The 72,089-nt window shown below is 47.0% G+C and overlaps 2 protein-coding genes across 2 annotated transcripts; one reads left to right on the top strand and one right to left on the bottom strand.

The window, feature by feature from the left end:
* Window positions 1-22,705: 22,705 nt before the first annotated feature.
* LOC120928718 (cystatin-B-like) lies at window positions 22,706-33,658 on the top strand. Its single transcript, XM_040339714.1, has 3 exons — window positions 22,706-22,810; window positions 27,135-27,236; window positions 33,384-33,658. The coding sequence occupies exons 1-3, from the start codon at window positions 22,718-22,720 to the stop codon at window positions 33,540-33,542; spliced, it is 354 nt and encodes a 117-aa protein (XP_040195648.1). The 5' UTR covers window positions 22,706-22,717; the 3' UTR covers window positions 33,543-33,658.
* Window positions 33,659-48,072: 14,414 nt separating this feature from the next.
* Window positions 48,073-52,093, bottom strand: LOC120928719 (leukocyte cysteine proteinase inhibitor 1-like). Its single transcript, XM_040339716.1, has 3 exons — window positions 51,858-52,093; window positions 48,973-49,083; window positions 48,073-48,432 (listed from the first exon to the last, which is right to left on the bottom strand). Exons 1-3 carry the CDS (start codon window positions 51,924-51,926, stop codon window positions 48,283-48,285), a joined length of 330 nt encoding a protein of 109 aa, XP_040195650.1. The 5' UTR covers window positions 51,927-52,093; the 3' UTR covers window positions 48,073-48,282.
* Between the last annotated feature and the right edge of the window lie 19,996 nt (window positions 52,094-72,089).

A 72,089-nucleotide genomic window follows, 5' to 3' on the forward strand; every position in this document is an offset into this window, starting at 1 on the left:
GTGCGTATGGTATACTTCGAATGAGAGCCGGAGAGTGTGAACTAGCTGCGTGCAACAGAGTGTTGCCAGCAGTTGTTTTGCAGTATAGATCGGCTACAAGGGAGTCATCCTCACTTCTAAGTATAGTCAAATCAAGAAAATTGGTTTTGCTGATGTCATAGCTAAATGTAAAATTCAAATTGAAGGTGTTGGTATTACATTTTTTGATAAACTTGTCCAACATTTCTCTAGTGTCTGTCCATACGAAAAAGATATCATCAATGTATCGCATCCAACAAAGGATGCGATCGGTGTATTGTGACATAATTTCACTAGAGAAAAGATCCCTCTCCCACCCCCCCAGATACAGGTTGGCATAGGCCGGGGCACAGCAAGTGCCCATGGCCACGCCCTGCATCTGGAGGTAGTGGGAGAGATCAAAGCTGAACCAGTTATGAGTGAGGATGAAACCCAAAAGCCGAAGGAGGAATTCATTATGAGGCCAATGGTGATGGTCCTCTTCATTGTGGAAGGTACATATCATCCCAACCCCCCGCTCGTGAGGGATACTGGAGTACAAAGCCTCCACATCCAAAGTCACGAGAAGGGAGTTGGGAGGAACGACCATGCCCTCAATTTGTCTGAGAAACGCTAGGGTGTCTTTAGTATAAGAAGGTAGGGCTACAACATGTGGCATGAGTACGGAGTCTACAAGTCTGCTCGCGTTCTCCGTGAGGCAACCAATCCACAAAATGATCGGTCTCCCGGGGGGCAACAAGGGGTTCTTATGCACCTTGGGGAGTGCATAGAATGTCGCCACCCTGGGGGACCGAACATTCAGGTAATCGTATAGTTCCTGGTCAATCAGACCCTTTTGGAAAGCATCATTGATGATATCCAAAAATTCATCCTTAAATAAGACGTTACACGTTGGAGAAATGCGGCAGTACCAGTCATCATTCTGTAAGATTTTAAGACACATGTCTTCATAGAATGCTCTAGTCATCAGGACTATATTGCCGCCTTTGTCCGCCGCTTTGACAATAACGTCAGGATGCTTCTGTAGCCTAGGGATGGTCTGGCGCTGTAGTCGGGTAAGGTTGTCGTGTTTGAAGGGAATTTTAAAACGTTTTATGTCACTGATGATATTGCACATAAATGCCCATGCTTTGGGACTGGTAGTAAGGTCGGGAAAGTTTTTGGATTTGAGTTTGAATTTTTTGGTTGGGATTGAGATGTTAGCTGTATTTTCCCCACTTGATGCACTACTGTCATTTTCTTCCAAGAGTAATATTAGGTCACGAAGTGCCCTAAACTCTTCCATTCTAAAGTGTTTGATTTTCTCAGAAAACTCCCTTTCTTCTCTGGCTCGTGAACGATCTTTGTCAAAAATGAATTTAAAAGTAAGGTTTCTAATAAACATATAAATGTCCTTTAATAATTCGTATTTGTCTAACGTTTCAGAGGGGCAGAAACTCAGACCATATCTTAATACCTCCAGTTCATCAATGGAGAACTGGTAGGGGGTTCAATTCAGTATGTCACGTTCTATGTTGGAGGCAGAGGGATCCCCGGTGTTGGAAAATTTAGTATTTGAGAGCTGTTGGAACTAATGTGGGAGTCTAGTGTACTCGGTTTCCTGAATGTTTGTAGTTGAGTTGTAGGGTGTATACTCTGTGTATTAGGTATACTCAGAGGTAAAACCTGAGGATTAGTGTCTATGGAAACGGTAGATGTTTGCATGTTGGTAGGCCCAAGGCCTGAAGGGTAAGGGTTCGTATCAGTATTAGGAGGTTGGTTTTGCATACTCAATATTTGTAGTGCTTGTTGTGCCGTAGCTCCTATATGTTTGTTTTGTGAATTATTCCCATTACCACTAACAGGTGTTGAGCAGTGACGCAGTGCTTGGTCAACGGGTCTAATGTCACGGTTCTCAGGTCTTTTCTTAGAATAGGGTGTGTAGTGCCCATCACCATGTGTTCTCTTACGTCCACCATTGTGCGCTGTATTGTCTCCGTTGTGTACCGTGTTGAATCCTCGTCCTTGTGAATGCTGTAGGGAAGAAACAGAAATAGATGAGTCTGATTCGGTATCCTCAATTTTTTTTCATAATAAGCATCTTTTACCTGCAGACATTCCTCTTTTCACTTTCTCATTGTTCGTTTTTGCTCAGAAGTTGCTCTATTTCTTCTCTGTTCTGTTCACTTCCTGCTTGTCTGATTCTACTGACCACCGTGATGGGAGGCTTTACTGCGGTGGTCAGTAACGTGCTCACCCCCTCCTGGGAACTACATCTGTGCGGCAGGATGCTCTCTACGTGTTAGAGACCTCAAGGAGGTGTGAATTACTGGGCGTGCCGCAATTCATACTGGGAAATGTAGTTCTTACATGAACAAACGATGCAAATCAGGAAGTGAATGAGAGAACAGAAACTAGAATGCCGGAGGTGATATAGATGAAAGAATTTAATAGGTATTTACTTGTTTTTTAACAGAATCGTGACACTATTCTGTCTGTCTACCTTGCAGATATTAATTTTAGGCAAATTTTTTTTCCCTTTAGTGACCCCATAAGTAAGGTACTTAAAATATCAAAGTAAATTAATTAAAAACATTTTCATGTTGAAAATTATAAAAATGTTATGTTGAAAATTATAAAAGATTTATGTTCAAAATTATAAAAATGTTATGTTAAAATTACAAGCCAACAGAATCATTTTTATCAGTGTAAATATCATCAAGTGTTTGAATCTTTGAACCTCACCCTGTCAGCCAACCACATAAGTAGTACTTATGGACCAGTTTCTGAGGAAATTCAGAATTGCACATTCATTCTTATCTAATCCACGTACAACCTTCACAAACTCGCTTTGTCGCCCCCGGTCTTGGCTGTAAATTCCTGTGGTTGCTATAAATTTTTTTGATTATATTCATCCGATTCCCTTGAAATCTGCTAATAGTTCCGATATAGGAGTGCCAGTTTCTGTAGGATTTAGGTGTTCATCTCCCATAAAATAGATGTGTAGCGCTACCCCCGCAGGAGCTGCTTAGTATGATTGGCCCTCTGTTCACTGCCACAACTATTTAATCCATTCGGCCCCCACTGACACACCTACAGTAGTTCCTCCAACCAGTGTAGTTTAAGTGTTAATATTATATCACTCTATGCTACCACACAGAGATGGACCACAAGAAACTTAAGAAGTAATAAATGAATGTATTATTGAAGAGTAAGCAAATGCAATACATAGAACAAATAAACAGGACAAAGACAAGTAATATGTTAGATTAACCACTTGCCAAATGGCTCACGTCGGCAGAATGGCTCGGCTGGGCGGATCAACGTATATATATGTTGCCCTTTAACTACTAGCCGACCAGCCACCGTCATTATACGGCGGCAGGTCGGCTCTTCTGGGCGAGAGCCCGTAGCTATACGTCCGCTCCTCGAGCGGCCACTAGGGGCGCGTGCGCGCCGCCGGAGGCGTGCGCGCCGCCGGAGGCGTGCGCGCCCCCGACTCCCGCGGGGGGGCCAGGCGGGCTCGATCGCCGCCGGGCACCCGCGATTGCTCGTTACAGAGCGGGGACCGGGAGCTGTGTGTGTAAACACACAGCTCCCGGTCCTGTCAGGGAGAGAAATGCTGATCTTCTGTTCATACAATGTATAAACAGAGGATCAGTGTTTCCCCTAGTGAGTCCACTCCCCCCCACAGTTAGAACACACCCAGGGACATACTTAACCCCTTCCCCGCCCCCTAGTGTTAACCCCTTCACTGCCAGTGGCATTTTTATAGTAATCCAATGCATTTTTATAGCACTGATCGCTATAAAAATGCCAATGGTCCCAAAAATGTGTCAAAAGTGTCCGAAGTGTCCGCCATAATGTCGCAGTACCGAAAAAAATCGCTGATCGCCGCCATTACTAGTAAAAAAAATATATTAATAAAAATGCCATAAAAATACCCCCTATTTTGTAAACACTATAACTTTTGCGAAAACCAATCAATAAACGCTTATTGCGATTTTTTTTTACGAAAAATAGGTAGAAGAATACGTATCGGCCTAAACTGAGGGAAAAAAATGTTTTTTTATATATTTTTGGGGGATATTTATTACAGCAAAAAGTAAAAAATATGATTTTTTTTCAAAATTGACTCTTTATTTTTGTTTATAGCGCAAAGAATAACAACCGCAGAGGTGATAAAATACCACCAAAAGAAAGCTCTATTTGTGGGAAAAAAAGGACGCCTATTTTGTTTGAGAGCCACGTCGCACGACCGCGCAATTGTCAGTTAAAGCGGCGCAGTCCCGAATCGCAAAAAATGCTCTGGTCTTTGACCAGCAATATGGTCCGGGGGTTAAGTGGTTAAGACACGGCATTGTGGGGTTGCGCGTGCTGCGAACTCTGTGGGTGGGGCTACAGATATAAACCCTTGACTGGTTGACACAAAAAAAAAAACTGTGAATAATTCTCATATTTTGTGTAATATGTGTATTTCCTATGGTCGCCATCTAGTGGTCATAAATACATAAATTACACAAAATAGGGGGATTGTCTACCCAAAGTGCGTGGACACAGATTCCTGTAGTCTCAACCAGAGGTGCATGTGATAGGGTGGAAGCACAACTGGGAGACAGTTGTCACTCCATAACAGGAAGTGCCTGAACAAAGACCTTTATGGTGGGATCACCATCTAATAATGAAAGACGCAGGTTTCAAATGATTAAAACAACATTTGCAATGATATAAATATGAGATGTGATTTTGTAAAAGGATTTACATCTACTTTTGAATCACAGGAATTTCCTTTGATGCTTAGGGCCAGATTCACGTAGCCCGGGCACAGCGTAACGTAACCGATTTAGGTTACACCGCCGCAAATTTTCTGTCTAAGTGCCCGATCCACAAAGCACTTACCTGGAAATTTGCGGTGGTGTATCCTAAATCCGTCCGGCGCAAGGCGGACCAATTCAAATGGGGCGGGTACCATTTAAATTAGGCGCGCTCCCGCGCTGGACGTACTGCGCATGCTCCCGACGCAAATTTCCCGACGTGCTTTGCGCGAAATTACGACGCGCCGACGTTTTGTGAATCGCGACGTGAAAAAAAGACTTGCGCAGGGAAAAAAATGTTTTAAAAAAAATTCAAAAGTGACGCGGGAAAGACGGGTATACTTTTACATGGTGTACTAATTTTACACTTTGTAAAAGGTGCCCTATCTTTGCAACAGCAAACTAACACTTGCGGCGACGTAACGTCGAGAAAAAGTTTCGTGGATCGCCGTAACTGCTAATTTGCATACCCGACGCTGGTTTACGACGCAAACTCCCCCCGGCGGCGGCCGCGGTACTGCATCCTAAGATCCGACAGTGTAAAACTATTACACCTGTCGGATCTTAGGGATATCTATGCGAAACTGATTCTATGAATCAGCCGCATAGATAGAAACAGAGATACGACGGCGTATCAGGAGAAACGCCGTTGTATCCCTTTTGTGAATCTGGCCCTTCGTGTATTTAGTCTACTCTAAGCACATTCCTACACTGTAAAAGATTGTGTGCTGGGTCTACTCTACTTGAGGCAACTGTTTGCATCAGATTTTTAAGTACTATCAACTAATCTTATTTTTGTCTGACTCATTAGACTTTTCCACATACTGTAGATCAGCTGATCTTTAGATCCGCGTGATCTATGTGATTTAAGATCCGCCGCCGCAAGTTTGAGAGGCAAGTGGGTAATTCACAAACCACTTACCTCCAAACTTGCGGCGGCGGATCGTAAAACCCCCGGCGGAATTCAAATTCCGCGACTAGGGGGAGTGTACTATTTAAATCAGGCGCGTTCCCCGCACCGATTTAAATGAGCATGCGCCGTCCGCGAAATTTCCCGGCGTGCATTGCTACCACTGACGTCGCTAGGACGTCAGTGGTTTCGGAGTGAGCGTAACTTGCAACGAGCGGATTTCTGAATCGGCGTACGCAAACGACGTAAAAAAAAACAAAAATCTACGCGGGAACGACGGCTATACTTAACATTGGCTGCGCCTCATAGAAGCAGGGGTAAGTATACGCCGGGAAATCCGCTCCGGAAACGTCGTAACAACACTGCGTCGGGCCCGCGTACGTTCGTGAATTGGCGTATCTCGCTGATTTACATATTATTCAGCGTAAATCAGCGAGAACGCCCCCCACGCGGCCATTTTTAAAATGCAGTTAAGATCCGACGGTGTAACACAGTTACACCTGTCGGATCTTAGGCATATCTATGCGTAACTGATTCTATGAATCAGGCGCATACATACGACCAGCCTAAGTCAGAGATACGACGGCGTATCAGGAGATACACCATCGTATCTCTCTCTGAATCTGGCCCACAATGTTTTCAACTTAGTTGTTTTAAGTAAAGCCAACTCAATTTTTTTCAACTTATAGACCATAGGGGCAGATTCAGATAGAGATACGACGGCGTATCTCCTGATACGACGGCGTATCTCCTGATACGCCGTCGTATCTCTGAGATCCGACGGTCGGTACTATGCGACTGATTCATAAGAATCAGTTACGCATAGATCTCCCTTAGATCCGACAGGTGTAAGTGACTTACACCGTCGGATCTTAGGCTGCAATCTCCCGCGGGCCGCGCTTCCATTTGTATACGCAACGAATATACAAATAAGGAGATCCGCCGATTCAGAAATGGACGCCCGCCCGTCGCTTTTTTTTTACGTCGTTTGCGTTCGGCTTTTTCCGGCGGATAGTTACCCCTGCTATATGCGGCGTAGCCTATGTTAAGTATGGCCGTCGTTCCTGCGCCGAGTTTTGAATTTTCACGTTGTTTGCGTAAGTCGTTCGCGGATACGGATGGACGTAATTTACGCTCATGCCCAAACCAATGACGTCCTAGCGACGTCATTGGGAGCAATGCACGCCGGGAAAATTCGCGGATGGCGCATGCGCAGTTAAATCGGCGCGGGGACGCGCCTGATTTAAATACTACACTCCCCCTAGCCGCGGAATTTGAATTCCGCCGGGGGATTTACGATCTGCCGGCGCAAGTTTCGAGGTAAGTGCTTTCTGAATACTGCACTAGCCTCTCAAACTTGCGCCGGCGGATCGTAAATCAGATAGATTACGCGGATCTAAAGATCCGCTAATCTATTTGGCCCAGATTCTCATACATTAGCGTTGCTCCTGGGCAGCGTAATGTATGAGCTCTACGTTTCACCGCCGCAGGTCTACAGGTTTAAATCCTGATTCTCAGAACACTTACCTGTAAACTTGCGGCGGTGTAGCGTTAGATTGCTCGGCGCAAGCCCGCCCAATTCAAATGGGGCGGGCACCATTTAAATTAGGCGCGCTCCCGCGCCAAGCGTACAGCGCATGCTCCGTCGGGTAAATTACCCGACGTGCATTGCGCTAAATGACGTCGCCCCGACGTCATTTGCCTAGATGTATACGTAAATGGCGTCCAGCGCCATTCACGGACGTCTTACGCAAACGACGTAATTTTTATTCAATTCGACGCGGGAACGACGGCCATAGTTAACATTGGTTGCGCCTGCTAATTAGCAGGGGCAACCTTACGCGTCGGGTACGCTACGCAAACGACGTTAATTCACTGCGTCGACCTCGCGTATGTTCGGGAATCGCCGTACTTACCTCATTTGCATAGACGACGGGGAAAAGCGACGATGCGACACCTAGCGGCGGGAAAAAAAATTACTTTTAAGATCTGACAGCGTAACAGCCTTACGCTTGTCAGATCTAATGGGTACCTATGCGCAACTGATTCTGAGAATCAGTCGCATAGAAACCCGGGGCCAGATGAGGTGTTACGACGGCGCTAATGGTGTTGCGCCGTCGTAACGCCTTTGAGAATCTGGCCCTTTGAATCTACCCCCATAGGGCCAGATTCACAAAGAGATACGACGGTGTATCTACAGATACACCATCGTATCTCTGACGTAAACTGGTCCTATCTATGCGCCTGATTCATAGAATCAGTTACGCATAGATAGGGCTAGATCCGACAGTGTTACAATGTGTTACACTGTCGGATCTTTTTTTCAATTTAAAAATGGCGCCGGGGGCGTTCCCGCTGATTTACGATAAATAATATGTAAATCAGCGAGATACGCAAATTCACGAACGTACGCGGACCCGTCGCAGTCTTCTTACGTCGTTTCCGTAGCGGTTTTCCGTCGTATACTTACCCCTTCTTTTATCAGGCGCAGCCAAAGTATAGCCGGCGTTCCCGCGTCGAATTTGAATTTTCCTACGTCGTTTGCGTACGCCGATTCACGAACACGCGCGTCGCAAGTCCCGCTCACGTCGCAACCACTGACGTCCTAGTGACGTCAGTGGGAGCAATTCACGCCGGGAAATTCCCCGGACGACGCATGCGCATTTAAATCGGCGCGGGAACGCGCCTGATTTAAATATGACACTCCCCTAGCCGCGGAATTTGAATTCTGCTGGGGGATTTAGGATCCGCCGTCGCAAGTTTGGAGGTAAGTGGTTTGTGAATTAGCCACTTGCCTCCTAACCTTGCGGGAGCGGATCTTAATTCACGTAGATCGAGCGGATCTATAGATCCGCTGAGCTACGTGAATCTGGCCCAATATTTTTAAGTAACGCCAACTCAATCTTTCCAGTTTATAGACCATGGGCCAGATTCAGAAAGAGTTATGCCGGCGTATCAGTGATACGCCGGCATAACTCACACTTTGCGCCGGCTTATCTGTTTTCTGTATGCAGAAAACAAGATAAGCCGGTTTGCAACAAAGATCTGACAGGCGTAATTGTATTACACCGTCGGATCTTAACTGCAATTTTAAAATGGCCGCTGGGGGCGTTCTCGCTGATTTACGCCGAACGTACGCGGGCCCGACGCATTCACTTTACGCCGTTTCCGTAAGGGTTTTCCTGGCGTAAAGATAAAGCTGGCCAAAGCAGGCGCATCCTATGTTAAGCATGGACGTCGTGACCACGGGAAATGTGAAAATTTTTACGTTGTTTGCGTAACTCGTCCGTGAATGGGGATTTACGTCGATTGCGTTCACGTCGAAAACACCGTCATAATTCGGAGCATGCGCACTGGGATTTTCTAAGGCCGGCGCATGCGCAGTATGTTTGGCGCGTGGACGCGCATAATTTAAATAGGAGACGCCCCCTACCCACCTATTTCGAATTAGGCCGCCCAATTTACGCTACGCTGCCGCAACTTAACACGCAAGTGCTTTATGAATACAGCACTTGCGTGTTAAGTTGCGGCGGCTTAACGTAAATAAGAAAAGTTACGCTGCCGCAACTTTGCGCGCGGCTTTATGAATCTGGCCCCATAGGTTTAAGTAAAGCCAACTCACTTTTTCCAGTTTATAGACCATGGGGCAGAATCAGACGCTGGCGATGGTTGCTGGAACCGGTCATACCTTGGGGCTGCGGACTAAAAAATTGTCTGAACTCATCGGTCAGACAGCCACCTTCTCCACCGCTCCTTCTTTGACTCACCGAAGCCTCAGCAACACGATGTCCAGGACCAGGATTTGGTAATCCCCCCGGTTCTGGGAATGCGTTGCACAGACCTTTCTGCAAGGCCTCCCGAAGTTGTTTCATCTTCTGTTCCTTCTGCAACGGCAATATAAGGTCTGCAACCTTACTCTTGTAACGTGGATCCAGGAGAGTTGCCAGCCAGTAATGATCCCTCTCCTTGATACCACGAATACGAGGATCCTTACGCAGGCTTTGCAGGATCAGGGAGGCCATGCAGCGTAGGTTTGCTGAGGCATTCGGGGCACAGTCCTCTGGGTCACTGAGGACGACAGGATCCACAGCCACCTCATCCCAGCCACGTAAAAGTCCATGGGTTCCTTGGGACTGTAAATGATCCCTTGAAGACTGCTGTAGCTGATGCTGAGTGCTAGGCTCCACCTCCATGCTGATGATACAATCCTCCTCCTCCTCCTCGTCCTCTTCCTGTGTGCTAGGCGGGCAAGCAGGAACAGTGTCTGGATAAAGGGGGCCTTGAGAGGTAAGGAAGTCCTCCTCTTCCTCCCTCTGTTCTGCCTCAAGGGCCCTGTCCATTATTCCACGTAGCGTGTGCTCCAACATGTGAATAAGAGGGACAGTCTCACTGATGCATGCACTGTCACTGCTCACCATCCTTGTGGCCTCCTCAAATGGTGACAGGACAGTGCATGCATCCCTGATCAAGGCCCACTGGCGTGGGGGAAAAAACCAAGCTCCCCTGACCCAGTTCTGCTGCCATATTGGCACAGGTACTCATTGATGGCCTTCTGCTGCGTGTGCAGCCGCTGCAGCATGGCCAATATAGAGTTCCATCTGGTGGGCATGTCACAGATTAGTCAGTTCTTGGGCAGGTTGTATTCCCTTTGGAGGTCTGTGAGCCGAGCAGTGGCATTATATGACCTCCGGAAATGCACACAGACTTTCCTGGCCTGCTTCAGGACATCCTTTAAGCCCGGGTACCTGCCCAAGAACCGCTGCACCACCAAATTCAGGACATGAGCAAAACAGAGAGGAGGTTGGTGCCATTGTCGCTAACCATCATTCCTGGCTTAAGCTGGCGTGGCATCAACCACCTCTGAGCCTGCCCCTGCAGAGCTGACAGAACCTCTGCCCCAGTGTGGCTCCTGTCTCCCAAGCACACCAGCTCTAGCACCGCATGGCATCTCTTTGCCTGCATTCCTGCGTAGCCCCTCGTACGCCTACGGAGCACGGCTGGTTCCGAGGAAACATCACCACAGGAAGAGGCCACAGAGGAAGAAGAAGAGGAGGGGGTGGAGGAGAGAGGTCTGTCACAACCGGTAGGAGTGTTTTGGAGGCATGGTGGCGGAACAACCTCCAACACTACTATACCTTACCCTGCGTCCTTCCCAGCTGCTAGCAGCGTCACCCAATGCGCCGTGAAAGAGAGGTAACGTCCCTGTCCATGCCTGCTGGACCATGAGTCAGCGGTGATATGCACCTTACCACTGACCGCCCTGTCCAGCGAGGCATGGACATTGCCTTCCACATGGCGGTAGAGAGCCAGAATCGTCTACCGTGAGAAAAAGTGGCGTTTGGGAACTTGCCACTGAGGTACCGCACATTCCACAAACTCACGGAAGGGGGCAGAATCTACCAATTGAAAAGGCAGCAGTTGAAGTGCTAGCAATTTCGCAAAGCTAGCATTCAACCACTGGGCATGTGGATGGCTGGGAGAGTACTTCTTTCGGCGCTGCAGCAGCTGGGGCAGGGAAATTTGGCTGGTACAATCTGACATTGGTGTACCAATAGTAGATTGCCCGCATGTACTACTAGGTTGTGACACACCTAATTCTACACCTTCAGTCCTATCAGTGCAGGCTTCTGAGAGGACTGAGGGTATAGTGGGGTTGGAGATCCCAGCTAATGAGGGGCAAGGGGAGGTCTGCTTTGTTCTTTGGTGTGGGTCTTTCAGGTATGCTTGCCAACGAACTGCATGGCAGGTCGACATATGTCTGGTCAAGCATGTGGTGCCCAAGCGGGTGATGTTTTGGCTACGCGAGATACGCTTCAGACATATGTTGCGAATAGCAACGGTGCGATCTGATGCACATGTCTCAAAAAAGGCCCACACCAAAGAACTTTTGCAGTAACGCTGAGACACAGCAACGCCCTGCACAGGCGTAGCTCTGTGATGTAATGCAGTTGGTGTGCTGCCCTTAAGCTGTGCCCTGGAGGGCATCCTGCCTCTTTGGAGATGTGCCTGTGTCTCCTCCTCCTCTCTCCTATCAGGCACCCACGTACAGTCAGGGACCTCATCATCCCCTCCCTCCTCATCACTGTCCAAAACCTGGCAGTATGCTGCAGCTGGGGGAACATGACTGCCAGATTGCTGTCCCTCTCGGGCACCCCCTCTCTCTGGGCTCACATTACTGCCTTCCTCTATCTGTGTTCCATCATCGGAGCCTTCAAAATGCTGCACATCTTCATGCAGCATGTACCCAACACTGTGTTGAAACAGTTCGGAGGACATGGTGGGACTAGGGAAGGACTAAGTGATGCCATTGAACAGAGGGAAGAGGACGCCTTGGCAGCTAATTTGCCAGACAAAGTACCCTGAGCCTGGGTGAGAGAGGATGAGGACGAGGATGAGGATGGCTTGGTCATCCACTCTACCAATTTGTCTGCATGTTGAAGCTCAACACGGCCAGCTCCCGAAAAGAAGGACGAGCGTGTGCAACGGCCACGTGCTGAAGAGGATGCACCGTGTCCACCACCAGCACTGTTGCCTCTAGATGCAGAGCCTGCTTGCCCTCGTGCCTCTCTGCCTCTCTTTGTTGTCCTTCCAGACATTATAATGGCCTGCAGAGGACAAAGTCAGTACACACACCTCGTAGCTTTAGGTGAAAACTGCAGAGGACACGTGCAGTACACACCAAGTGGGTTTAGTTGCACTGAGCACACAGGCAATACAACACATGAGAACACTGCAGCTAGCACAATCACAAAGTAATGAGCAGCACACTAGCACTAGGCAACAAGTGGGTTTAGTTGCAAATGAATGAGCAGCACACTTGCACTATCCACCAAGTGGGTTTAGTTGCAAATGAATGAGCAGCACACTTGCACTATGCAACAAGTGGGTTTAGTTGCAAATGAATGAGCAGCACACTTGCACTATCCACCAAGTGGGTTTAGTTGCAAATGAATGAGCAGCACACTTGCACTATCCACCAAGTGGGTTTAGATGCAAATGAATGAACAGCACACTTGCACTATGCAAAAAGTGGGTTTAGTTGCAAATGAATGAGCAGCACACTTGCACTATCCACCAAGTGGGTTTAGTTGCAAATGAATGAGCAGCACACTTGCACTATGCAACAAGTAGGTTTAGTTGCAAATGAATGAGCAGCACACTTGCACTATCCACCAAGTGGGTTTAGTTGCAAATGAATGAACAGCACACTTGCACTATGCAAAAAGTGGGTTTAGTTGCAAATGAATGAGCAGCACACTTGCACTATCCACCAAGTGGGTTTAGATGCAAATGAATGAACAGCACACTTGCACTATGCAAAAAGTGGGTTTAGTTGCAAAAGAATGAGCAGCACACTTGCACTATCCACCAAGTGGGTTTAGTTGCAAATGAATGAGCAGCACACTTGCACTATGCAAAAAGTGGGTTTAGTTGCAAATGAATGAGCAGCACACTTGCACTATGCAACAAGTGGGTTTAGTTGCAAATGAATGAGCAGCACACTTGCACTATCCACCAAGTGGGTTTAGTTGCACTGAGCACACGGGCAATACAACACTTGAGAACGCTGCAGCTAGCACAATTAACTGCCTGACAGATTAGGAACAACCAATCTAACTAAACTATACAGGGCCAGATTCTCAGTGGAGATACAACGTCGTATCTATGCGCCTGATTCTTAGAATCAGTTACGCATAGATATCTATTAGATCCGACAGGCGTAAGTCTCTTACGCCGTCGGATCGTAAGTGCATATTTACGCTGGCCGCTAGGGGCGTGTACGCTGATTTACACGTTGAAATATGTAAATCAGCAAGATACGCGAATTCACGAACGTACGCCCGGCCGATGCAGTAAAGTTATGCCGTTTACGTTAGGCTTTTCCCGGCGTATAGTTACCCCTGCTATATGGTGGCGTAAGTGCGGCGTACCAATGTTAAGTATGGCCGTCGTTCCTGCGACAAAATTAAAAAAAATTTACGTTGTTTGCGTAATTCGTCCGTGAATGGGGCTGGACGTAATTTACGTTCACGTCAAAACCAATACGTCCTTGCGGCGTATTAGGAGCAATGCACACTGGGAAATTTTCACGGACGGCGCATGCGTCGTTCGTGAAAAACGTCAATCACGTCGGGTCACAGAACATTTACATAAAACACGCCCCCCAGTTCCAAATTTGAATTAGGCGGGCTTACGCCGGCCGATTTACGCTACGTTGCCGCAACTTACGGAGCAAGTGCTTTGAGAATACAGCACTTGCCCGTCTTAGTTGCGGAGGCGTAGCGTAAATCGGATATGTTACGCCGCCGCAAAGATAAGCCGCTGGAAGAGAATCTGGCCCACAGTGTATAAATATATGTACAACTCCTGGGATGTATATATATCCTCTACACACTGTAAATTTAACTAACTAGCCTGCCTGCTCTATCTAGATAGGAAAAAGACAATCTCTCTCTCTGTCTGATCTTTAACCAGCGCTGCAACACACTCCATGAGTCCGCCCAGCAGGCGGCCTTTTATAGTGTGGGGCGTGTGATAAAGCCTTGAGATATAATTGGCCAAAGCCACCCTGGTTTTGGCCAATTATGGCTCTCCGTTTTTTTGCGCGCTGTGATTGGCCAAGCATGCGGGTCATAGTGCATGCTTGGCCAATCATCAGCGCGCAATGCCGCAGTGAATTATGGTCCGTGACGCGTCACTCCAATTTCGCGCGAACGACCCGTTTTGTTCGAATTTCGACGAACAATCGAACAGGCAGTGTTCGAGTCGAACATGGGTTTGAGTCGAATGCAAAGCTCATCCCTATTGCTGATCAGTCACTGCCAGTGGTATTAATATGAGAACACCAGCAAATGTATTCACGTAGCTTTAGGTGCACACTGTGCAGAGGACACAGTACACCAAGTGAAAATACCTGCTGATCAGTCACTGCCTGTGGTATTAATATGAGAACAACAGCAATTGTATTCACCTAGCTTTAGGTGCACACTGTGCAGAGGACACAGTACACCAAGTGAAAATACTTGCAGATCCCAGCCTGTGGTATTAATATGACAACAGCAATTGTATTCACGTAGATTTAGGTGCACACTGTGCAGAGGAAACAGTACACCAAGTGAAAATAGTGCAGCTAGCACAATCACCTGCCTGCCTGTCAGGATATTAGGAAGAGCGGATCTAGCTAAATTATACAGTATATAAATATATATACAACACCTGGGATGCATATATATCCTCTACACACTGTAACTCTAACTGACTAGCCTGCCTGTCTGCTCTATCTAACTCAAAATAAATGACACTCTCTCTCTCTGTCTTTAATCACCGCAACACACTACACAAGGCCGCCATGGAGGTGTGGGGCGTGTACTAAACCCCCTGAGACATAATTGGCCAAAGCCACCCTGGCTTTGGGCAATTATGGCTCTCTGTTTTTTGCGCGCTGTGATTGGCCAAATGCATGCGGGTCATAGTGCATGCTTGGCCAATCATAGCCAGCAATGCACTGTGATGCCGCAGTGAATTATGGGCCATGACACGCCACTCGAATTTGTCGCGAACGGCCCATAACATTCTTAATTTGACGAACGGTCGAACATACGATGTTCGAGTCGAACATACGATGTTCGAGTCGAACATACGATGTTCGAGTCGAACATGAGTTTGACTCGAACACAAAGCTCATCCCTAGTCACCAAGCTTTGTAAACAAAGGGCCAGTTTACAGTCCTTCAGACTGTAGGGGGGCCGGACTGTGGCCGGTGGGATTAGAAAATGTTCCAGCATAAGTGGGAGTAAACAATGCCACATCTTTGGTGTCAGTGAGAGAAATTGTGCCCCATCATTGGTGTCATGGGGAGTTATCGTGCCCCTTTCTTGGTGTCATTGGTGGAAGTTATGCCCCAGTGCTGGTGTCAGAGGATCATAAAGTGCCCCAAGGGCCTGATAAAAGCTAGCAAAGGACCGCATCTGGCCCCCAGGCGGCAGTTCGGAGACCACTGACATATAAGCTTCCACTGGTGCCACCATCCACCCAAAGGGAAACACTCCATACTCACCGGATCCTAGAGCCTAACTTTTATACAAAGAAAGGCAACTGTGCTTTAGATTGTAAATTCCCCCCTGCTCATCGCTCTCTCCTCTCCACTCCTTCTCCTCAGAGGGTTAATGCAATGTCAGCATGCCGGTCAAGAAAGAAAAGCTAAAATAGTGTAAAATATTTTAATCAGTTTTAATTAAGAAGTATAATCTACTCACATAGACACAAATCAAAAGGATTTTTAAACCCAGGCTGTTGGGGAAGTCTAAAGCTAGGACCTCATGGACACCACCCACCATCCTTGGACAAACCATCACCCCAAGCACCAAAGTCAAAAGCCTCGGAATCACCATTGACTCAGACATAACTATAGACGCACAGATAGGATCAGTAGTCAGCGGATCCCATTACCTTCTCCACCTACTGCGTAGACTCATCCCCTTCATCCCGGAAGAGGATACAGCGCTAGTAGTCGGAACAATCATCAATTCTCGACTCGACGACGCAAACTCCCTCTACTTTGGACTACCAAAATACCAGATCTCGCGCCTTCAAGTCGTCCAGAACACGGCAGCCAGATTGATAACTGGGAAAAAACCCTGGGAACCAATTGCCCCATCCCTGAGGACCCTACATTGGCTAACTATAAAGGATCGGATCACATTCAAGACCCTCTCCCTCATCCACAAATGCACACAAGGAAAGGTTCCCCAATAAAATAAATCCAGAGAAAATAAAACACTACACCCCCAATCTCATTCTCCGATCAACTAACCAAAACCTCCTCCACATCCCCAAGTCCCACTACAAAACGAAGGGAGAACGAAGATTTGCAGTCCAAGGACCACGGCTCTGGAACGCTAGTTCCCACAAACATCCGTGTAATGGAACCCCAAATGGGACAGGGGTTAAAGTCGTTTAGGATATTCCATTCCCGAACACACAAGGCAGCTACCGACACTCCACAGTCAGGCAAACGAATCCCAATAACGAGACACACAGCTCTGTTTGAGGTTTAACAGGAATAGCCCTTTATTGAGAAATACAGGCTCTTTATATACAGTTTAGGATACTGCAGTAACCAAATGAACAATGACCCAACTCCACCCACGACATCGCAAAATGGTTCCTAACGAGCCCCAATACACATCTTTTAGTAGACATCCTGACCTAATTTACATGAGCTATATAACTACAGCTGATGATTCATACACCTGACCTTTAGGCTGTCTGCTGACTTACAATACACATTTATCATCAATAGACCTTCACACAATACAGGGTCAATTAGCACAAGCCACAATGAAAGACCCTTAGAAGCCATCCTAGATTCATTTACATCACAACAGACAGACAGGTGGGCTGCAGTCCAAGACATATTCTGCATGTCCATTATTTTCTGGCCCAAAAGTGACTCCTGTTACAATCCGCATGGAAGAAAACCATCGGGCCTTCAGAAAAAAACGAAAGACCCACACCTTCTGAAGGATCAGGACGACACCGGATGGAAAAAGCGCCATGAGGCGATTTAGTTCGAATTTGTAGCGCTATGTGTAATGCAAATAATACTGCGCTGTCTTGGAAAAATTCAATAAGAAAAAAATATGTTAATATGTGTTAAACACAATGCGCTGCTGCAACCAACCATGTAAGATACATCAGTGTTTCTCAACTCCAGTCCTCAAGGCGCCCCAACAGGTCATGTTTTCAGGCTTTCCATTATTTTTCACTGGTGATTTGATCAGTTTCACTACCCCAGTAATTACCACAGCAATTTCATCTGAGGGAAAACCTGAAAACATGACTTGTTGGGGCGCCTTGAGGACTGGAGTTGAGAAACCCTGAGATACATCATGGAGAGCAAATGTTAAAGAAAAAATGGCTGTGCTGCGATTTGAAACTGCTGGTAGCAAGGGTACGTTCCAGGACTCGGCGTGGTTTGGTATGTGATATGGTCAGCACGCCGATCCTCCCTACAGCCTTTTCGTCACAGATGGACAAGTACTGTCTCATTAGGTTTTAGGGTTCAATCACTGTATTTCATCTACCCCGTCTTGATTTGGAGAGTGGGGTGTAGGTGACCTCAAACATTATATAGGGTGTTTTTTTGTTATTGATCACTATTTACACAACATCACCCTTGCTACCAGCAGTTTCACATCGCAGCGCAGCCATTTTTTCTTTAACATTTGTAGCGCTATACAAGTTACCATACTCATTCACTCACTCACACTCAGCTCCGCGGGCCAGCCTCACACAGCTGTTCCGTGTGTTTCCTTGTCTTGCTGTACTAGCAGGCTCCCGAACTATCACTCCACCCCGATGCGTTTCGTTGCCTTAGCAACTTTATCAAGAGGATCTGGAGGATACACATACTGGAGACATGATTTTAGACCTTCTGCTTAGATGTCCATAACTAAAGGGTGAGACTATTTCCATAAGTGTGGGTGATGGATATCCTATTAATTGGAAACGCTGAAGTTTGTTTGCACAGTATGACGTGTGTGGATGATTGTAGTTACATGGAAGAGGTTTTATTGACTCATAAGTGGTTTATGTCATGTTTATTGTAAGAGCAAATAGAAGATAATATATATATATATATATATATATATATATATATATATATATATATATATATATATATATATATATATATATATATATATATTGTTATATATATTTTGAATTGGTTATTATATAGAGCATTGTATAAGTTATTCATTTGGGGGGTTATTTACGAAAGGAAAATCCACTTTGCACTAAGTGCAAACTACAAGTGCAAAGTGCATTTGAAATTGCACTGAAAGTGCACTTGGAAGTGCAGTCGCTGTAAATCTGAGGGGAAGATCTGAAATGAGGGGAAGCTCTGCTGATTTTATCATCCATTCATGTGTAAGCTAAAATGCTGTTTTTTATTTTCCTTACATATCCCCCTCGGATCTACAGCGACTGCACTTCCAAGTGCACTTTCAGTGCAATTTCAAGTGCACTTAGAACTTGTATTGCAAAGTGGAGTTGCCTTTAGTAAATAACCTCCATAGTCTTGTAATTCACACTGGGGTAGATTCAGGTAGATTTGCGCAGTTTTTACGGAGGCGCAGCGCACCGTTTTGTGGCTGCGCCTCCGCAAATTACCTGCGCTACCCTTGATTCACGGAGCAGTAGCTCCGTAAATTGCGTAGGCGCTCCAGCAAAATGCCCAGCGTAAGCGCGCGCAATTTAAATGATCCCGTAGGGGGCGTGGATCATTTAAATTAGGCGCATTCCCGCGCCGAGCGTAGTGCGCATGCTCCGTCGGGAAACTTTCCCGACGTGCATTGCGGTAAATGACATCGCAAGGACGTCATTTGCTTCAAAGTGAACGTGAATGGCGTCCAGCGCCATTCACGAATCACTTACGCAAACGACGTATATTTCACATTTCGCAACGCGGGAACGACGGGTATACGTAGCATTGGCTGCCCCTGCTAATAGCAGGGGCAGCCTTACGCAAAAACCGACGTACGCAAACGACGTAAACTAGGGTTGTGAATCAGCGTTAGTATGCAATTTGCATACTATACGCTGACCACAACGGGAACGCCACCTAGCGGCCTGCGTAAGAATGCAGCCTAAGATATGACGGCATAAGGAGCCTTATGCCAGTCATTTCTTAGGCTGCAGTCGGCGTATCGAGGTTCCTGAAACAGGAGCATTCGATATGCCGGGGCAAGTAAGCAATTGCGCTGCGTATCTATAGTTACGCAGGCGCAATTGCTCTTTGAATCTACCCCAATCAGTGCAAGCTGCTGTGGGGGGTTATTTATTTATTTACATCTGTGTAGGAACACTAAGTTTTTTTATTTATTTGTAGTGGGAGGAAGAGTTCTCCCTTACATTGGTGATCAGTGAGAAGAATGTCCCTTACATTGGTGATCAGTGAGAAGAATGTCCCTTACATTGGTGATCAGTGAGAAGAATGCTCCTTACATTGGTGATCAGTGAGAAGAATGTCCCTTACATTGGTGATCAGTGAGAAGAATGTTCCTTACATTGGTGATCAGTGAGAAGAATGTCCCTTACATTGGTGATCAGTGAGAAGAATGTTCCTTACATTGGTGATCAGTGAGAAGAATGCTCCTTACATTGGTGATCAGTGGGAAGAATGTCCCTTACATTGGTGATCAGTGAGAAGAATGTCCCTTACATTGGTGATCAGTAGGAAGAATGTTCCTTACATTGGTGATCAGTGAGAAGAATGTCCCTTACATTGGTGATCAGTGAGAAGAATGTTCCTTACATTGGTGATCAGTGAGAAGAATGTCCCTTACATTGGTGATTAGTGGGAAGAATGTTCCTTACATTGGTGATCAGTGAGAAGAATGTCCCTTACATTGGTGATCAGTGAGAAGAATGTCCCTTACATTGGTGATCAGTGAGAAGAATGTTCCTTACATTGGTGATCAGTGAGAAGAATGTCCCTTACATTGGTGATCAGTGAGAAGAATGTTCCTTACATTGGTGATCAGTGAGAAGAATGTCCCTTACATTGGTGATCAGTGGGAAGAATGTCCCTTACATTGGTGATCAGTGAGAAGAATGTTCCTTACATTGGTGATCAGTGAGAAGAATGTCCTTTACATTGGTGATCAGTGAGAAGAATGTCCCTTACATTGGTGATCAGTGGGAAGAATGTTCCTTACATTGGTGATCAGTGAGAAGAATGTCCCTTACATTGGTGATCAGTGAGAAGAATGTCCCTTACATTGGTGATCAGTGAGAAGAATGTTCCTTACATTGGTGATCAGTGAGAAGAATGTCCCTTACATTGGTGATCAGTGGGAAGAATGTCCCTTACATTGGTGATCAGTGAGAAGAATGTCCCTTACATTGGTGATCAGTGGGAAGAATGTCCCTTACATTGGTGATCAGTGGGAAGAATGTTCCTTACATTGGTGATCAGTGGGAAGAATGTCCCTTACATTGGTGATCAGTGAGAAGAATGTCCCTTACATTGGTGATCAGTGGGAAGAATGTTCCTTACATTGGTGATCAGTGGGAAGAATGTCCCTTACATTGGTGGTCAGTGAGAAGAATGTCCCTTACATTGGTGATCAGTGAGAAGAATGTTCCTTACATTGGTGATCAGTGAGAAGAATGTCCCTTACATTGGTGATCAGTGAGAAGAATGTTCCTTACATTGGTGATCAGTGAGAAGAATGTTCCTTACATTGGTGATCAGTGAGAAGAATGTCCCTTACATTGGTGATCAGTGAGAAGAATGTCCCTTACATTGGTGATCAGTGAGAAGAATGTCCCTTACATTGGTGATCAGTGAGAAGAATGTCCCTTACATTGGTGATCAGTGGGAAGAATGTCCCTTACATTGGTGATCAGTGAGAAGAATGTCCCTTACATTGGTGATCAGTGGGAAGAATGTTCCTTACATTGGTGATCAGTGAGAAGAATGTACCTTACATTGGTGATCAGTGGGAAGAATGTCCCTTACATTGGTGATCAGTGAGAAGAATGTCCCTTACATTGGTGATCAGTGAGAAGAATGTTCCTTACATTGGTGATCAGTGGGAAGAATGTCCCTTACATTGGTGATCAGTGAGAAGAATGTTCCTTACATTGGTGATCAGTGAGAAGAATGTTCCTTACATTGGTGATCAGTGAGAAGAATGTTCCTTACATTGGTGATCAGTGAGAAGAATGTCCCTTACATTGGTGATCAGTGAGAAGAACGTTCCTTACATTGGTGATCAGTGGGAAGAATGTCCCTTACATTGGTGATCAGTGAGAAGAATGTTCCTTACATTGGTGATCAGTGGGAAGAATGTCCCTTACATTGGTGATCAGTGAGAAGAATGTTCCTTACATTGGTGATCAGTGGGAAGAATGTCCCTTACATTGGTGATCAGTGAGAAGAATGTTCCTTACATTGGTGATCAGTGAGAAGAATGTCCCTTACCAAGTCAAATACTGTCACTTAAGCTGCTTGTATATAAAAAAAAATCATCCATTTTTATGTCACCGCTTCATTGCCTGTTTTAACCCTGAAAAGACCAAACCAATGTTCAAGGTTGTAGGGTTGTTGTGGATTCACCTGTAATCGGTACACCTGTAAGGGGCCCGGATGGCAACCCCCATTTTTTTTTCATATATATATATATATATATATATATATAGTTTTTTTTATTAAAGGGCCCAGATGTCCCCAGGGCCATGGATGGCAACCCCACTTTCTTTTATATAAAAATGTTTTTTATATATATATATATATATATATATATATATATATATATATATATATACATATATATTTTTTTTCTTTTTATTAAAGGATCCAGAGGTCCCCAGGGCCCTGGATGGCTACCCCCCCTTTATAATGTTTTTTTTATATATATTTTTTTTTATTTCTTTTTTTGTAAGGGGCCCAACCCCCCTTTTTTTTGTTCGTCAGCACCCAAAGCCCCCCAACCTCAATTTGCGGTGGCAGCCCCCCCCGCTTCTCAACTCGTCGGCAGAGCCGACCCCCCCCCCCCCCCCGGGTCTCTGCTCCAGGGGGCCCATGCCTGAAGCTGTGTTCCTGATAGTTCCTGATGGCGGCCCTGGCCCTGAGTACCGGTATGCTTTCCTTTAGGTGGGCAGTCGGGGTAAAGGGGGGGTGGTAAAACCAGAGACCTGCGTGCTCCCCCCAAATTTACCTCCAGGATTCCGCATTCTGCTTGTACCATTCCACTGATTTAGTGATGGAAGGGGGGGGGATATAAAAAATAATGATCTCAGCACAGACTTTGCTGCAGCAATCACAAGATTTGTGTTGTCATGTCTAAAGTCTAGTATCAGTTTTCTCCTGAGAATGTCACATCGTCCCCACCCCCCCCCCCCACCCCCGTGGAATGGTACAGTCCTCAGGTATATAAGTCCAGGTACTGGATGATCTACTCAGTCTGCTGAGAACTTTGCAAAAATGAGCGACATTGGTGAAAGTGAGCCTAAATTATGTGGGGGATTTACTGACCCCAGGGAACCTGATTCCGGAGATCAAACTACACTTGGCAAGGTAAGTGGTTCGGGATCAATACCACCAATCAGCTTCTGTCTTCAGCTTGTTCAGTTGAGTTTTAACAATGAATGTTAGAAGCTGATTGGTTGCCATGCACAACTGCTCCAGTTTTGATAAATTCCCCCTCCATGTATTTTGCATATTTTTTTTATTTTGCATGTAACTTCTTTACCTCTGTGTTTGCTGTTTCATATTTCTAATTCTGTATTAAATAAACAAATGTGTAGATTGGCCAGTAGAGGGACATCTCTATCTATAGGGCAATCACTCTGCTTTCCTGATGGTAAAATATCAATTGCAAAGGCAATGTGTTGTTTTCATCGGGAGAGACCGGCACCTATAGCTGGCCACACAGCTTACAATCTGATTGTATATTCTCCTCTGAGAGTATGAAATGTGAGAGCTCATCTGAACCTCGTCCATTCATATTGCATTCGGTCTTTACAGAGCCGGCCCTATGATGGGACCGGGTGGTACCATGGGTACCAGGCAGCACTTTTAGGGGGGCAGCATACTGATGCCCGCCAGCCCGTTCCGCCACCCAAATAAAATTGATGTCCTTTTTTTCCCACAAATAGAGCTTTCTTTTGGTGATATTTGATCACCTCAGTGGTTTTTATTTTTTGTGCTATAAATATATATATATTTTTGCTATAATAAATATCCCCAAAATTTAGAAAAATAAACGATTTTCTTCAGTTTAGGCCAATGTGTATTCTTCTACATATTTTTGGTACCAAAAAAAAAAAAAACACAATTAGCGTACATTGATTAGTTTGCGCAAAAGACGTTGTGGCCGCCGGCAATTCACAGGTCCCTTTATACCATGGGTCTTCAAACTACGGCCCTCCAGGTGTTCAGGAACTACAATTCCCATCATGCCTAGTCATGTCTGTGAATGTCAGTGTGTTACAATGCCTCATGGGATGTGTAGTTCTACAACAGCTGGAGGGCCGTAGTTTGAGGATCCCTGCTTTATACTCCTGGATACATGTATAGAGCCATGACAGGTCCTCGTTATACTCCTTTACATGTAAAGAGCCATGACAGGTCCTCTTTATATTCCTTTACATGTATAGAGACATGGCAGGTCCTTTTATACGCCTATATGCATGTATAGAGCCATGACAGGCCCTCTTTATACATCTATAGAGCCATGACAGGCCCTCGTTATACTCCTTTATACCTGTATAGAGCCATGACAGGTCCTCTTTATACTCCTTTATACATTTATAGAGCCATGGCAGGTCCTCTTTATATTCCTTTACATGTAAAGAGTCTCGACAGGTCCTCTATATACATGTATAGAGCCATGACAGGTCCTCTTTATACTTCTTTATACATGTATAGAGCCATGACAGGTTCTCTTTATACATCTATAGAGCCATGACAGGCCCTCGTTATACTCCTTTATACATGTATAGAGCCATGTCAAGTACTCTTTATAGTCCTATATACATTTATAGAGCCATGACAGGTCCTCTTGATATTCCTTTACATGTAAAGAGTAATGACAGGTCCTCTATATACATGTATAGAGCTATGACAGGTCCTCTTTATACTCCTTTATACATGTATAGAGCCATGATGTGTCCCCTTTAGTTATCCTGATATAAAATAATGAATGTGGGGGCCTTTTGGTTGGCGTGATTTTTTTTCTGGGGGGGGGGCAGCATTTCATTCTTGGTCCCAGGCAGCACAATGTCTTGGGCCGGCACGGGGTCTTTATCTACACAATTTTTGGTTGGCTAAAAGTACAATCATCTTGTATTTGTGTGTGTGGTCAGATTCAGTGTTAATTTTGTCGACTAAAACGTCTAATGCCCCGTACACACGATCGGATTTTCCATCGGGATAAACTCAGACGGATTTTTCCCACGGAATTCCCTTCAAGCTGTCTTGCATACACACGGTCACATCAAATTCCGATCGTCAAGAACGCAGTGAAGTACAACACTACGACGAGCCGAGAAAAAATGAAGTTCAAAGCTTCCGAGCGTGCGTCGACTTGATTCTGAGCATGCGTCGGAGTTCCGCACGGACGATCGGAAATTTCAGATATTTGTACATTCGGAAATTTGTACATTCGGAAATTTGTAAATTTGCAAATTCGAAATTCGAAAGTCCGAAAACTCGAAAATCTGAAATAATAACTATTAAATTATAGGTATTGTAATTTCCTTTCAAATTTGGCTGTTAGTGAACGCAACGAATACAAATACAAACAAATGTATCCAAAGTTACGAATTACCTGAAATAACAAATGCCGCATCTAATCAAATTTAACGGAACAAATTAAAAATAAATAACGATAATAAAAGTTTTTTAGTACTATTGTTATTTATTTATTATTAATTCATTACGTTCCATTCATTTAGATACAGCATTTCATAAAAAAAATTGTAACTTCGGATAAATTCGTATTCTTTATGTTTACTAAAAGCCAAATTTGAAAGGAAACTCCAATACTTATAATGTAATATTTAGTTATAGTTAAGCTATTACTAGTTAATATTTCAGATTTACGAATTTACGAATGTACAAATTTAAGCATTTATGAAAGTAGGAAATTTATGAATGAACGATTTTTTGAATATTCAAATATTCTGAAAAATGTGTTAAACAGGTTTTCGCTAATTTGGATATTTCCGAGCACAACATACAGGGATATAGGAAATAATTATAGATACTGACACACATACACCTACACAGGTTGAACTGGATGGACTATTGTATTTATTCAACCTTACCTACTATGGGCCAGATCCTCAAAAGAGATACGGCGGAGTAACTGCTGTTACGCCGTCGTATCCCTGGTCCTAACTATGGAACTGATCCACAGACTCAGTTTCCCATAGTTAGGACGAAGATCCGGCATGTGTAATTGAATTACACTGTCGGATCTTAAGGATGCAATTCTAGGCCGGCCGCTAGGTGGCGAGGCCATTCCGGCCGGCGTAGAATATGCAAATGACCAGTTACGGCGATCCACGAACGTTCCGACGGGCCCGTCGCTCTAAATCTACGTCGTTTACGTCGAGTTCCGCCGCGTAAAACTAGGGCTAAGCCCTAGTTGTCTTAAGCCATGTTAAGTATGGCCGTCGTTCCCGCGTCGAATTTTAAATTCTACGTCGTTTGCGTAAGACGTCCGTGAATGGCGCTGGACGCCATTTACGTTAACGTCTAAGCAAATGACGTCGGAGCGACGTCAGTTAGCGCAATGCACGTCGGGTAATTTACCCGACGGAGCATGCGCAGTACGTCCGGCGCGGGAGCGCGCCTCATTTAAATGGGACTCGCCCATTTGAATAGGAACGCCTTGCGCCGGACGGATTTAAGTTACAGCGCCGCAAAATTCCAGGTAAGTGCTTTGTGGATCGGCACCTAACTTGGGAATTTTGCGGCGGAGTAACTTAAATCCGAAAAGTTACGTTGCGCCGCGGCTTTGTGGATAACCCCCTATGTTACTATGGGCCAGATTCACAAAAGAGATACGACGGCGTATCTCCTGATACGCCGTCGTATCTCTGTGATCCGCCCGTCCTAACTATGCGGCTGATTCATAGAATCAGTTACGCATAGATAGCCCTAAGATCTGACAGGTGTAATTGACTTACACCATCGGATCTTAGGATGCAATTCTAGGCCGGCCGCTAGGTGGTGAGGCCATTGCGGTCGGCGTAGAATATGCAAATGACTAGTTACGCCGATTCACGTTGTTTCCGTCGAGATACGCATCGTAAAGTTAGGGCTGCCTCCTAGTTGTTCTAAGCAATGTTAAGTATGGCCGTCGTTCCCGCGTCGAAATTTAAAAAATCACGTCGTTTGCGTAAGTCGTTCGTGAATGGCGCTGGACGCCATTTACGTTAACGTCTAAACAAATGACGTCCGTGTGACGTCATTTAGCGCAATGCACATCGGGTAATTTTCCCGACGGAGCATGCACAGTACGTTCGGCGCGGGAACGCGCCTAATTTAAATGGTGCCCGCCCCATTTGAATTAGGCGGGCTTGCGCCGAGCGCATTTACGTTACACCGCCGCAAGTTTACAGGTAAGAGCTTTGTGAATCGGGCACTTACGCTGAAAACCTGCGGCGGTGTAACGTAAATGGGATACGTTACACCACCGCTGCGCAACGTAATTCTTTCTGAATCTGGCCCTATGTATGTAACAAAGTCCCTCCCTCATACCTCATTGTTCCCCTGTGGATTTTAGGTCTGGTTAGTCTGATCCTCAGCAGCAATGACCGTATTACAGCTGGTATGTGCGGGTGTAGATTTGGGTCTTTCCCATCCTGATTCAGTTTTTTCCTATTTTCAGGTAAAAGAACAGTATGTGAAAAAGACCAAGACGAACCCTGGAAAATTTGTAGCAATCCTTGTCCGTTCTCAGGTTGTTAACGGCACAAATTACCTTTTCAAGGTAAGGCTTTCGTTTTTAAGTAATATTGGGGTGTAGGGATGGGCGAAGTTTGGCTAGAGCATGACGTAGAGTATGGGCGAAACATTTGCCTGTTCAGCCATTCGCTGAACAACCGAATTTGCAGGGTGTTTGCCCCAACTAAGGATGAGCCCGATGTTCGAGTCGAGGTGTTTGCCTGTTAACCGAATAGCGAACATTATGTGTTGTTCTCGGCAAATCCGAAAGCCGCGGAACACCGATAAAGCTTATTTTAAAGGCTTATATGCATGGTTTTATCATAAAAAGTGTTTGGGGACCCGGGTCCTTCCCCCAGGGGACATGTATCAATGCAAAAAAAGTTTTAAAAACGGCTGTTTTTTCGGGAGCAGTGATTTTAATAATGCTTAAAGTGAAACAATAAAAGTGAAATATTCCTTTAAATTTTGTACCGGGGGGGGTGTGTATAGTATGACTGTAAATTAGCGCATGTTTCCCATGCTTATAACTGTCCCTGCACAAAATGTCATTTCTAAAGGAAAAACAGTAATTTAAAACATGAATTGCCGAGTCCTGGCAATACGGATCAAAGTCATTTAAAAAATAACAGCCCCCCCCCCCCAGTCCATTACCAGGCTCTTTGGGTCTGGTATGAATATTAAGGGGAACCCCGAACCAAAAAAAATAAAGTGTGGGGGTCCCCCCAAATTCCATATCAGGCCCTTCAGGCCTGGTATGGGTTTTAAGGGGAACCCTGCACCAAAATAAAAAAATGGCGTGGGGTCCCCCAAAAATCCATACCAGACCCTTATCCGAGCATGCAACCTGGCAGGCCGCAGGAAAAGATGGGGGAATGAGAGAGCACCCCCCCCTCCTGAACTGTACCAGGCCACATGCCCTCAACATGGGGAGGATGTCCCCATGTTGATGGGGACAAGGGCCTCATCCCCACAGCCCTTGCACGGTAGTTGCGTGGGTCTGCGGGCGGAGGGCTTATCGGAATCTGGAAGCCCCCTTTAACATAGGGGACCCCCAGATTCCAGCCCCCCTATGTGAATTGGTAACAGGGTACATTGTACCCCTACCATTTCACAAAAGAAAGTGTCAACATTTTTAAAAACCACACAGACACAGTTGGGATAAGTATTTGTATTTAAAAAAAATAAACATTTCAACGATGTAATCCAGTCCGTCCAGCTTCGTAATCCATTCTCTATGTCCCGTGGTGATCCATTCTCCAGTCTTCACTCCACATAAAACCCCCAAGAGGGGGCGGGCTCACCTGTCCCCGTCATTGGGTAACCCCCGACTTGCCCAATGATGGGCACGGGTGACGTCACGTGGCGGGGTCACCCGTCCACTACAGGAGAAAGCAGGGGGTTACCGAATGATGTGGACGAGTGACCACGCCCCATGTCTGTGTGTCAGTGAGTGTCTGTGTGTTTTTTAAAAATGTTTACACTTTCTTTGTAAAAAAGTAGGGGTACAATGTACCCCGTTACCAATTCACATAGAGGGGGCCGGGATCTGGAGTTCCCCTTTGTTGGAGGGGGCTTCCAGATTTCGATAAGCCCCCCGCCCGCAGACCCCCACAACCACCAAGGGTTGTGGGGATGAGGCCCTTGTCCCCTGAAGGGTCTGGTATGGATTTTTGGGAGAACCCCGCACCATTTTTTAAAAAATTGGCGCGGGGTTCCCCTTAATATCCATACTAGACCTGTAGGGCCTGATATGGAACTTGGGGGGACCCCCAAGCTTTTTTTTGGTTCGGGGTTCCCCTTAATATTTATACCAGACCCTAAGGTAATGGACTGGGGGGACCCCTGCCATGTTTTTCAATGACTTTGATCTGTATTGCTGGGACCCGAAAATTCATTATTGCAGCAAGTGATTTTAAATTACTGTTTTTCCTTTAGAAATTACATTTTGTGCAAGGACAGTTCTAAACACGGGAAACATGCGCTACTTTAGTTTAAAGGAATATTTCAATTTTATTGTTCCACTTTAAGCATTATTAAAATCACTGCTCCCGAAAAAAACAGACGTTTTTGAAACTTTTTTTGCATTGATACATGTCCCCTGGGGCAAGACCCGGGTCCCCAAACCCTTTTTATGACAATAACTTGCATATTAACCTTTAAAATGATCTCTTATTATTTTTCATGTTCGTGTCCCATAGACCTTAACTGTGTTTGCGTGTTTGAACAATTTTTTTGCCTGTTCAAGTGTTCTGGTGTGAACCGAACTGGGGGTGTTTGGCTCATCCCTAGTGGTCAGTCCTCAGGCAGGGCATAATTTCCTCTGTTTAGTGATGTTGGTTGTGCTATACAGCCACAGCATGCAAAGGAGGTGGTGGACTAGCTTACTAAACCACCCTCATCCTCATCCTCTGTCACCCAAGCAGAGACAAGTGCACAGTCCTCTGCAGCTGCCAGAGTGGCTAATTCTGCCTCCTTGTCCATGGCTATTCCTGCCATAGCCCCAGCATCAGGCATGGAGGAGTCAGCGGAGTTATTTGAACACGCTGTCAGCCAGTTGCTCCTTGACAATGCACAGACATTACTTGATTCTGATGTTGGTTCTGAGGTTGAGGAGGGTGTGAACATGAGCCTACAGAGAGGGGAGAACACTGGAAAAACAACAAATTGGCAGTCATGTTCCCCCCAGCCGCTGTGTACTGCCAAATTGTCTCCAGTGATAATGAGGATGGAGGAGATGATAAGGTCACTGACGCGACTTGTTTGCTGGATAGAGCAGAGGAGGAAGGTGAGGGTGAGGCACAAGCCCAACGAGACAGCCATCATGGAAGATTAGAGAGCAGCCACCCTATTCCATCACATTGTAGAGCTGTTATCATCTGGTCCAGTTCCCACAGCTCAGCTGTTTGGGCCTTTTTTAGTACATGTGCAGCCGATCACACTGTTGCAATTTGCAAACTTTGCCTCAAGCACATCAAGCGTGGCAAAAACACCAACCGTTTGGGTACCACATGCTTGAAAAGGCATTTAACCTCCCACCACTCAGCCCTTTGGCAAGAGCACCTGAAAGCCACACAAAAGGGATGCAATAGAGGGATGGTAGAGGTGCGAGGAGGAGGACGAGGTGCTCTGCTGAATCCGGGGCTGCTAGAGGACACTGCTGCTGCCGGGGCCGTTTATTCTCTTCACGGCCGAACAGGAGGTGGGTACTGAGACCTGTCCTAAGACTCCTGGCCAATCGGGTCTCAGGAGCCTATTCCTGATTGGCCAGGAGGAAACGCAGGAAGACATAATGTCACATAAGTGGGCCAATTAGAGCCTCCAGCTCTAATCACGTGGTTTAAAAAAAAAAATCATTGAAATCCATATGTCTGGTGCCCTGCATGGAGATTAGGGGCCAGACGTATGGATTGGGGGGGCAGAACCCCATTAGGGGTTCTGCCCCTAATGGACAGGGCGCCACTGGTGCAATATGAGCCATTATGAGCCTTTTTTCTGCCGCTTTTTTCTGCCAGAGGTTCTGGCAGTTTTTCAGGTGCCTAGTGTGCATAGACCCTCATCCATTTACATCAGTCTATGCACCAGAGGAGCTTACACTCTAATGTTCTCACCAGTCACAGACAATTATGTATTTATATAGCTTACACAGCACTATACAGACAACATTGCAGCAGTCACCTCAGTGTTCCTCACCAGAGAAGCTTGAGCTTTAATGTCCTTGTGTCAATCCTTGCTCCACAGGAGCTTGCAAAGTAGCCCCCAGAGTATCTCAGAGTTGTTATTCCTGATAGAACGCCTGTTGAAAAGCAACATAGTTTAAGATCATAGGGCCAGATTCACAAAAGAGATACAACGGCGTATCTCCTGATACGCCGTTGTATCTCTGTGATCCGCCCGTCCTAACTATGCGGCTGATTCATAGAATCAGTTACGCATAGATAGCCCTAAGATCCGACAGGTGTAATTGACTTACACCGTCGGATCTTAGGATGCAATTATAGGCCGGCCGCTAGGTGGCGAGGGCCATTACGGTCGGCGTAGAATATGCAAATGACTAGTTACGGCGATTCACGAAAGTTTACAGGTAAGAGCTTTGTGAATCAGGCACTTTCGCTGTAAACCTGCGGCGGTGTAACGTAAATGGGATACGTTACGCCGCCGAGGAGTAACGTAATTGTACCTGAATCTGGCCCATAGTTCTGGAATTTACAGTCAAAGCTTTGTAGCATATTAGAATCTGCATAGCAAAAGGGCTTGTCTCCAGCCCGCCTGGTGTGCTACAAGCTTCAAGAGAGGAGACGGAATACCTGATTGGACAGGAGGCAAGTGGAGGTGGTCATGGGTGAGGGGAATGACTGTTAAAAGCACATACCGAAGAGTAAGAGTCCTCTTGTCCCCTTTTTTCTCCTGGCCTTTGGCTCATTCACTTTTTACCATCCAGAATCTAACCGGTGAAACCATGTGTGATAAGTAACTTTGATGTTCTTTTGTGTATATATACTCTGCTGTTTAATGTGTGATGTTAGTATATTCCTATTTTCTTGGGAAATAAATGAAATATATTGTTTTTACTAGCAGCAGTGTGTGTGTCATAATAGACTAGCTAATAGGCGTAGACAAATCAATTGATTTATGCAATAGATAGAGGGAATTTGTAAACATCTTTCGGGATAATAATTATATAGTTTATATTTATTAGCTTTTATAGTGCAGCATTTACTTCAATGTCTGAAGCCCTGTACACACGATCAGTCTAAACCGATGAAAACAGACTGAAGTTCAGTTTCATCAGTCCAAACCGACCGTGTGTGGGCCCCATCGGTCAGTTATCCTTCGGTCCAAAAATTTAGAACTTGCTTTAACCACTTCCATACAGGGCACTTACGCACCTTCCTGCCCAAGCCAATTTTCAGCTTTCAGCACTGTCGCACTTTGAATGGCAATTGCGCGGTCGTGCTACACTGTATCCAAACAAAATTGGCGTCCTTTTTCCCCCACAAATAGAGCTTTCTTTTGGTGGTATTTGATCACCTCTGCGGTTTTTTTTTTGCGCAACAACTAAAAAAAGACTGAAAATTTTGAAAAAAAAATACGTTTTTATTTTTTTTTGTTAATTTTTTTGTAAATAAGTAAGATTTCTCTTTCAATTACGGGCACTGATATGGCGGCACTGATGAGATGGCACTGATGGACATCGATGAGGTAGTACTGACGGGCACAGATGAGGTGGCACTGATTGGCGGCGCTGGTATGCGGCACTGATGGGCACACATAGGCGGCACTGATGGGCACACATAGGTGGCACTGATGGGCACACATAGGTGGCACTGATGGGCACACATGGGCGGCACTGATGGGCACACATGGGCGGCACTGATGGGCACTCATGGGCGGCACTGATGGGCACTCATGGGCGGCACAGATGGGCACTCATGGGCGGCACAGATGGGCACTCATGGGCGGCACAGATGGGCACTGATAGGTGGGCACTGGGCATGGATGGGCACTGTGGGGTGGCACTGATGGACACTGTGGGGTGGCACTGATTTACACATGTTGCCATCAACGGCTCTTCCTGTTTACATCGTGATCAGCCGTGGTTGGACACGGCTGATCACGTGGTAAAGAGTCTCCGTGAGAGACTCTTTACTGAGATCGGTGTTGCGGGGTGTCAGACTGACACCCTGCAACAACGATCGCCGCGATGCGCGCCCCTGGGGGCGCGCAGCGGCTGAGAATCCTGAGGACGTCATATGACGTCCAGTCAGGATTATACAACCACTTTGCCGACGTCAATTTGTCATTGGCGGGCGGCAAGTGGTTAAAATTCAACCGATGGACTCCTAACTGATAGGTCAAAACTGATTGTTAGTACGCAAAAGCATCTGTTAAAAACCTGTGCATGCTCAGAATCAAGTCGACGCATGCTTGGAAGCATTGAACTTAATTTTTCTCTGCACGTCGTTGTGTTTTACGTCACCTCGTTGGACTCGATCGTTTTTTTAACTGATGGTGTGTAGGCACATCAGACCATCAGTCTGCTTCATCGGTTAACCGATGAACGGTCCTTAGGACCGTTCTCATCGGATGGACTGATCGTGTGTACGAGGCCTAACAATATGATAACTAGAATATCAGTGAAAATACACAATCAAAGGTGGAATTGTTTTCTGAACTTTCATGATCTTTTCAGGTTGACATTGGAGAAGAAACTTGTAGCCACCTTTTGGTCTACAAACCTCTGCCTTGTAGAAAGCAGGAAACATGTTTGGTGGCTTTCCAGCTGCATAAGAAAATGGATGAGGAACTGAAGGTTTTCCATAAGGAAGATAAGAACGATACCAGAGAATGAAGATGAAGAATCCTCATAGGACAAATATTGCCTAATTCACTTTTTAGTTAGTCGTCACAAAATTCCTAATTATATCACATGTCATGGAGAATAAAGTACACAGCACATCTCTACAATACATGCATTCCATATGTTTATCTTTATAACCTCTTCGCACTGGTATAATGCACATACAGTATGTATCCACACGGGAGATGTGTCCTAACGCTGGTTGTATTAATGTGTCAATAGGCTCCAACGTTCAACAGTGACCGAGCTGTCACCAACAGCTCCCCCCTCACTGTTAATGAAAGGGAGCTGGTGGGTGGAGCTTATGATCATGTGACTGCTGCAACAACCAATTACTGGGTCACATGAACAGGAACTCCACCTCCCGTCAAAAGCCTTAAATGGCCAGCAACAGCCAGCGACAAGGGGTTAAAGCGATATTAAACCCAAAACCAAAAATGTAATACATTCCAACTTACCAATCATTAGTTGTGGTGGCTGCATTTGTTTTATTTATTTTTTAGGCTTTTTTTTCTCCTCCTGGTGACCTGGGGCCATATTCTAAGTATAGTTACGATGGTGTATCTCAGGATACTCCATCGTATCTCTCTTTTTTGGGCCGCGTATCTATGCGAGTGATTCTTAGATTTTCACATAGATACACTGAAGATCCGCCATGTGTAAGTCACTTACACTGTCGGATCTTAAATGTAATTACTCCGCTGGCCGCTAGGTGGCGTTTACGTTCAGGTCTCATTTGTTTATGCAAATGAGCCTGATACGCCGATTCACGAACGAAATTGCGTCGCGTAACAGTCGCTAACGTCGTTTGCGTAGGCGTAAGGTTACCCCTGCTATATGAGGGGTAACCTTACGCCAGTCCCACGTAGGCCATGTTAAGTATGGCGTCGGGTCCGCGTCGTGTTTTCCCGTCGGGTACGTCGTTTTACTAAGTCGTCCGCGAATACGACTTTACGTCAATGATGCACACATCGGCGTCAATGACGTTTTACACCGAGAACTGGAGCATGCACACTGGGCTATTTTAAGCCCGGCGCATGCGCAGTTCGTTCGAATCGGGGGCGCGCTTAATTTAAATACAAGCCGCCCCCTTGGATATACGCGGGGATACGCCGGGCCAATTACACTCCGCCGCCCCAAACTACGGAGCAAGTGTTTGGGGAATACAGCACTTGCTCCTGTAGGTTGGGGCGGCGGAGTGTAAATGGCTTACGCGACGCCCACCTACTTTCTACCAGAATATGGCCCCTGGTCAGTAACACACCTCCTGTATTAGAGCGCCCCCCCACTCTGGATGAAGAAGAACAGGAAGCACCTTTTGGACAGAAGCATTCTCAGTCTGGAGGAAGGAGATTGTTAGATATACTAGTCAATTTAGATACACTAACAAATCAAAGCCAAACTACAGCTCACACTGCAGTTGCAGAAAACAGTTTTTTTTTTCTTTTGGGATAAAGGTTTTATATGAATTAAATAGAAGATGATCATTGTAAGCTCCCCTGTCAGTGGTAAATGCTTTGTCTCATCATTCAAACTGGTACATTTGCAGAACAGCTTATTCTGTTAAAAAAACAACAGACTTATGCCTTGCACACACAATCGGAATTTCCGATGGGAAAAGTCAGATGAACTTTTTCCGTCAGATATTCTGATTGTGTGTAGCCCCATCTGAGTTTTTACATTGGAAATTCCAAGGAATTACATCAGAGTTTAGATAGAGAACAGGTTCTATTTTTCTCCGATGGAATTCCGATGTGATTTGGCTGGGCAAGAGCCCGATCGTGTGTACGCGCATAACTGGCCAGATCACCAGATGAAAAAAAAAGAAAGCCCCCAAAATCAAAATAAATTCAGCCACCGCATCTAATGCCGCGTACACACGATCGGAAATTCCGACAAGAAAACCGTGTTTTTTTTTCAGACAGAATGTTGGCTCAAACTTGTGTTGCATACACACGGTCACACAAATCTTGTCGGAAATTCCAACTGTCAAGAACGCGGTGACATACAACGCGTACGACGTGCCGAGATCAATGAAGTTCAATAGGCAGTTTGGCTCTTCTGCTTGATTCTGAGCATGTTTTGTTTTTTTTTTTGCATCGGAAAAATAGAGAACCAGCTCTCAATATTTTGTTGGCGAAAATTCCGACAGCAAAAGTCAGATGGAGCCTACACACGGTTGGAATTTTTGACCGAAAGCTCACATCGGACTTTTCTTGTCGGAATTTCCGATCGTGTGTTCGGGGCATAAGAGTTGGTAAGCAGCAATATAATAAATGTTTGCTTTTGGGTTTAATATCGCTCTAAAAAACTTGAAAGCTAACAATCTGATCTGCCAGAAATGCGCTTGACTGACAATGCACAGCGATTTTGTGGACTGAGGTCTCCTGACTTTAAACCTGAACACTACATTGATAATTGTCCTATTTGTAAAATCCTGTTCAATGTTATCTCTTCATCATTGTAATAAAAACTCTGAAAAATACAATAATATTAGAAAAAATATGTTTTTTGTTTTTTTCTGCAAATGAATGTTAAAACCACACCAGAGGCGTTGCTAGGTGGGTGTGGGGGGTGCGGGCCGCACCCGGGCGACACCCGCCAGAGGGGTGACACCCGTAAATAGCAGCAGCTGCGGCGCCGCTAACACCACTGCTGCCCTACACTAATCTGAGCCTCGCTCTCAACGGAGCGGACTGAAGCCACAAGTGCCTCCTCCTCTCTGTTTACATCCAGTGAGGAGGAGGAGCCTGAGGGACACACACACCGCTGTGTATACACATCCGCTGCCGCGCTGTTCTGAGGTCTGTACAGTACTTACACTCTAGGGGCCAGATTCTCAAAAGGCTTACGACGGCGCAACGCCATTTGCGCCGTCCTAAGTCCTAATCTGGCCTGGCGTATCTATGCGACTGATTCTTAGAATCAGTTACGCATAGATATCCATTAGATCTGACAGGCGTAAGGCTCTTACGCTATCAGATCTTAGATGCAATTTTTTTCCCGCCGCTAGGTGTCGCCGATGTCGTTTTCCCCGTCGTCTATGCAAATTAGCTATTTACGCGAGATTCCCGAACGTACGCGCGGCCGACGTTTCCGTAGCATTTGCGACGCGTTAAGTTGCCCCTGTTATATGAGGGGCAACCAATGTTAAGTATGGCTGTCGTTCCTGCGTCGAAATTTAAAAATGTACGTCGTCCGTGAATGGCGCTGGACGCCATTTACGTTAACGTCGAAACCAATGACGTCCTTGCGATGTCATTTAGCGCTATGCACGTCGGGAAATTTTAGGGACGGCGCATGCGCAGTACGATCGGCGCGGGAACGCGCCTAATTTAAATGATCCACGCCCCCTACCTGGATCATTTGAATTATTTAGGATTTACACTACGCCGCCGCAACTTTACAGGCAAGTGCTTTGTGAATCAAGCACTTGCCCGTAAAACTTGCGGCCGCGTAGCGTAAACGAGATACGTTACGCCCGCACAGTTTTACTCCAATCTACGAGAATCTGGCCCTAGATGTACATGTGCGGGGGAGAGGGGTGCCCAGGCTGATGGGGGGGTTTGCCTCAATTGGGGTGTCTATTCTGCGGGGGAGGGAGGTCTGTACTGAGGGGGACTATAGTTGGTGGACAGGGGGGGTGACACCATTTTTTTTTTTGCACCAGGTGACACCAACCCTAGTAAAGCCACTGAGCCGCACTGTACATCAATGTCCCTCTGGAGTTCTTAACCCTAAACTATCTGAGCTCCAAACTTATTTATCCTGGTTCCTCCCCCTTACATAACTGAAAAATGCTCCCCCTGTAGCGCTCACCCCCGCAGGAGCCGCTGGATAGAATAGGGATGGCGTGTTACCTCTGTGAGCGTCTAGGTGTATGATGTTGAGGATGAGAGTAATGACGGAATGTCCAAGCAGCAGGTGTCTTTTCTTGTGCTTTATTTCACCCAACACAGCAAAACAATAAACTTGAGGTGGATAGGAAAAGATGGGTGAAGAGAAGGAGAGTAGCAGATTCAGGCTTGAACAATACAGAAGCAGTCCTGCTTCTAGCGGCACTTTTCTTTACGTCGCCACTCCAGTCAGAGTGGGTATAGTGTATCTGGACAGGCCTCCCACAAGGACCCGGCAACCAGAGTATCACTCGAACACTTGAGGAGAAAATAAGTCTCTGCCACAGACTTAGTAGAAACAAGGGTTAGAACAGGACCTCTGCCACAGGCCCCTTCTCCAGAAAGTAGATTGTGAGGTAGATCCTCCTTAGTAAATTTAGTGCCTGAATCTCCCTCAGGTAGCTCTCAAATGGTCACTGACTGACAGGTTGCCAACAGACAAACTCTCAATGTCCGGTACCTTGATCCCCAGTGGATTGTCGAGGCCCTGTTGGATTGCCTGCCTCTGGGCTCTCCTCACACTGACTCCCCACCGAACAGCACAACTCGCTTGGAATCTTCTCTCAAAGTTTGGAGGACCCAGTAGATCACTGGGGCCCCGCCATAGCTTCAGTTTCTCCGGGTCAGCATGGTCCCGAAACCAAGAACACCGCGTTGCACTCGCACCCCGGCCTGGAAGGCCATATTGCCGGGGGCCGTGATGTGCGCACACCCTGAAGGTGGGTGCCGCACCCTGAACAAGAACCCAGCCAAAAGGTGTCTGCCTCAGAAATACCCTCCCCCAGCATGCCCCGCAAGGGGAAAAAACCCTCTGATTGGCTGCTGGAGAGGCACCCCTGCCTGGACCCCTCTGGCGCCATCTGTCACCCCGAGGTGGAAAGGCATCTCTGGAACACAGAATGAAACCACAGCACAGCCCAGCCTGGCAGGGACCCAATTTATACAAATTAAGCGGATGAGAGCCAAGTAGTTCTCTTATCCCCCTCTAAATTTAAGATAGCACCTGGACTGAAAGTACACAGGCGCTACACCCCTTTTTAGAAAAATGTGTTACCTTTTTAGAGCTGTGGGGCAGTGCTTCCCGCTTGTCTTTCCTAGACCCCCCCCCATTATCGCCTGGGAGGTCCACATTCAGGGAGTTGTGTTTTCCTGAGGGACACATACACTCCAGATCCCACCCACATGCTGATGTGCCTGGCCGGGACCTGAGGTACATCCACAGCCACTGATAAGTCAGTAGAGCTGGCTCTCCTGTCTTGTGCCCCATCAGTTCAACGGGAGTTCCACCAAACTAGGATAAATTTTAGACAGGATCCGATTAACCTACCACGTACAATAATTAATGTTGGGGGGAGGAGGAGGACAGTATGGCCCCCTTCTTTGCTTGGAGGATTTACTGGCACCACATCCTTTAACCACTTCAACCCGGGACCATTTGGCTGGCCAAAGACCAGGCCACTTTTTGTGATTTAGCACTGCGTCGCTTTAACTGACAATTGCGCGGTCGTGCGACATGGCTCCCAAACAAAATTGACGTCCTTTTTTTCCCACAAATAGAGCTTTCTTTTAGTGGTATTTGATCACCTTTGCGTTTTTTTGTTTTTTGCACTATAAACAAAAATAGAGCGTCAATTTTGAAAAAAATTCAATATTTTTCAATTTTTGCTATAATAAATATCCCCAAAAAATTTATTTAAAAACAAAATTTGTTCCTCAGTTTAGGCCGATACGTATTCTTTAGGGATGAGCTTTGTGTTCGACTCGAACATCGTCTGTTCGTACGTTCGTCAAAATTCGAACAAAACGGGTCGTTTGCGCCAAATTCGAGTGACGCGCCACGGCCCATAATTCACTGCGGCATTGCGTGCTGATGATTGGCCAAGCATGCACTATGACCCGCATGCTTGGCCAATCACAGTGCGCAAAAAACGGAGAGCCATAATTGGCCAAAGCCAGGGTGGCTTTGGCCAATTATGGCTCAGGGCTTTAGCACACGCCCCACACTATAAAAGGCAGCCTGCAAGGCGGCCTCGTGTAGTGTGTTGCGGCGTTGTTAATGAGAAGATCAGTCCTATAGAGAGAGAGAGAGAGACAGTGGGGCAGATCCACAAAAGAATTACGCCGGCGTATCTCTTGATATGCCAGTGTAATTTCAAATTTTAAATTTTTAAAAATATGTCCTTTCATCTTGCTTTCTTTCAATCTCTATAGTATCACATAGTGGCCCAGATTCAAGAAGCACTTGCGCCCGCGCAACCATAGGTTGCGCGGCGCAAGGGCTTACTTGCTCCGGTGTAACGAGTGCTCCTGATTCAGGAACCTCGTTACACCGACTGCAGCCTAGGATGTGACAGACATAAGCCTCCTTATGCCTTCACATCTCAGGCTGCATTCTTGCGTTGGCCGCTAGGGGGCGCGGCCTTTGTGATCGGCGTATAGTATGCAAATTGCATACTACCACCGATTCACAAAAGTTGCGCGGACCCTGCGCACGCAAGGTACGGAGTTTCCGTACGGCCACTTTAGCATTGGCTGCTCCTGCTAATAGCAGGCGCAACCAATGCTAAAGTATAGCTGCGCTTCCCGCTCGCGACGTTCAAATTTTACGTTGTTTACGTAAGTGAACCGTGAATGGCGCTGGACGCCATTCACGTTCACTTAGAAGCAAATGACGTCCTTGCGACGTCATTTGCCGCAATGCACGTCGGGAAAGTTTCCCGACGGAGCATGCGCTGTTCGCTCGGCGCGGGAGCGCGCCTAATTTAAATGATTCCCGCCCCCGGCGGGATCATTTACATTAGGCAGCCTTACGCACGGCTGATTAACATATCGCCCGCGCAATTTACGGAGCAATTGCTCCGTGAATCGCGGGCAAAGCGCAATATTTGCGTGGGCGCAGAGAAAATTTTTTGCTCTTTGCCCACGCAAATATTGCGCGATTCTACCTGAATCTGGGCCAGTGTGTTTAAAAGGGCGGCCGTTCCGCCGAGTTCATTGAAATGTAAAATTTAAATTTCTTTATCCTCATCGTTCCTGAGATTTCCCATTTTGCTTGTGGGCAATGTGAAGCCTACAAGCGATTCCTTCCGGGTATAGTGTGGATGGCGCTTTCTGACGAGGCACCCGTCCCGCCCCTATCTCACGCATGCGCAAGACTGCTGCAGCGCCGTAAATCACTATGGCAACCCATCAACAACAAGCCGGGAAGATCATATGGCAGTCCAGTACCGGTCCGTGGCCGCCATTGGAGCAAGAGGTGAGCCCTTTCACGGACCGCAGTATAGTTAGCAGCCTGTATGTATTCTGCCATTTCTCCCGAGCGGCCGACAATGTCAGCCTATTAGTAAGGCAGGGGGCGGGACGGCTACAGATCGTGACAGAGAGCGAGAGCTGCCAAACTTACACTTGTTATTATGAAGAGTCTCTCGCTCTCTGTCACGATCTGCAGCTGTCCCGCCCCCTGCCTTGCTAATAGGCTGACATTGTCTAGTAATAATGCGATTCTTGTACAGGGGAGGTGCACGGCTGAATGACTCATCATTTCCCAGGAGCATTAGCGCTGTTAGAAGCCGGTGGGTGACGTCAGGATCCTAGGTGGATAGGAAGGCAGATTTTGTGGACCGCATAGCAACAGGCATTTCAAGGTGGGTAATTTTTTTTTTTTTTTTAGGTGTAATCTACAGTTTAAAGCAAAATAGTTTTTTTGATGGAACCTCCACTTTAAGCTTCAAGAGGTTTGTTTTCATCTGGAAGGTCTAGAAATATTACATTTCTCTTCTATTGGTGAATTAAATAATATAAATACACAAGAAAATAAAGAAAAGGACAAGAAGGGAGAAGAGATTCGTAAATATATTAAGGAGACAGCTCTACCTGAATTTTCTAGGGAAACGATGGAAGAATTGGAAAAATTAATTTCATTAGAAGAAACTCAACAAGCTATCTCCGAACTGGCCCTGGGCAAAAGCCCAGGACCAGACGGATATACTCCTAGATTGTATAAGGTATTTCAGCATATAATCACACCCATCCTAAAACATATAACTCCATATCCAAAACCAATTTGTGCACCACAAATTATGGAAGCCCATATTACATTAATCCCAAAGCCGGAAAAAGATCATACACTGTGTAATAATTATCGACCAATTTCCCTTACAAACATAGATATAAGATTGTACTCAAAAATGATCTCTAATAAATTACCACCTATTTTACCTAGACACATAAATTTAGATCAGGTTTTACAAAGGGACGAGAAACTAGGGATAACATCATAAAAACATGTACATTGGTAGAATATGCCCAGAAGGCTGCTATCCATGCATGTCTTTTATCCATTGACACTGAGAAAACATTTGACAGGATGGGATGGCAGTTTCTAGAAGAAACATTAAATCGGGGGTTCCACGTTCCGGACGTTTTTTTTTTTTTTTCTTAATTTAACTCTTGCAATGTTCTAAAAATTGTACTCACATCTTTGATGTTTCTACTGCCCCACATTCACCCTCGGCATGAAATCTGTCTTTTTAAAAAGTTCTTCTTGCCGTTTCCATTTTGCTTGTGGGCAGCGTTAAGCCCACAAGCAAATGCTTCCGGGAATTCGATCCACCATCATCACGTGACCTGCTTCATGGGTCACGTGATGAGTAAATTCCCGCGATATTTCGTGAATCTGCCTTGTCTCCTGGGAAACGTGACGCTGTGCTCCCAGGAGACACTCGGGCGCTTGGAAATGAAATGACACGCCCACTACCGCGGGAGGGATACCCGGAAGTGCCTGGTATTGTCTCCTGAATCAAGGTATTGGAATCATTTAAAAAATTTACGATAGCGGATTTTACATTTACTTATTATGCCGGTCTTAATGAGCTAAAGTTTCTATTGAGGGTGAACCTCCGCTTTAATCCAGCTAGGAATGGACCCTAAAATGCTCGGTAGGATTGTTGCATTGTATTCTAATCCAAGGGCCAAAATAGGAACAAATGGAATGCTATCTGAGTATATAGAAATATCAAATGGTGCTCAACAGGGATGTCCTTTATCTCCCGTATTATATATAATGGTAATGGAACAGCAATAAGGTAAAATAAAGATATTCAATGGATAAATATTAAAGGTAAAGAATATAAAACAGCGGTATATGCAGACGATCTATTAATATACAGTTGCAATAAAAAGTATGTGAACCCTTTTGGAATGATATGGATTTCGGCACAAATTGGTCATAAAATGTGATCTGATCTTCATCTAAGTCACAACAATAGACAATCACAGTCTGCTTAAACTAATAACACATAAAGAATTAAATGTTACCATGTTTTTATTGAACACACCATGTAAACATCCACATTGCAGGTGGAAAAAGTATGTGAACCCCTAGACTAATGACATCTCCAAGAGCTAATTGGAGTGAGGTGTCAGCCAACTGGAGTCCAATCAGTGAGATGAGATTGAAGGTGTTGGTTACAGCTGCCCTGCCCTATAAAAAACACACACCAGTTCTGGGTTTGCTTTTCACAAGAAGCAATGCCTGATGTGAATGATGCCTCACACAAAAGAGCTCTCAGAAGACCTACGATTAAGAATTGTTGACTTGCATAAAGCTGGAAAGGGTTATAAAAGTATCTCCAAAAGCCTTGCTGTTCATCAGTCCACTGTAAGACAAATTGTCTATAAATGGAGAAAGTTCAGCACTGCTGCTACTCTCCCTAGGAGTGGCCGTCCTGTAAAGATGACTGCAAGAGCACAGCGCAGACCGCTCAATGAGGTGAAGAAGAATCCTAGAGTGTCATCTAAAGACTTACAAAAGTCTCTGGCATATGCTAACATCCCTGTTAGTGAATCTACAATACGTAAAACACTAAACAAGAATGGATTTCATGGGAGGATACCACAAAGGAAGCAACTGCTGTCCAAAAAAAAACATTGCTGCACGTTTACAGTTTGCACAAGAGCACCTGGATGTTCCACAGCAGTACTGGCAAAATATTCTGTGGACAGATGAAACCAAAGTTGAGTTGTTTGGAAGAAACACACAACACTATGTGTGGAGAAAAAGAGGCACAGCACACCAGCATCAAAACCTCATCCCAACTGTGAAGTATGGTGGTGGGGGCATCATGGTTTGGGGCTGCTTTGCTGCCTCAGGGCCTGGACGGATTGCCATCATTGAAAGAAAAATTGACTTCCCAAGTTTATCAAGACATTTTGCAGGAGAACTTAAGGCCATCTGTCCACCAGCTCAACAGAAGATGGGTGTTGCAACAGGACAACGACCCAAAGCATAGAAGTAAATCAACAACAGAATGGCTTAAACAGAAGAAAATACGCCTTCTGGAGTGGCCCAGTCAGAGTCCTGACCTCAACCCGATTGAGATGCTGTGGCATGACCTCAAGAAAGCCATTCACACCAGACATCCCAAGAATATTGCTGAACTAAAACAGTTCTGTAAAGAGGAATGGTGAAGAATTACTCCTGACCGTTGTGCACATCTGATCTGCAACTACAGCAAACGTTTGGTTGAAGTTATTGCTGCCAAAGGAGGTTCAACCAGTTATTAAATCCAAGGGTTCACATACTTTTTCCACCTGCAATGTGGATGTTTACATGGTGTGTTCAATAAAAACATGGTAACATTTAATTCTTTATGTGTTATTAGTTTAAGCAGACTGTGATTGTCTATTGTTGTGACTTAGATGAAGATCAGATCACATTTTATGACCAATTTGTGCCGAAATCCATATCATTCCAAAAGGGTTCACATACTTTTTATTGCAACTGTATGTTACTAACCCTATTATAACAATTCCAAACTTAATAAAAGAATTTAAGCGATTTGGAGAATTAAGAATTTTAAAGTTAAAATTATGATAAATCTGAGATGTTAAATGTATCACTAACAGAAAATACACGGATACTTCTGCAAAAAGACTTCCCGTTTAACTGCTTGTCGACCAGCCGCCGCAGTTATACGGCGGCAGGTCGGCTCGGCTGGGCGAGAGCACGTAGCTATACGTCACCTCTCCCAGCAGCCAATAGGGGCGTGGGAGCACCCCCCGCTCGCCCCCGACGCGCGTGCCCGGCTGTCGCGATCACCGCCGGGCACACTCGATCGCTCGTTACAGAGCGAGAACCGGGAGCTGTGTGTGTAAACACACAGCTCCTGGTCCTGTTAGGGGGGGGGGGAATGACCGATCGTAAGTTCATACAAATGTATACAAATGTATGAACAGCGATTCGTCATTTCCCCATGTCAGTCCAACCCCCTTCAGTTAGAACACACCCAGGGAACATAATTAACCCCTTCCTCGCCCCCTAGTGGTTAACCCCTTCCCTGCCAGTGTCATTTTTATAGTAATCAATGCATTTTTATAGCACTGATCGCTATAAAAATGCCAATGGTCCCAAAAATGTGTCAAAAGTGTCCGAAGTGTCCACCATAATGTCGCAGTACCGAAAAAAATCGCTGATCGCTGCCATTACTAGTAAAAAAAAATATTAAGAAAAATACCATAAAACTATGCCCTATTTTGTAAACGCTATAACTTTTGCGCAAGCCAATCAATAAACGCTTATTGTGATTTTTTTTACAAAAAATAGGTAGAAGAATACGTATCGGCCTAAACTGAGGGAAAAAAAAGTTTTTTTTAGATATTTTTGGGGGATATTTATTATAGCAAAAAATATTAATTTTTTTCAAAATTGTCGCTCTATTTTTGTTTATAGCGCAAAAACTAAAAACCGCAGAGGTGATCAAATACCACCAAAAGAAAGCTCTATTTGTGGGGAAAAAAAGGACGCCAATTTTGTTTGGGAGCCACGTCGCACGACCGCGCAATTGTCAGTTAAAGTTGACGCAGTGCCGAATCGCAAAAAGTGGCCCGGTCTTTGACCAGCAATATGGTCCGGGGGTTAAAGCGGTGGTTCACCCTCCTTTACATCAGTCTAGCATTACATTCGGCATCGTAGCGCGAGCTACGGTATGCCGGTCTTACATTTTTTATCCCCATACTCACTGTGCTATTGCACATTGAAGATTCCGACTCCCGCGGGGAATGGGCGTGCCTATGGAGAGGGAGGATGATTGACGGCCGGCTCTGGCACGTCACGCTCCCCGAAGACAGCAGGAGTAGGTCTCGGCTCTTCACGGCGCCTGCGCACAGGCTATGCGCAGGCGCCGTAAAGAGCCAAGCCTATTTCGGCTATTTCCGGAGAAGCGTGACGTGCCAGGGCCGGCCGTCAATCATCCTCCCTCTCCATAGGCACGCCCATTCCCCGGAATCTTAAATGTACAATAGCACAGTGAGTACGGGGATAAAAAATGTAAGACCGGCATACTGTAGCTCGCGCTACGATCCCGAATGTAATGCTAGAATAAAAAAAAATTTTTTTTTTTTTTTTTTAATAGGGTGAACCCCCGCTTTAAGTGGTTAAATGGCAGCAAGCAGCAATTAAATGTTTGAGAATGTACAGTATATCCTGAGTAATTTAAACAATCTACAAGACTTGAATTACACTGCAACAATCCGAAAAGTAATAAAATTACTTAAAAAATATGATAAAATAGCATATTCTTGGATGGGAAGAATCAATATAGTGAAAATGGACATATTGCCAAAACTATTATATATTTTTTAAGCAGTACACTTAACTCTTTAAAAAAAATTAATGATGGAATTAAGAAAAGCAATAAGAGGTTTTATTTGGGCCCACAAAACTCCCCGAATAAAAAGAGAAATTCAAATTAGAACTAAAAAAAAAAAAAAAAAATGGAGGTCTATAATTACCTGAATTTTTTAAATATTTACAAGCAGCATCATTGACTAGAATTATAGATTGGCATCACAATATGGAAAATAAACAATGGGTCAATTTAGAACAAGATATTATAGGAGTACAACTTAACCGGTTAAGACCCGGACCAATATGCAGGTTAATGACCTTGCCCCTTTTTGCGATTCGGCACGGTGTCGCATTAACTGACAATTGTGGGTCGTGCGACGTGGCACCCAAACAAGGTTGACGTCCTCCCCCCACAAATAGAGATTTCTCTTGGTGGCATTTTATCACCTCTGCTGTTTTTATTTTTTGCGCTATAAAAAAAAAAAAAAGCGAAAATAATAAATATCCCCCAAAAATATATAAGCAAAAAAACATTTTTTTTCAGTTTAGGCCGATACGTATTCTTCTACCTATTTTTGGCAAAAAAAAAACAAAACACAATAAACGTATATTGATTGGTTTGCGCAAAAGTTATAGGCCCGGATTCAGAAAGCACTTACGCTGACGTATCTCGAGATACGCCGCGTAAGTGTAAATATGCGCCGTCGTATCTGTGTGCCATGCCCACAAAACTAGATACGCCTGAAAATAGGCTTCCTACGACCGACGTAACTTGCCTACGCCGTCGTATCGTGGGCGCATATTTACGCTGGGCGCATTTGCCGCTCCCATTGATTTTCTATGCACATATGCAAATGAGGGAGATACGCCGATTCACGAACATACGTCCGTCCGACGTAGTTCACGTAAAGTCATACGTCCGGCGTAAAGTTATGCCCCATAAAGGAGGTGTAACTTAGCAGCATCCATGCAAAGGGAACACAAGCCGACGTAGTTTACGTAGTACGTGAATAGGGCTGCGCGTAGGTTACGTTCACGTCGTAGGCAGTGATCCATCGTATCTTAGGGAGTAGTTCCGACGTGATTCTGAGCATGCGCACTGGGATGCGTCCACGGGACGGCGCATGCGCCGTTCGTTATTCATATCTTTATGGCGCTCAGCCCATCATTTGCATGGGATCACGCCTCATTAGCATGGCTCACGCCCACTTCCACCTACGCCGGCTTGCGCCAAGGGAACCCAGCGCTGTTTTGGAGGCAAGTGCTTTGTGAATTCGGTGCTTGCCTCTCTGCGCTACGCCGGCATAAATATGCGCCAATGTATGTGAATCCGGGCCATAGCCTCTAGAAAATAGGGGATAGTTTTATGGCATTTTTATCATTCATTTTTTTTTTTATTATTATTATTAATGGGGGCAATCTGCGATTTTTATCATGACTGCGACATTATGGCGGACACATCGGACACTTTTGACACTATTTTGGGAACATTGTCATTTATACAGCGATCAGTGCTATAAAAATGCACTGAATACTGTGTAAATGTCAATGGCAGGGAAGGGGTTAAACACTAGGGGGCGATCAAGGGGTTAAGTGTGTTCCCTGGATGTGTTCTAACTGTGGGGGGGGGGGTGGGCTCAGACAGAGATTGCTGCTCCCGATGACAGGGAGCGGTAGATCCCTGTCATGTTGTTGGGCAGAAATGCCTTGTTTCGCCTCTCCGTGACATGTTTGCGGGCCCCCAGCAGACATCGAGTCCGCGGGACGAGCGGGCACGCTCACGGAGTATGCGACAGGTGCACGCCCGCTAAGCCGTGATTTAAAGGGGACGTACAGGTACACCCATTTGCCCAGACGTGCCATTGTGCCGATGTAAATCGTCGTGCGCTGGTCGGCAAGTGCCCTATTCTCAATGTCAAACGGGAACACTGTCAGTTGGACCCATATAAGCCGATTCTCAGCATGGTGGTTCATGAAAAGAAAGAGGAAACAGGCCTCCTTATAGTGTTAAAATGCTTTATTGCATAAAGAAATACACTTACACAAGGTTAAAAGAGATGCCAGCGTAAAAATAATCACCAAACCGGCATGGACATCCACCTCCTGGTACGCGATGACGTGATTGAGGGTCAGTATGATTTCATTAGGAATTTTGTGGCGACTAAAAAGTGAACTGGGGGAATATTTGTACTTCGAGGATTCTTAATGTTCATTCTCGGTTATCATCTCCATCTAAGAAAAACTCCAGCTTCTCATCCTTCGTCTTATTCAGTAGGAAATTCTCCAGATTTGGCCCCCGCTGTAGATGATTGGTGTAATGAACTTTAAGGTGACTATAAGTGTCCCCTCCGGTGTAAACCTGAAAAAAAAATCAAGAAAGTTCAGAAAACAGTTCCACCTTTAACCACTTCCATACCGGGGGGCACTTATACACCCTCCCGCCCAGACCAATTTTCAGCTTTCAGCGCTGTTGCACTTTGAATGACAATTGCGCGGTCATGCAACACTGTACCCAAACTACATTTTTATCATTTTGTACCCACAAAAATACCTTTTTTTTGGTGGTATTTGATCACCCTGCAACAAATACCATTTTAGTCAAAAGACTAAAACTAAATTGAAATTTGCTGCTAAAATTAACACTGCACTAGGGGGGGGGGAGAGGGAGAGAGAGAGAGAGAGGGAGAGAGAGAGAGAGAGAGAGAGAGAGAGAGAGGGAGAGGGAGAGGGAGAGGGAGAGGGAGAGGGAGAGAGAGAGGGAGAGAGAGAGAGAGAGAGAGAGGGAGAGGGAGAGGGAGAGGGAGAGAGAGAGAGAGAGGGAGAGGGAGAGAGGAGAGAGGAGAGAGGAGAGAAGGAAAAAAAAGAGAGGGAGAGAAAAAGAGAGAGCCCAAAGCATTACCTTGAAAAGATATCCTAAGCTTATTATGCTATTAGCAACCATAGTACTGACGAGGATTGCCTGAAATTCACTGGGGTTCGTCCCGGACCGTTTCACAAACTGTTCTTTCACCTGAAAACAAGAAATACTTATATTGTCAGCGCTAAAAAGCAGGGCCCTCTGATTCCTACTGTATTAAATTGTAATTGTACTGTCTACCCTGATGTTGTAAAGCACTGCGTAAACTGTCAGCACTATATAAATCCTGTATAATAATAATAAATACCCAGGACTTAGGTGGGGGCCCCTGGGCTTATTAATCGAACGGGCCCCCTGCGGAGAAGCGGGGGTTGTTACCGACCGATCATAGTTGTTGAGGGGGGGGGCTGGATGCGCCGACCAACCTATCGATGTTGTTGAGCGGGGGGGCAGTGCGCCAACCGACCATACTTGTCAAGCGGGGGGGGGGGGATCCGCCGACCAACAGATTAAAGTTGTTGGTTGTTAAGCGGGCGGGGGGGCAGCCGCTGGCGGGACTTCTTCCCAGGGCCGCCTTCAGTAATTTTGGGGCCCCTTACACAGCTGCAGTGAAGGGGCCCCCTGGAGCAACAAAGTTGTTGAGCAGGGGGGCTGGGGGCTGCAGAGAATTACATCCATCCGCCAAAGTTGTTAAGGGGAGGCCGAAATTGCCGCGGACGGGGCATTGCAGCGAGATTGCGGGAGGGGATTGCTGCGAAATTGCGGGAGGGGATTGCCGCGAATGGGGGGGGTTGCCGCGATTCGGCCGGAGCCACCTATTGGGCGGGGCCCATGGGCTTGAGCCCAGTCAAGCCCAATGGTAGGTCCGGCCCTGTAAATACAGTATCAGGATTGGAAAAACCCATTTTTAGACCTGCACTCAGTACCAGCTGTAATAGTCATTAGACATGTGCACACTGAAATATTTTGTTTCGGAATATCGTTTTCGTCTGAAATATACATTTATTTAGTTACTCTCTGAATTTATTTTTATTTATTTTGTTTTGTTAAAAAATGCATTAGTCCGAAAATCCGAATTAAAGCGGAGGTTCACCCTAAAAATCAATAGGTAGATTCACAAAGAGTTAGGCCGGCTTCAGTAGATAAGCCGACCTAACTCAGAATCTACGCCGACCTAAGTTTAAGCGTATGCTCAAACAGAGATACGCTTAAACTTATCTAAGATACGACGGCTTGCGCCGCCCTATCTTAGATTGCAATTTTTCTGATGGCCGCTAGGTGGCGCTTCCATTGCGGCCGGCGTAGATTATGTAAATGAGGGGATACGCCGATTCACGAACGTACGCCAGGCCGACGCAGTACTTTTACGCCGTTTACGTAAGAGATAGGCCGCATAAAGTTAGTGCTAGGCTCTAGTGGAATAGTAATGTTAAGTATGGCCGCCGTTCCAGCCGCGAAATTCGAAATTTTTACGTCGTTTGCGTAAGTCGTCCGCGAATCGGGATTTACGGCGTTTACTTCCACTTCGAAATCAATAGGCCCGTACGGCGTACTTAGCCGCAATGCACACTGAGAAATGTAGTTGCCCGGCGCATGCGCAGTGACAAAAAATTGGCTTCAACACAGGGTGGGCTCGGGGGGGGGGCAGAGCACTGCTCCCTGAGCCCACCCAGTTGTGTGATCATAGTGAAGGAATATTCTGTATTTTCACACTGATTCTCCTCCCGGACAATCAGGAAACTGGTCTTGAGACCTGTTTCCAGATTAACCAAAAGGAGAAGTGATCCTATTGGCCTAGGAGGAGGAGGGAGGAGACGCACGGCCTCCGAGAGGAGACGCAGTAGAAGCTACCGCTCGTTGCCGGGAGAGAAGCACTGCCTGCGCCATAGATGGGGGGTAAGTGTGGGGCAGAGCGACCGAACCACAGGGGAGTCGGGTGCGGGTGACCTGACTGACCAGGGGGTGTGGCTGTGGGTGCATTGTTTGCCACCTCCTCACCCCCCCCCCCCCCCAAATAAAAAAACACCAGCCTCCACTGCTCTTCACCCAAAGATTGGTAAGCTGCAATAAATAACATTTTTGGTTTTGGGTTTAATTCAGCTTTAAAGTGGTTGTAAAGGCAGAATAAGTGCATTCTATGCATTAGGATAAAACACCTTCTGTGTGTAGCAGGTCCCTAATACTTACCTGAGCCCCATCTAGATCCAGCGATGTTTCAGGAGAGACTCAGGTGTCTAGGACTCCCCTCATTGGCTGAGACAACAGCATGGCACTATTGGCTCCAGCTGCTGTCAATCAAAATCAGTCAGCCAATGAGGAGAAAAAGGGAACGGGGCCAGGCTGCCGCACCGTGTCTGAATGGACACACGGGGCTGTGGCTCGGCTCAGGTGCCCCCATAGCAAGTTGTTTTCTGTGGAGGCACTCAACCGGAGGGAGGGGCCAGGATCACAGGAGAGGTACCCGAGAAGAGGAGGATCTGGGCTGCTCTGTGCAAATCCACTACACAGAGCAGATAAGTGTAACATGTTTTTATATTTAACAGGGGGGAAAAAACGAGACTTTAGTATCACTTTACGTCCATTGTGCTTCAGTGCCACTAAGGGCAGCTAGCTTACCCCCTGCCCATTGTTCTCATGCCCATCAGATTCAGGGCGGCTAAATCTGATCACACACACAATACGATTGCACTTTTAGCTAACTGAAAATAGTGTAATGCTAGGCACAGGTATAGAGGTATAGAAGTTCCATACAAAATGAAACATTATGCAAACTACATAGAGGGAGAATTTTTAGCAAAACTAGAGTAGTTTTGTGCATGGCAACCAATCAGATTCTAGCATTCCCTGTCAAAACTCAACTGAACAAGCTTAATATAGAAACTGATTGGTGTTAATGAGCCCTTAGGATTGGATCCCCAACCACTTACCTTGTCAAGAATATCTTGATCCTCTTTAGTAGGTGACCTGGGTTCAGGCTCCTGCTGCCCACCACTCATTTTTGCAAAGTTCTCAACACAATGGTACACATCAGCCAGTACCTGGGCTTATATACATGAGGGCTGTAGCATTCCACAGAAAGTGAGGGGGTGTCCAATAATGACCACACCCTGCAGGTGTTGGGCTATTCTCAGGAAAAAGCAGATACTAGACGTTGGACATTATGCAACACAAATCCTGTGACTGTTAAAACAAAGTCTGTGCTGATAAAACAAAACAAAAAAAAACGTTTTATTTGTCCCCCCACCCTTCCCAATGCTTATTTGAGTAATAATCCTGTCCCTGGCAATTTTGCCCGGACAGCCAGTGCTCCCTTTCTGCTTATGGCCCAAATCTCTAGGTGATCTCTTCCTGACAGTTCTTACACAGATGCATAGTGAGTAGTAGTCAGTGAGTAGAAGGGAGCATTTTTACCCACTGAGCACCAACACAGGGGAGAGTTTTTTCTTCGACTGACCCCCAACATAAGGGAGCATTCTTCCTTCTACTGACTATCCATTGTAAGGGAGCATTCTTCCCTCTACTGACCACCAAAATATGGGAGCATTCTTCCTTCAACTGACCACCAATGTAAGGGAACATTCTTCCTTCAACCGAGCACCAACATATGGGAGAATTCTTCCTTCTACCGAGCACCAACATATGGGAGAATTCTTCCTTCAACCGAGCACCAACATATGGGAGAATTCTTCCTTCAACCGAGCACCAACATATGGGAGAATTCTTCCTTCTACCGAGCACCAACATATGGGAGAATTCTTCCTTCTACCAAGCACCAACATATGGTTGAATTCTTCCTTCTACCGAGCACCAACATAAGGGAGAATACTTCCTTCTACCGAGCACCAACATATGGGAGAATTCTTCCTTCTACCGAGCACCAACATATGGGAGAATTCTTCCTTCTACCGAGCACCAACATATGGGAGAATTCTTCCTTCTACCGAGCACCAACATATGGTTGAATTCTTCCTTCTACCGAGCACCAACGTATGGGAGAATTCTTCCTTCTACCGAGCACCAACATATGGGAGAATTCTTCCTTCTACCGAGCACCAACATATGGGAAAATTATTCCTTCTACCGAGCACCAACATATGGGAGCATTCTTCCTTCTACCGAGCACCAACATATGGGAGAATTCTTCCTTCAACCGAGCACCAACATATGGGAGAATTCTTCCTTCTACCGAGCACCAACATATGGGAGAATTCTTCCTTCTACCGAGCACCAACATATGGGAGAATTCTTCCTTCTACCGAGCACCAACATATGGGAGAATTCTTCCTTCTTCCGAGCACCAACATATGGGAGAATTCTTCCTTCTACCGAGCACCAACGTATGGGAGAATTCTTCCTTCTACCGAGCACCAACGTATGGGATAATTCTTCCTTCTACCGAGCACCAACGTATGGGAGAATTCTTCCTTCTACCGAGCACCAACGTATGGGATAATTCTTCCTTCTACCGAGCACCAACATATGGGAGAATTCTTCCTTCTACCGAGCACCAACATATGGGAGAATTCTTCCTTCTACCGAGCACCAACATATGGGAGAATTCTTCCTTCTACCGAGCACCAACATATGGGAGAATTCTTCCTTCTACCGAGCACCAACACAGAGACCTAAGGTAACCCTGGAGGAGCTGCAGAGTTCCACAGCAGAGACTGGAGTATCTGTATGTAGCACTACCCCCAAAGGAGCTGTTGGTTTGTTTTGGGTAGCATGTTACCTCATGGCTCCTCCGCCGTCTAAGGGTGTATGGTGAATGTAGAATTAACGGAATGTCCATGACAGGTGTCTTTTTCTGTGCTCTTTATTACCCAGCCGGGTAAAAACAATAAAACTTTGTGGTGATAGAAGAGTTGAAGTAAAGGAGAAATAGCAGGTTCAGGCATAGCAATAGGGAAAAAGTCCTGCTTCCAACAACGCTTAGTCTTCTTCACCACTCTAGCTGGAGTGGGTATAGCGTACCTGGACAAGTGCAAACCATCCAACTTGAAGGAGCTGGAGCAGTTTTGCAAGGAGGAGGAATGGGCAAAAATCCCAGAGGTAAGATGTGGCAAGAGACTTATCCAAAGCGACTTGGAGCTGTGATAGCCGCAAAAGGTGGCTCCACAAAGTATTGACTTTAGGGGTGTGAATAGTTATGCACAATGTCTTTTTCTGTTATTTTTTCCTATGTGTTGTTTGCTTCACAATAAAAAAAATAAAAAATCTTCAAAGCTGTGGGCGTGTTCTGTAAATTAAATGATGCAAATCCTCAAACAATCCATGTTAATTCCAGGTTGTGAGGCAACAAAACACAAAAGATGCCAAGGGGGTGAATATTTTGCAAGGCACTGTATATTGGGATGGAGGGGGTTTTGCGGGTGACACCAGACCTTTTTGTCTATTAAACCCGGGTGGAAGACGCCCATTTAGCCCAAATCTGGTCTGCTGCCACCATTAGCCAATTTTTCATTGCATACAATCATTCTATTCTGTAGCCCTTTTCAGCCATTTTGTCCAACACTCAGGTACCACATGACCCATGAGCTGATCTAGGTTCTTGGTGCTTTTCCCTGTTGGTGGCGTTGGTTATCGTCCGGCTCAGGAGGTTTTCGAAGGAAGGTTTCACAGCCGCGCTGTGAATGGCTGGGCAATCTTCTGGGACCTGTGACGTGTCCCAGAAATTGCAGGGATGGTGTGGGTAGAGGTGATCTTCCTTCCGGAGCCAGGGGGAGAAAGTGGGAGCTGGGTTCCTGTAAAAAACAGGGTACCCGCTCCTCCGTAAAAACAATTACATGCCGCTGGAGGCAGGAGTGTTTCCGGATTGAACCTACGCACCTGAACCTGTTACCCTTCCACCTCTTCATTCACTTCTTTTATTCTTTTATCAAGTTCAGCAAATAAATCTTAGAAAAAGAAGTGCAAAGTGTGGACATTGAACTTTTCTCAGCTCTCATCCATCACCCTGGACGGCGAGGAAATTGAGGTAACATGCCGCCCGAAAATATCCCGAAAATAGCAGCTCCTTCGGGGGTAGTGCTACATAAGCAACTCCTACAAACGTAGTGCTACACATCCAGGGCCACCATCAGGAATTATAGGGCCCCTTACACAGCTTCAGGCATGGGCCCCCTGGAGCAGAGAAACGGGGGGTGCTGCCGCCTCAAATTGAGAAGCGGTCGGGGGCTGCCGCCGTGAATTGAGAAGCGGGGGTGCCGCCGCTAATTGAGAAAACTGAGAAGCGGGGGGGCGTGAATTGAGAAGTGGGGGGGTGCCATGAATTGGGGGGGGTTTTCCCTGAGGACCTCTGGGCCCCTTACAAAAAAAAGAAATTGAAAAAAATTATATATATTAGCCATCCGGGGCCCTGGGGACCTCCGGGCCCTTTAATAAAAAATAAAATAAAAAAATATAATACATTTTTTAAAAAAAAAAACAATTAAAAAGAGGGGTTGCCATCTGGGGCCCTGGGGACCTCCAGGCCCTTTAATAAAAAGAAAAAAAAAGAAAAAAATATATATATATAAAAAAAATCATTTTTTATAAAAAAAAAAGAGTGGTGGTTGTCATCCGGGCCCCTTTAATAAAAATATTATATATATAAAAAGAAAAATAATTATATATTTAAAAAAAAAAAAGGGGGGTTGCCAATGCGGGGCCCCTTACAAAAAAAGGAAGGGGGTTGCCATCCGGGCCCCTTACAGGTGTACTGCCTGTACCCCCCTGATGGCGGCCCAGTACACATCTATTTTATGGGAGATGAACGCCTAAATCCTACAGAAACTGGCACTCTTATAATGGAACTATTACCAGATTTCAAGAGAATCGGATGACTAATAAAACTTTATAGCGACCATAGGAATGTGAACTTATAGCCAAGGCCGGGGCAGCAAAGCGAGTTTGTGAAATGTGCAGGTAGAATAGATAAAAAGAATAAATGAATGTGTAATTCGGAATTTCCTCAGAAGCTGCTCTGTAGTTACTCAACTCTGTGTCTGGCCAAGGGGGGAGGTTCTCAGATGCAAACAAACATTCGCAGATATTTAGGTACGTGCAGGCCCGGACTGGGACAAAAAATAGGCCCGGGCATTTTTGATTGAGCAGCCCATGAAATGCTAACCAGCACCTCCGGCTGAGAACATGCGGGGAGGTAGAGAGCACTGGTGGGTGGTTGAGAGCACTGGGGGTTGGCAGAGAGCATGGAGGGAGTTGGAGAGCACTGGGGGGGGGTCGCAGAGAGCATGGGGGTGTTGGAGAACACTGGAGGGGGGTGGCAAATAGCACTAGGGGGGTGGCAGAGAGCATGGGGGAGGTGGAGAGCACTAGGGGGTGGCAGAGAGCCCTGGGGGGGTGGCAGAGAGCACTGGGGGGGTGGCAGAGAGCACTGGTGGGGAGGTTGAAAGCACTGGGGGGTGGCAGAGAGCACTGGGGGGTGGCGTGGCAGAGAGCACTGGGGGAGGTGGAGAGCACTGGAGGGGAGGTTGAGAGCACTGGAGGGGGGGTGGCAAAGAGCACTGGGGGGTGGCAAAGAGCACTGGGGGAGGCAGAGAGCACTGGGGGGTGGCAGAGAGCACTGGGGGGTGGCAGAGAGCACTGGGGAGGATGGCAGAGAGCACCGGGGGGTGGCGGAGAGCCCTAGGGGGTGGCGGAGAGCCCTGGGGGAGGTTGAGAGCCCTGGGGGTGGCAGAGAGCCCTGGGGGATGGCAGAGAGCAATGGGGGGTGTCGGAGAGCCCTGGGGGGTGGCGGAGAGCCCTAGGGGGTGGCGGCGAGTCCTGGGGGGAGGTTGAGAGCCCTGGGGGGTGGAAGAGAGCACTGGGGGTGGCAAAGAGCACTGGGGGGTGGCAAAGAGCACTGGGGGGTGGCAGAGAGCACTGGGGGGTGGCGGAGAGCCCTAGGGGGTGGCGGAGAGTCCTGGGGGGAGGTTGAGAGCCCTGGGGGGTGGAAGAGAGCACTGGGGGGTGGCAAAGAGAACTGAAGGGTAGCAGAAAGCACTGGGGGGGGTAGAAGAGAGCACTGGGGGGAAAGTTGAGAGCACTGGAGGGGAGGTTGAGAGAACTGGAGGATGGCAGAGAGCCCTGGGGGTGGCAGAGAGCACTGCGGGGGGTGGCAGAGAGCACTGGGGGGGGGCGGAGAGCACTGGGGTGGTAGCGGAGAGCATGGAGGGAGGTGTAGAGCACTGGGGGGTGGCAGTAAATTAAATGATGCAAATCCTCAAACAATCCATGTTAATTCCAGGTTGTGAGGCAACAAAACACAAAAGATGCCAAGGTGGTGAATATTTTGCAAGGCACTGTATATTGGGATGGAGGGGGTTTTGCGGGTGACACCAGACCTTTTTGTCTATTGAACCCGGGTGGAAGACGCCCATTTAGCCCAAATCTGGTCTGCTGCCACCATTAGCCAATTTTTCATTGCATACAATCATTCTATTCTGTAGCCCTTTTCAGCCATTTTGTCCAACACTCAGGTACCACATGACCCATGAGCTGATCTAGGTTCTTGGTGCTTTTCCCTGTTGGTGGCGTTGGTTATCGTCCGGCTCAGGAGGTTTTCGAAGGAAGGTTTCACAGCCGCGCTGTGAATGGCTGGGCAATCTTCTGGGACCTGTGACGTGTCCCAGAAATTGCAGGGATGGTGTGGGTAGAGGTGATCTTCCTTCCGGAGCCAGGGGGAGAAAGTGGGAGCTGGGTTCCTGTAAAAAACAGGGTACCCGCTCCTCCGTAAAAACAATTACATGCCGCTGGAGGCAGGAGTGTTTCCGGATTGAACCTACGCACCTGAACCTGTTACCCTTCCACCTCTTCATTCACTTCTTTTATTCTTTTATCAAGTTCAGCAAATAAATCTTAGAAAAAGAAGTGCAAAGTGTGGACATTGAACTTTTCTCAGCTCTCATCCATCACCCTGGACGGCGAGGAAATTGAGGTAACATGCCGCCCGAAAATATCCCGAAAATAGCAGCTCCTTCGGGGGTAGTGCTACATAAGCAACTCCTACAAACGTAGTGCTACACATCCAGGGCGACCATCAGGAATTATAGGGCCCCTTACACAGCTTCAGGCATGGGCCCCCTGGAGCAGAGAAACGGGGGGTGCTGCCGCCTCAAATTGAGAAGCGGTCGGGGGCTGCCGCCGTGAATTGAGAAGCGGGGGTGCCGCCGCTAATTGAGAAAACTGAGAAGCGGGGGGGGCGTGAATTGAGAAGTGGGGGGGGTGCCATGAATTGGGGGGGGGGGTTTTCCCTGAGGACCTCTGGGCCCCTTACAAAAAAAAGAAATTGAAAAAAATTATATATATTAGCCATCCGGGGCCCTGGGGACCTCCGGGCCCTTTAATAAAAAATAAAATAAAAAAATATAATACATTTTAAAAAAAAAAAACAATTAAAAAGAGGGGTTGCCATCTGGGTCCCTGGGGACCTCCAGGCCCTTTAATAAAAAGAAAAAAGAAAAAAAAAGAAATAAAAAAAAATATGTTTTTTTTTAATGTTTTTTTTTATGTTTTATAAAAAAAGGGGGGGTTGCCATCCGGGGCCCTGGGCACCTCTGGTTCTTTTAATAAAAAGAAAAAAAAAGAAAAAAATATATATATATAAAAAAAATCATTTTTTATAAAAAAAAAAGAGTGGTGGTTGTCATCCGGGCCCCTTTAATAAAAATATTATATATATAAAAAGAAAAATAATTATATATTTAAAAAAAAAAAGGGGGGTTGCCAATGCGGGGCCCCTTACAAAAAAAGGAAGGGGGTTGCCATCCGGGCCCCTTACAGGTGTACTGCCTGTACCCCCCTGATGGCGGCCCAGTACACATCTATTTTATGGGAGATGAACGCCTAAATCCTACAGAAACTGGCACTCTTATAATGGAACTATTACCAGATTTCAAGAGAATCGGATGACTAATAAAACTTTATAGCGACCATAGGAATGTGAACTTATAGCCAAGGCCGGGGCAGCAAAGCGAGTTTGTGAAATGTGCAGGTAGAATAGATAAAAAGAATAAATGAATGTGTAATTCGGAATTTCCTCAGAAGCTGCTCTGTAGTTACTCAACTCTGTGTCTGGCCAAGGGGGGAGGTTCTCAGATGCAAACAAACATTCGCAGATATTTAGGTACGTGCAGGCCCGGACTGGGACAAAAAATAGGCCCGGGCATTTTTGATTGAGCAGCCCATGAAATGCTAACCAGCACCTCCGGCTGAGAACATGCGGGGAGGTAGAGAGCACTGGTGGGTGGTTGAGAGCACTGGGGGTTGGCAGAGAGCATGGAGGGAGTTGGAGAGCACTGGGGGGGGGTCGCAGAGAGCATGGGGGTGTTGGAGAACACTGGAGGGGGGTGGCAAAGAGCACTAGGGGGGTGGCAGAGAGCATGGGGGAGGTGGAGAGCACTAGGGGGTGGCAGAGAGCCCTGGGGGGGGTGGCAGAGAGCACTGGGGGGGTGGCAGAGAGCACTGGTGGGGAGGTTGAAAGCACTGGGGGGTGGCAGAGAGCACTGGGGGGTGGCATGGCAGAGAGCACTGGGGGAGGTGGAGAGCACTGGAGGGGAGGTTGAGAGCACTGGAGGGGGGGTGGCAAAGAGCACTGGGGGGTGGCAAAGAGCACTGGGGGAGGCGGAGAGCACTGGGGGGTGGCAGAGAGCACTGGGGGGTGGCAGAGAGCACTGGGGGGTGGCAGAGAGCACCGGGGGGGTGGCGGAGAGCCCTAGGGGGTGGCGGAGAGCCCTGGGGGGAGGTTGAGAGCCCTGGGGGTGGCAGAGAGCCCTGGGGGATGGCAGAGAGCAATGGGGGGTGTCGGAGAGCCCTGGGGGGTGGCGGAGAGCCCTAGGGGGTGGCGGCGAGTCCTGGGGGGAGGTTGAGAGCCCTGGGGGGTGGAAGAGAGCACTGGGGGGTGGCAAAGAGCACTGGGGGGTGGCAAAGAGCACTGGGGGGTGGCAGAGAGCACTGGGGGGTGGCGGAGAGCCCTAGGGGGTGGCGGAGAGCCCTGGGGGGAGGTTGAGAGCCCTGGGGGGTGGAAGAGAGCACTGGGGGGTGGCAAAGAGAACTGAAGGGTAGCAGAAAGCACTGGGGGGGGTAGAAGAGAGCACTGGGGGGAAAGTTGAGAGCACTGGAGGGGAGGTTGAGAGAACTGGAGGATGGCAGAGAGCCCTGGGGGTGGCAGAGAGCACTGCGGGGGGTGGCAGAGAGCACTGGGGGGTGGCGGAGAGCACTGGGGTGGTAGCGGAGAGCATGGAGGGAGGTGTAGAGCACTGGGGGGTGGCAGTAAATTAAATGATGCAAATCCTCAAACAATCCATGTTAATTCCAGGTTGTGAGGCAACAAAACACAAAAGATGCCAAGGTGGTGAATATTTTGCAAGGCACTGTATATTGGGATGGAGGGGGTTTTGCGGGTGACACCAGACCTTTTTGTCTATTGAACCCGGGTGGAAGACGCCCATTTAGCCCAAATCTGGTCTGCTGCCACCATTAGCCAATTTTTCATTGCATACAATCATTCTATTCTGTAGCCCTTTTCAGCCATTTTGTCCAACACTCAGGTACCACATGACCCATGAGCTGATCTAGGTTCTTGGTGCTTTTCCCTGTTGGTGGCGTTGGTTATCGTCCGGCTCAGGAGGTTTTCGAAGGAAGGTTTCACAGCCGCGCTGTGAATGGCTGGGCAATCTTCTGGGACCTGTGACGTGTCCCAGAAATTGCAGGGATGGTGTGGGTAGAGGTGATCTTCCTTCCGGAGCCAGGGGGAGAAAGTGGGAGCTGGGTTCCTGTAAAAAACAGGGTACCCGCTCCTCCGTAAAAACAATTACATGCCGCTGGAGGCAGGAGTGTTTCCGGATTGAACCTACGCACCTGAACCTGTTACCCTTCCACCTCTTCATTCACTTCTTTTATTCTTTTATCAAGTTCAGCAAATAAATCTTAGAAAAAGAAGTGCAAAGTGTGGACATTGAACTTTTCTCAGCTCTCATCCATCACCCTGGACGGCGAGGAAATTGAGGTAACATGCCGCCCGAAAATATCCCGAAAATAGCAGCTCCTTCGGGGGTAGTGCTACATAAGCAACTCCTACAAACGTAGTGCTACACATCCAGGGCCACCATCAGGAATTATAGGGCCCCTTACACAGCTTCAGGCATGGGCCCCCTGGAGCAGAGAAACGGGGGGTGCTGCCGCCTCAAATTGAGAAGCGGTCGGGGGCTGTCGCCGTGAATTGAGAAGCGGGGGTGCCGCCGCTAATTGAGAAAACTGAGAAGCGGGGGGGCGTGAATTGAGAAGTGGGGGGGTGCCATGAATTGGGGGGTTTTCCCTGAGGACCTCTGGGCCCCTTACAAAAAAAAGAAATTGAAAAAAATTATATATATTAGCCATCCGGGGCCCTGGGGACCTCCGGGCCCTTTAATAAAAAATAAAATAAAAAAATATAATACATTTTTAAAAAAAAAAAACAATTAAAAAGAGGGGTTGCCATCTGGGGCCCTGGGGACCTCCAGGCCCTTTAATAAAAAGAAAAAAGAAAAAAAAAGAAATAAAAAAAAATATGGTTTTTTTTTATGGTTTTTTTTATGTTTTATAAAAAAAAGGGGGGGTTGCCATCCGGGGCCCTGGGCACCTCTGGTTCTTTTAATAAAAAGAAAAAAAAAGAAAAAAATATATATATATAAAAAAAAATCATTTTTTATAAAAAAAAAAGAGTGGTGGTTGTCATCCGGGCCCCTTTAATAAAAATATTATATATATAAAAAGAAAAATAATTATATATTTAAAAAAAAAAAGGGGGGTTGCCAATGCGGGGCCCCTTACAAAAAAAGGAAGGGGGTTGCCATCCGGGCCCCTTACAGGTGTACTGCCTGTACCCCCCTGATGGCGGCCCAGTACACATCTATTTTATGGGAGATGAACGCCTAAATCCTACAGAAACTGGCACTCTTATAATGGAACTATTACCAGATTTCAAGAGAATCGGATGACTAATAAAACTTTATAGCGACCATAGGAATGTGAACTTATAGCCAAGGCCGGGGCAGCAAAGCGAGTTTGTGAAATGTGCAGGTAGAATAGATAAAAAGAATAAATGAATGTGTAATTCGGAATTTCCTCAGAAGCTGCTCTGTAGTTACTCAACTCTGTGTCTGGCCAAGGGGGGAGGTTCTCAGATGCAAACAAACATTCGCAGATATTTAGGTACGTGCAGGCCCGGACTGGGACAAAAAATAGGCCCGGGGATTTTTGATTGAGCAGCCCATGAAATGCTAACCAGCACCTCCGGCTGAGAACATGCGGGGAGGTAGAGAGCACTGGTGGGTGGTTGAGAGCACTGGGGGTTGGCAGAGAGCATGGAGGGAGTTGGAGAGCACTGGGGGGGAGGTTGAGAGAACGCAGAGAGCATGGGGGTGTTGGAGAACACTGGAGGGGGGTGGCAAAGAGCACTAGGGGGGTGGCAGAGAGCATGGGGGAGGTGGAGAGCACTAGGGGGTGGCAGAGAGCCCTGGGGGGGTGGCAGAGAGCACTGGGGGGGGTGGCAGAGAGCACTGGTGGGGAGGTTGAAAGCACTGGGGGGTGGCAGAGAGCACTGGGGGGTGGCGTGGCAGAGAGCACTGGGGGAGGTGGAGAGCACTGGAGGGGAGGTTGAGAGCACTGGAGGGGGGTGGCAAAGAGCACTGGGGGGTGGCAAAGAGCACTGGGGGAGGCGGAGAGCACTGGGGGGTGGCAGAGAGCACTGGGGGGTGGCAGAGAGCACTGGGGGGGATGGCAGAGAGCACCGGGGGGTGGCGGAGAGCCCTAGGGGGTGGCGGAGAGCCCTGGGGGGAGGTTGAGAGCCCTGGGGGGTGGCAGAGACCCCTGGGGGATGGCAGAGAGCAATGGGGGGTGTCGGAGAGCCCTGGGGGGTGGCGGAGAGCCCTAGGGGGTGGCGGCGAGTCCTGGGGGGAGGTTGAGAGCCATGGGGGGTGGAAGAGAGCACTGGGGGGTGGCAAAGAGCACTGGGGGGTGGCAAAGAGCACTGGGGGGTGGCAGAGAGCACTGGGGGGTGGCGGAGAGCCCTAGGGGGTGGCGGAGAGTCCTGGGGGGAGGTTGAGAGCCCTGGGGGGTGGAAGAGAGCACTGGGGGGTGGCAAAGAGAACTGAAGGGTAGCAGAAAGCACTGGGGGGGGGGTAGAAGAGAGCACTGGGGGGAAAGTTGAGAGCACTGGAGGGGAGGTTGAGAGAACTGGAGGATGGCAGAGAGCCCTGGGGGTGGCAGAGAGCACTGCGGGGGGTGGCAGAGAGCACTGGGGGGTGGCGGAGAGCACTGGGGTGGTAGCGGAGAGCATGGAGGGAGGTGTAGAGCACTGGGGGGTGGCAGAGAGCACTGGGGGGGTGGCGTGGCAGAGAGCACTGGGGGAGTTTGAGAGCACTGGGGGGGGTGGCAGAGAGCACTGCGGGGGTGGCGGAGAGCCCTGGGGGGAGGTTGAGAGCACTGAGGGGTGGCAGAGAGCACTGGGGGGGTAGCAGAGAGCATGGAGGAAGGTGGAGAGCACTGGGGGGAGGTTGAGAGCCATGGGGGTGGCAGAGAGCACTGGGGGGTGGCAGAGAGCACTGGGGGGTGGCAAAGAGCACTGGGGGGTGGCAAAGAGCACTGGGGGGGGGTGGCAGAGAGCATGGAGGAAGGTGGAGAGCACTGGGGGGAGGTTGAGAGCCATGGGGGTGGCAGAGAGCACTGGGGGGTGGCAGAGAGCACTGGGGGGTGGCAAAGAGCACTGGGGGTGGCAAAGAGCACTGGGGGGGGTGGCAGAGAGCACTGGGGGGTGGCAGAGAGCACTGGGGGGTGGCAGAGAGCCCTGGGGGGAGGTTGAGAGCACTGGGGGTGGCAGAGAGCACTGGGGGTGGCAGAGAGCACTGGGGGGTGACGGAAAGAGCCCTAGGGGGTGGCAAAGAGCCCTGGGGGGAGTTTGAGAGCCCTGGGGGGTGGCAAAGAGCACTGGGGTGGCAAAGAGAACTGGGGGGTAGCAGAGAGCACTGGGGGGGGAGTTGAGAGCACTGGAGGGGAGGTTGAGAGCACTGGAGGGTGACAGAGAACACTGGGGGGTGGCAGAGAGCACTGCAGGGGGTAGCAGAGAGCACTGGGGGGTGGCAGAGAGCACTGCAGGGGATAGCAGAGAGCACTGGGGGTGGCAGAGAGCACTGGGCGGAGGTTGAGAGCACTGAGGGGGGGTAGCAGAGAGCATGGAGGGAGGTGGAGAGCACTGGGGGTGGCAGAGAGCACTGGGGGTGGCAAAGAGCACTGGGGGGTGGCAAAGAGCACTGGGGGGTGGCAGAGAGCACTCGGGGGTGGCAGAGAGCATGGAGGGAGGTGGAGAGCACTGGGGGGAGGTGGAGAGCCCTAAGGGGGTGGCAGAGAGCCCTGGGGGGGTGGCAGAGAGCATGGAGGGAGGTGGAGAGCACTGGGGGTGGCAGAGAGCCCTGGGGGGAGGTTGAGAGCACTGGGGGTGGCAGAGAGCACTGGGGGGTGGCGGAAAGAGCCCTAGGGGGTGGCAAAGAGCCTTGGGGGGAGGTTGAGAGCCCTGGGGGGAGGCAAAGAGCACTGGGGGGTGGCAAAGAGAACTGGGGGGTAGCAGAGAGCACTGGGGGGTAGCAGAGAGCACTGGGGGGGAGTTGAGAGCACTGGAGGAGATGTTGCGAGCACTGGAGGGTGGCAGAGAGCACTGGGGGGTGGCAGAGAGCACTGCAGGGGGTAGCAGAGAGCACTGGGGGATGGCGGAGAGCACGGGGGGAGGTTGAGAGCACTGAGGGGGGGTAGCAGAGAGCATGGTACGGAGGTGGAGAGCACTGGGGGGGAGGTTGAGAGCCATGGGGGTTGGCAGAGAGCACTGGGGGGTGGCAGAGAGCACTGGGGGGTGGCAAAGAGCACTGGGGGGTGACAAAGAGCACTGGGGGGTGGCAGAGAGCACTCGGGGGTGGCAGAGAGCATGGAGGGAGGTGGAGAGCACTGGGGGGTGGCAGAGAGCACTGGGGGGAGGTGGAGAGCCCTGGGGGGGTGGCAGAGAGCATGGAGGGAGGTGGAGAGCACTGGGGGGTGGCAGAGAGCCCTGGGGGAGGTTGAGAGCAATGGGGTAGGGTGACCACGTGTCCTGGATTGCCCGGGACAATACAGTGTCCCGGAATGAAACTGACACAGGTCCCAGCATGAACCCCTCAGAGCTTGAGGTGTGACACCCCCCCCCCCCAAACTAGTGAAGAACTACAGGTCCCAGCATAGATCTGTGAAATCTATGGGGTCGCACCCTTAAATCTCATGGGTTCATGTGGGAAATTTCAAAATGGGGGGGGGGTGGGGGTCACATCTTTAGATATCATCGGTTCATGCTGGGATTTGTAGTCCTTTACTTTGGGGGGGGGGTGACCTCCCCAAAGTTAAGGACTACAGGTCCCAGCATGAAACCCCCCCCCCATAGCTGAAGATGTGAGACCCCCTGCCCCCCAAATAGTGAAGAACTACAGGTCCCAGCATAAACCTGTGAAATCTATGGGATCACACCCTTAGATCTCAGGGGTTTCATGCTGGGTGTTGTAGTCCTTCAAATTGGGGGGGGGTCACATCTTTAGATATTAGGAGTTCATGCTGGGACTTGTAGTCCTTCACTTTTGGGGGGAATGAGACCCCCAAAAGTGAAGAACTACAGGTCCCACCATGAACCCCTCAGAGCTGAAGATGCGACACCCTGAACCCCCCCCCCAACTAGTGAAGAACTACAGGTCCCAGGATGAACCGGTGAAAACCATGGGGGGGGTCACAATTTTTTTTAATAAAAAGTTATCTTTTTTTAGAAAGGGGGGGGGTGTCCCTGAATGGCAGTTTGAAAATGTGGTCACCCTACACTGGGGGGAGGTGGAGAACCCTGGGGGGGGGTGGCAGAGAGCCGAGAGGGGGGGTTGGCAGAGAGCACTGGGGGAGTCGGAGAGCCCTGGGGGGAGGTTGAGAACCCTGGGGGGTGGCAGAGAGCACTTGGGGGGTGGCAGAGAGCACTGCGGGGGGTGGCGGATAGCCCTGGGGGGAGGTTGAGAGCACTGAGGGGTGGCAGAGAGCACTGGGGGGTGGTAGCAGAGAGCATGGAGGGAGATGGAGAGCACTGGGGGGGAGGTTGAGAGCCATGGGGGTGGCAGAGAGCATTGGGGGGTGGCAAAGAGCACTGGGGGTGGCAAAGAGCACTGGGGGGTGGCAGAGAGCACTGGGGGGTGGCAGAGAGCACTGGGGGGTAACGGACAGCACTGGGGGATGGCAGAGAGCCCTGGGGGGAGGGTGAGAGCACTGGGGGAGGGTGAGAGCACTGGGGGTGGCAGAGAGTCCTGGGGGGGGGGTCTTGGAGAGCCCTGGGGGTGTCTTGGAGAGCCCTGGGGTGGTGGCAGAGAGCACTGGGGGGAGGTGGAGATCACGAGGAGGCAAAGAGTATGGGTGGTATAGGAGGAGCAGTGGGGGCGACTGCATATAAAAATCTTTTTCTCCATCGTCTCCCTTCTGCAGTATTGGAATGCCTGCTGCTTTTACTGTACCTCTCGCAGCCTCAGGCATTCCAATATTGCAGAAGGGAGATGGAGAAAAAGATTTTTTATATGCAGCCGTCCCCACTGCTCATCCTATGCAGGTTACAGGAGCGGGGGGGGGGGGCTGCACTCACATTTTCTGGAATCCGGTCCGGTGTTGTAGCAGCAGCCAGCAGGTGTCGGCTCTGGCTCCTCCCCCTCGCAGTCACACCCCCCGGCCGTGGAGAGGCCGAAGGCTTCTCATCTAGCTCCTCCCCCTCTGTGTTTACGTCCACCCGGGCGGCCGCGGAGAGGCTAGATGAGCGGCGCGGCTTGCAGCCTGGCGGCATCTCGGTGGCCGCGGCCCACCGGGCGTATGCCCGGTTTTCCCGATGGCCAGTCCGGGCCTGATGGCCACTGATCAGGCTGCACTGATGAGGTTGCATTTGTGGGCACTGGTAAGGCTGCATTGAGGGGCACTGATGAGGCTGAATTTGTGGGCACTGTGAGGATGCATTGAGGGGCACTGATCAGGCTGCACTGATGGGCACTGGTGAATCTGCATTGATGCATTTGTTAAACCCCCTTTGTTGCTCTTAACATTACATTATGTTACCACATTGTATCATATTTTTCTTGCTTCATAACATCAATATCCATTATAAAACCAGGTGGGCATGGATGGTGAGCTGATTCGGTGCATCAATGGGCCACTTGACTAGACTCACCCCCCAGGCCTAAGGCTGCCAGCTTGTGTTGAGAGACCTTGGAAGCTGCTGTGTGCCTGGCTGCCTGGGGACCCAGAAGGGAATAGAACCTGGGACACCTTCTTACACGTGTAAGAAAAATGCAGCCATCTGAAACAGAGGGGACTGTCCGGGCGCCATACATCAAACAGCCAATGTATAAAATGAACAAACCTTTATTATTGCGTTATTATTATTATTATTGTATACAGTGGAAAAAGCGTTCACAGGCCATACATTAACCACTTAAGACCCGGAACAATTTTCAGGTAAAGGACCAGGCCCCTTTTTGCGATTCGGCACTGCGTCGCTTTAACTGACAATTGCGCGGTCGTGCGACGTGGCTCCCAAACAAAATTGGCGTCCTTTTTTCCCCCACAAATAGAGATTTCTTTTGGTGGTATTAGATCACCTCTGCGATTTTTATTTTTTTGCGCTATAAACAAAAATAGAGCGACAATTTTGAAAAAAAATGCAATATTTTTTACTTTTTGCTATAATAAAAATCCCCAAAAAAGATATAAAAAAACTTTTTTTTCCCTCAGTTTAGGCCGATACGTATTCTTCTACCTATTTTTGGTTAAAAAAAAATCGATTGGTTTGCGCAAAATTTATAGCGTCTACAAAATAGGGGATAGTTTTATGGCATTTTTATTAATATTTTTTTTTTTACTACTAATGGCGGCGATCAGCGATTTTTTTCGTGACCGCGACATTATGGCGGACACTTCGGACAATTTTGACACATTTTTGGGACAATTGTCATTTTCACAGCAAAAAATGCTATACAAATGCATTGTTTACTGTGAAAATGACAATTGCAGTTTGGGAGTTAACCACTAGGGGGCGCTGAAGGGGTTAAGTGTAACCTCATCTGTGTTTCTAACTGTAGGGGGGCGGGGCTGGACGTGTGACATCATTGATCGTGTTTGCCTATATCAGGGAACACCCGATCAATGACAGCGCCACAGTGAAGAACGGGGAAGCTGTGTTTACACTCACCTCTCCCCGTTCTTCAGCTCCGGGGACCGATCGCGGGACTCCAGCGGCGATTGGGTCCACGGGTCACGGAGCTTCGGACCGGGTCGCGCGCCCGCGACCCACGGCTGGGCACTTAAAGAGGACGTACAGGTATGTGCTTGTGCCCAGCCGTGCCATTCTGCCGACGTATATGTGGAGGAGGCGGTCCTTAAGTGGTTAAGAAAAACACCAAAAGAAAGCTCTATTTGTCTGAAAAAAAAATATATATAAATATAATTTGTGTATAGCGTCGCATGACTGAGTCATTTTTTTTATTGGATATGTTTTATGGTCTTTTTTTGTTTATATAATAAAAAAAATTAAAAAATTGATAAAATACCACCAAAAGAAAGCTGGTGATCCTCCGCCCCAGTCTCAAGTCTTTTGCCGACTCTAACAAGTTTTCTTCTAAGATTGTCCTGTATTTGGCTCCATCCATCTTCCCATCAACTCTGACCAGCTTCCCTGTCCCTGCTGAAGAAAAGCATCCCCACCACATGATGCTGCCACCACCATGTTTCACAGTGGGGATGGTGTGTTCAGGGTGATGTGCAGTGTTAGTTTTCCCCCCCACACAGCGTTTTGCTTTTAGGCCGAAACGTTACATTTTGGTGTCATGTGACCAGAGCACCTTCTTCCACATGTTTGCTGTGTCCCCCTCATCAGTATCACATGGTAGACATGTGCAATTCGTTTAGTTCCAAATTGAGTTACAACAAATTAGTTCATTCTGAAATATACAAATTAACGAAAACTTTATTCGTAAATTCAAAATGAGAAAATCCGAAAACCAGAAAATTCGAGCATCTAGCTAATAATTAACTTAACTATTACTGACTATTAAATTATAGGTATTGGAATTTCTTTTAAATGTGGCTGTTAGTGAACGTAATGAATATGAATTTATCCGAAGTTACGAATCATCCGAAATAACGAATTCCGTATCTAAACGACAGAAATGTAACGAATTAATAATAATAATGAAAACTTATTATTATTATAATTAGGCCTCATGCACACAAGGGGCCGGATTCATAAAGAAGATACAACGGCGTATCTCTGAGTTCCGGCCGTCGTATCTATGCGCCTGATTCATAGAATCAGGTTACGCATAGATATGCCTAAGATCCGACAGGTGTAAGTGACTTACACCGTCGGATCTTAAGCTGCAATTCCAGGCCGGCCGCTAGGTGGCGCTTCCATATCTTTTACGCGTCGGATATGCAAATGAGCATTTACGCTGATTCAGGAACGACCGCCCGGCGCTTTTTTTTACGTCGTTTGCGTTCGGCTTTTTCCGGCGGAAAGTTACCCCTGCTATAGCAGGGGTAAGTGCGGCGTATCCTATGTTAAGTATGGCCGTCGTTCCCGCGCCGAGTTTTGAATTTTTTACGTTGTTTGCGTAAGTCGTTTGCGAATACGGCCGGACGTAATTTACGCTAACGTCGAAACCAATGACGTCCTTGCGACGTCATTTGGAGCAATGCACGCCGGGTAAATTTGCGGACGACGCATGCGCTGTTCGATCGGCGCGGGAACGCGCCTGATTTAAATACTACACGCCCCCTAGCCGCGGAATTTGAATTCTGCCGGGGGAATTATGATACGCTGCCGCAACTTTAGAGGCAAGTGCTTTCTGAATAAAGCACTTGCTTCAAAAAATAGCGGCGGCGTAACGTAAATCAGATAACCTATCTGAATCTGGCCCTGGAAGGTTTTGGAGGTTTTAACAGCTGCTGTTTTTGGCTTCAGATGTTTTTTTTTCTACACTTTCTAAACTTTATTGCAAACATGTTAAAAAACTCACTACAAAGCATTTGGCTTTTTATAACGTTATTTTAATGTCTAGTGTGCCTGAGGCCTTATTATTTTTTATTAATTCAATCTGTCAATTGTTTAGATGCGGATAATTTGTAACTTCAGATAATTTTGTATTCGTTACATTCACTAACACCCAAATTTTCGAATTGCGATCATAATGATTGACCGGAAAAACTAAAACAAAACCAAAAAAATGAATAAAAATAAAACAAATGAATTTTTCGGCAGTGCACATTAGACATGTGCAATTCGTTTAGCTCCGAATTCATTTACCGAATTTTGAAATTGCAAAATTTCTGAATTTCCGAAATTTAGAATTTCCGAAACGTCAAATTCATAATTTTCAAATGAGTGAATTTCCTAATTTTAGAATTTTCGGAATTTCAGAAATGTAAAAATTCCAAATCTTTGAAAATTCGTCATTTCGGAAATTCATCATTTTGGAAATTGGAATTTTGGAATATTTAAATTTCGGAAATTTGGAAATTAAAAAGTTCGAAAAGAGGTAATTCAAAATTATGAAAATTAGAAATTCCAAAATTAGAAAAATCGGAGATTAGAACATCAAAAATTCCAAAATTCGGAAATCTGAAAAATCAGAATTTTCCAAATTCCATATTTCCAAATTCCAAATTTCTGATTTTCCGAATTTTCAGATTTTATTTCTTATTTTTTGATTTTCGGATTCTCGAATTTAGAGATTTTAGAATTTACGAATTCTGGAATTGCGATCATAATGAAAAAATAGAATAAAAAACAAAAAAATGAATGAAACTAAAACAAATGAATTTTTCGCCAGTGCACATTAGACATTTGCAATTCGTTTAGCTCTGAATTCAATTACCGAATTTTGACAAATTTGTTATTTGCAGAATTTTTGAATTTCCGAAATTTCGAAACGTCGAATTCATAATTTTCAAATTAGCCAATTTCCTCATTTTAGAATTTTCGGGATTTCAGAAAAAATTCTAAATCTTTGAAAATTCGGAAATTCTGAAATTTTCAAATTTCGGAAATTCGTCATTTCGGAAATTGGAATTTCGGAATATTTAAATTGGGGAAATTAAAAAATTCTAAATTAGGTAATTCAAAATTAGGTAATTCAAAAATTCCAAAATTAGAAAAATCGGAGATAAGAACGTCAAAAATTCCAAAATTCGGAAATCTGAAAATTCTAAATTTCCGAATTTTCAGAATTTACGTAATTCTAAATTTCCGAATTCCAGATTTTCGAAATTCCAAATTCCCGAATTCCGAATCTTCGAATTTCCAAAATTCCAAATTTCTGAATTCCTGAATCTTCTAATTTATGAATTTCGAATTTTCAAATTTTAGAATTTACGAAAAATGCAAAAAAATCGAATGTAACGAAAAACAAAAACATTTTCAGCAGTCCACATGTCTTTCACATGGTGTGAGACTAAAGGGGACTGAATAAAACTTCACGCCACTCTTTTTACATATTTATTTGTAAAAAAAAAAAAAAATTAAAACCATTTATCATTTTCCTTCCCCTTCACAATTATGTGCCACTTTGTGTTGGTCTATCACATAAAATCCCAATAAAATACGTTTTTGGTTGTAACATGACAAAATGTGAAAAATTACAAGGGGTATGAATACTTTTTTAAGGCAATGAAAAGGAAAAAGAAGAATAGTTACTATGGAGGAAAAAGTCACTCTATAAACATGTAAACGACCTCTATAAATTACCGTATTTATCGGCGTATAACGTGCACTTTTTTCCCCTTAAAATCAGGGGAAAATTGTGGGTGCGCGTTATACGCCAATCCCCGCTGTCTCTGAGCGCCGCAGCCTAGAGCCAAGCTGAGTGTACTGCGCACTCGGCCAGGCTCGGCCCGCAGCCACGCGAGAGGAGCCGAGAGGACCCGAGAGGAGCCGAACACACAGGATTTCGGATCCTCTCGGCGCCAAACCCAACAAACACCGCTGCAACCCCGGGCAAGGTGCGGATGGACTCGCAGACGGACCACGGACCCCGTGCAAGGCCGCAGACGGACACCTCCAAAGCCGCAGACGGACACCCACAAGGCTGGATGGACCCCGCGCAAGGAAGCCGCAGACGGAC

Source organism: Rana temporaria, chromosome 2 (assembly GCF_905171775.1).
Source record: "Rana temporaria chromosome 2, aRanTem1.1, whole genome shotgun sequence".
NCBI lineage: Eukaryota > Metazoa > Chordata > Amphibia > Anura > Ranidae > Rana > Rana temporaria.

Coding starts and splice junctions, on each gene's coding strand:
- LOC120928718 (XM_040339714.1), top strand. CDS start 22,718: ATGAGCGACATTGGTGAAAGTGAGCCTAAATTATGTGGGGGATTTACT. Junction 22,811..27,134: donor ATCAAACTACACTTGGCAAG/GTAAGTGGTTCG, acceptor TCCTATTTTCAG/GTAAAAGAACAGTATGTGAA. Junction 27,237..33,383: donor GCACAAATTACCTTTTCAAG/GTAAGGCTTTCG, acceptor TGATCTTTTCAG/GTTGACATTGGAGAAGAAAC.
- LOC120928719 (XM_040339716.1), bottom strand. CDS start 51,926: ATGAGTGGTGGGCAGCAGGAGCCTGAACCCAGGTCACCTACTAAAGAG. Junction 49,084..51,857: donor ATCAAGATATTCTTGACAAG/GTAAGTGGTTGG, acceptor TCTTGTTTTCAG/GTGAAAGAACAGTTTGTGAA. Junction 48,433..48,972: donor GCTTAGGATATCTTTTCAAG/GTAATGCTTTGG, acceptor TTTTTTTTTCAG/GTTTACACCGGAGGGGACAC.